General features: G+C 39.0%; 1 protein-coding gene and 1 non-coding gene across 3 annotated transcripts; both read left to right on the top strand.

The window, feature by feature from the left end:
- The first annotated feature begins 18,144 nt into the window (after window positions 1-18,144).
- Window positions 18,145-21,975, top strand: LOC122028515 (beta-arabinofuranosyltransferase RAY1-like). Of its 2 annotated transcripts, none has more exons than XM_042587353.1 (6): window positions 18,145-18,395; window positions 18,488-18,837; window positions 19,615-19,867; window positions 19,948-20,754; window positions 20,846-21,092; window positions 21,273-21,975. In XM_042587353.1, exons 1-6 carry the CDS (start codon window positions 18,252-18,254, stop codon window positions 21,704-21,706), a joined length of 2,235 nt encoding a protein of 744 aa, XP_042443287.1. In that variant the 5' UTR covers window positions 18,145-18,251; the 3' UTR covers window positions 21,707-21,975. The 2 variants fall into 2 exon arrangements, with proteins under 2 accessions (XP_042443287.1, XP_042443288.1); XM_042587354.1 differs by having other exon boundaries at window positions 19,954-20,754.
- Window positions 21,976-47,346: 25,371 nt separating this feature from the next.
- On the top strand, window positions 47,347-47,452 carry LOC122030652. The gene has a single exon (XR_006125521.1). It is a non-coding gene; the product is annotated as a small nucleolar RNA R71 (small nucleolar RNA).
- Window positions 47,453-72,089: the final 24,637 nt, after the last annotated feature.

The following is a 72,089-nucleotide window of genomic DNA, read 5'->3' on the forward strand; positions in this document are numbered from 1 at the left end:
TACTAGCCATGAACGAAGAAGAGGGATCTAGAGGAAGAAGAAGAGAAGCATACAAGGGAGAGTTTTTTTATCCGTTGTAGTGGTCACAACAACAAGAGGGAGCACCCTCTTGTTGGTGGCGGGAGAGAGAGGAGAGGGAGAAGAGGATTGAGTTTCCAAAAGTCCAATCAACTAAATAATGAAATTTGTATCTAATTCTCTCACAATTACATCTATATATAATCCTCTTTAATGAGTTGGATTAGAAAGCCAAATCCAATCCATTATCCCTTAACTAAAAATTAGCACATTAACCTCTTGGTTTGATTCACAACTAAACCAAGTTAGTTCATGATTAATTCATGATTAAATTAAATATGGTTCAACTCTATCATAAAAGATGTAACTCATTCGTGCTTCCATCATGACAAATATTTCTATATTGTCTTATATATGGTCCAACTAAACATTTATCTCTTGATTTAAGAATCATATTCTTTAACTTATTTTATGTCTTTTAGAGACTCGTTAGTACGTGTGACCTAATAGGTTCTAGATTTATTTTGACCGTTCATAATTAACTACTTAATTATAGAATTATCATGAGTGGCACCTAGTAGTACATCATGATCCCCAATTAGATAGAAAATCATAGTTGATCTTAGAACTAATTCTAAACCCTTTAGCAGTTATCGTGAGTCATGCCTTATTCCTTTCACTCGTCTTATACCCACTTGGTTTAGGACATGGTCTATGTGTCTATCTCCACTAGACTGGCTATGTCACACCTAGCCCAAGTAATATTTCATCATTCTACATATTCAAATTATTTGTACATGTGTACAAGAGTCTCGTACTCTTAACATATGATGCTTTGGCCAAAAACTTTGAGTAATAATCTTAACGAGTAGCCATAGGGTATACGTCTCCTCACAAGGAGCGGTGAATCCTCTGTGGGCTAACCAAACATCTTCGAGCATTTTGACTTATATCCAATCATCTCGGGTCCACACCTCAATGAGGTGCTTGCTTAAGATATCAAAGTATAAGTCTCCATGACCAAGATGACTTATATACCTTCAGTCGAAGGAAACTTGCACTCGAGCTATAGTAAGAGCTTCATAGACATATCCATATATATAGATAACTATATAAAGTCTTACAGCGAGTCATTCTAATAAAGTAGTTATCATAACTAGCATCCAAGTTTAACTCTTAATGTCCCAATGTCTCTAACCAGTGAGAAAATAGCCGCTTGGCGAACCAAGGAGTATAACTTGAGCAAGTCTTATAGAATTGATGATGTCCGAATGTATCAATTCGATGATTAGGAAAATTCTAATATGTTCATAATTGCATATGTAGAGATAATCACTAGTTGTGATCCAATCATAATTTTTCTCATGCTATGAATTGTATTGTGGACATTCAGTAAGTGAGTTTAACACAATCAAATATACAATATGTATTCAAATAGTGAATCTATATTTAGTAAACACTATAAGATGATTACCTTAGGATATCCCTCAAAATTTAACAGATACTACACTTTGAAGGCCTCTAGCCGACCAGACTCACCATCCTAGTAGTTGGCCATTCCACCGAAGAAGCTTTAAGCTCAGCTTTAATGTCGCCAGATCAACATCCTTTACCTCAAGGGCTTGTTGCTACTCCCCGAGTTGAACATCATTGATTGCCTGCTCAGCCGCTTGGCTGGCTTGTTCAGAGAGAAGATTGACCTTTATTTCTTCTAACTTGTTGGCCAAATCTCAGGCCTCCTTGTTTTTGATGTCTAGATTATCTATGACCCTAAGCTTTCTTATGTTTGTCGAGTGGAGGTGCGACTCATAGTTTTGTGCTTGTTTCAGCATTTGATCAAGATGGACAACCTGATCATGGGTTTTATCTTTCTCCGTAGTAAGAGCCCGCTCGGACTCCAACAGTTACTCCGACTGGGTGGTCAAATCTCTCTTTAGCTGAACCACCTCTGTGGAGAGCCGCTTGGTCGAGGCTTGGGATGTGCCCTTTGTTCCAACTGAGGTTTGCAACATCTTGTGCTCGTGGCTCAATTTGGCTAATTTTTAGCTAAGTACTAGGCTCTCCACCCAGAACTACCAAAAGGAAAAGAGTATTAAAGGAAGCAAATAAGAAGGACAAATGTATGAGGACAAAGTAAACTCACCCCAGTGATGCCTTGACTAAAGCGATCAACTAGCTCCTCGAAAGAACTTGCGGCCGCTCGGGCTCGTGTTGTTGGAATCTCAAGGTGTTTTGATATGATCAAACAAGTTAAATTAGGTCATGTTTTATCTAACCCTTGTGTCTAAGTGTGCAGGAGCTTAGGAACACAGGAAGTCAAGCGGAAGATGCGGTTAATGAGAAGGACGGCATGGGGAGAGAGCCGACGGGCTCGGTGCGTCTGAGGGACGGGGTGACCGCAGAAGAGTACATCGGTGGACGAGAAGAACGTATGCGACGTTCGAGGGACGAGAAATCGGGAAGGAAGGCTGCTTGAGGAGAAGTTTGAAACTTGGATTCGGGTGAACCCTATTCCGGATGGCCGAGATCACCCAAGCTAGCGGAGCCGGAGTTTAAGACCCGAACCAAGACGAGATGAACCGAAGTAGAGCTACCAGATGGAAAAAGTCAACTAGAGTTGACTTTTGGGGTCCGGGCCGCCCGGAGCTGACCGGGGCACCCGGACACCTCCGGGGTGCCCAGAGCGAAGAATTTGACCAGATTGAGTTTTGACTCGATCTGAACGTTGGATGATAAAATTTTATCCGGAGGGCGCCCAGACCCTTCAGGGCGCCCCGAACAGTGCTATAAATATAGCACTGATCTGCACAGTCTTTTCAACGAACTTGTAATCCAGTGCTTTCAATTCTGTTCTTTCTTTTTGTGTTGTTAACGCTGTAAGAGGCTACTCCGCCCAGAGGAGATCATTAGATAGTGTGACATCCTTTCCTTGGATTAGCAATCCTCTGATTACAAACCAAGTAAACTCTCTGTGTCTGATTTCTTTAATTAGTCTATTACTTTTATTATTACAAGTGTTTGTTAATTAGTCAAAAATTCGAGAAAGGTGTGATTTATTTTTGTAGGGTAATTCACCCCTCCCCTCTTGCCGGCCTCCAAAGGGACCAACAAGTGGTATCAGAGAGAAGGACGCTTTAGGAGGACTTGTTGGTGAGGGAAACATCCGACGATCAAACCAGTGTTTTGATAATGGCAAAGGATTCAAAGTTAAGGTTATGTTGTGATCTAACAGTTTGAATGAGCTTACAGGAAAGTCCTAAATACACTTAGGCAAAAGTCCTAATTGAGGTTAGGCAGGTAGAAAACCCTAGGAGGTGGTTACCCTAGGTCATAGGTGGTGGTAACCCTATGCGGAAAGTCTTGGTGGGTCGAGGGCTTCAGGCAAAAGTCCTAAAGGGTTGTAACCCTAGGTGGAAAGTCCTGGTGTCGCGAACCAGGTGGAAGACTAGAAGGGTCGGGGAGCGAGCGTCCAGCAGAAAGTCCGGAAGCATCGAGCACTGAGCAAAAGTTCAGTCGATCTGGAGGATCGCACTGACAACAGGTAACTCTCCTTAGAGGAGTAGGTGAGGACACATTCCCCGCAGAGGGAACAATAGGGGTCGAGTCGACCTAGGGTTTCCGGTTGGAAATTCGAAGTCAGACCCGGACAGTCCAGAGATTGTCAAACACCTTTCTTATCATATTTATGTGTGCTAAACTTGTCTTGTAGGGTATATGTGTATTTTGTAGACTAACACATTGTGTAAGGACAAAAGAGCACACTTCACCTCAGATGAACAGTGTCCAAGGCACCTCCATGGAGCTTGAAGGAGCCTCGGGTGCAAGCCGAAGCCAGCTATGCAGAGAAGCTGGAGGCGCCTTCATGGGGATTGAAGGCGCCTTGGACCGCGCCTGGAGGCGCCTTCAACGCCACTCCAAGGCGCCTCCAAGCCGCGGTCCAAGGTGCCTTCAGTCCCCATGAAGGTGCCTCTGCACAGCTGGCTTCGGCTTGCACCCGAAGTGCCTTCAAGCTCCATGGAGATGCCTCAGACACTGTTCATCCGAGGTGAAGTGTGCTCTTTTGTCCCTGCACAATGTGTTAGTCCACAAAATACACATATACCCTGCAAGACAAGTTTAGCACACATAAGTATGATAAGAAAGGTGTTTGACAGTCTCTGGACTGTCCGGGTCTGACTTCGGATTTCCAACCGAAAACCCTAGGTTGACCCGACGCCTACTGTTCCCTCTGCGGGAAACGCGTCCTCACCTACTCCTCTCAAGAGAGTTACATGTTGCCAGTGCGATCCTCTAGATCGATTGGACTTTTGCTCAGTGCTCGATACTTCCAGACTTTCTGCTGGACACCCGCTCCCCGACCCGTCCAGTCTTCCACCTGGTTTGCGACACCAGGACTTTCCACCTAGGGTTATCACCCCCTAGGACTTTTGCCTGAAGCCCTCAACCCACCAAGACTTTCCGCATAGGGTTACCACCCCCTATGACCTAGGGTTACCACCCCTAGGGTTTTCTACCTGCCTAACCTCAATTAGGACTTTTGCCTAAGTATACGTAGGACTTTCTTGCAAGCTCATTCAAATTGTTAGATCACAACATAACCTTAACTTTGAATCCTTTGCCATTATCAAAACACTAATTCGATCGTCGGATGCTTTCCGCACCAACAATCTCTCCCTTTTTTATTATAGCAACTTAAATTCAAAGTTAAGTAAAACAGACATAGCTTTTTAAGTAAAAAGTTTAAGTAAGAACGTAAGCAAGCTAAGTACGTTAAATGTCTAAGGCTCCCCCTTAATAAGAACTCTCTCCTTAATTTTAATTTGAATTTGTCCTACTCTCTCCCTTTGCCATATATCAAAAAACTTTTGTAGGGAAAAGACAAGATGAATTACGTTTTCAACAAAAAGGTTACACTTTTTAAAATAGCATTGGCTAAGTAAAAACTTGTTTTTGAAGTAAACAAATTAATGTAGAAGAAAACTAAGTTTAGTAATTTAGCTAAAAAGATTTTTCTTTGAACTGAAAGATAGCTAAATTGAAATTACATTAGTTTTGGACAACTCCTTTTACTTAGCCAAAATTTGTGCAAATTTAGGTTAAATTTTTAAAAAGTATAAAAACAAACGATTTTCGAAAGGCAAGTTTTGAAAATAGTAAGCTTAAGTTGTGCAGTGAAAAAAAATGACTTAGCTAGTTTCGAAAGGCTTTGTTGAAAAATATTTCGTTAAAATTCTTAATGCCTTTTAAAAGACATTGATTTCGAAAAGCTTTTCGAATAATTTCTAAAAGATTAAAAAAATCTTTTGATTTGACTTAGTTAATTTTGATGACGACTACAGAAATCATAAAATATTTAGACGAAAATAAGGAGTTTTAAATTAAAGGCAAGGGAGGAGCAATTATTTGAGAACCTAATGTCCAAGCATGAGTTAAGTTAAATGGATTTCAAATGAACCAATTTCCTTTAGTGAGCTATCAGAGCCCTAAAGTGCAAGCATGAGTCAACTTGAACTTTTAATATTCTTAACCAACTGTCTATCCTTTAGCTACTGGCTGAATACCTAGAGGGCAACAATTTTCACTTGGTTAGTTAAGTTAAGTTAGTAATCTAGTTAGCTTTGACTAGGGCTGGATTACTTAACTTGATTAATGTAAAGTTAGTTTTTAATGCCCAGACTCACTATGATGCACAGAAATAAGCATTCTGGAGTCCAGGCTGTACCTTATGCATCTCACGTCGTTCTAAGTTTCTTTCAAACACAAGCAAGTTATGCCTAGTGTGTTTGTGAGATCCTCTGGCTGAAACTAGGGGAATATGATTTCTAGGGGGAAGATCCTAGGCTGATTCCAAATTTTGAAAAACTAATAAGATTGAAATTTTGAAAGCATTATTTTTCCTAGAGTTTTAAAAGATAGTTTTAAGCAATTTTGAAGACCAAAAATAATTTAAAAAATTAGATGTAAGAAGTTGGTTTGAATATCAAGATCTATTCTACTCAACACATTCCTATGTGTGCAGAATTAAGCAAATAAAAATAAAGACTGGTAAGAAGAAATAAGCAGAGTAACTGAATTCTACTAAACACAAGTTCAACTAGACTAGGAAATGAAAGTGTCTATGTCCAAAATCCAAGGTACAATGCATGAAATGATAGCGTCAATGAGTAGGATCATCAGTTGGAGGGTCGTCAGCTGGAGGTGCGTCAGCTGGAGGTGGTGGAAGGGGCTGCTCGGGTGCAGGCTGTCCCTGCCGACGTATCTCATCCCAGAGAGAGGCAAATCCGACAGCTATCTCGGATCGGAGGGATCGGAGGAGCGATGGCTATCTAGAACAGGCCATCACGTCTGAATGGACTGAACCTCGAGACGAGCGAGTCTGCCCTCGATGGAGAGTGGTGCCGAAGTCGAAGGCCCGACTGACGTGGAAGGCCCGGCGGAGGTGGAAGGTAATGGATCTCTGAATAACTCTTTGGCTAAGAAGTCGGGCCACTCCTCTCCCTCGCCCGGGACAATGTCAGGAGGTGCATCATCGGCCTCTGGATCAATTGGAGCAGCGGCTGGCTGTGGTCGACCCCTCCAAGCTAGAATCCCCTCAGCGGTGATGTGAACACGGGCTAATTTAAGATTGTGCTGCCCAAACTCGTCATATAGGGTAAGAGGGATAGTTGTCCCTCTGGTCGTGACTATCCTAAGGGTCGAAAAGAAGTAGGTCAAAACATGACAGTAGGGCATATGGACTACATGGGATGTGACTGTACTAGATGCATAAATAATGTTCTGGAACATATGTAATGCTATGTCTATGTCTAAACGGTGACTCAAGGCATACAAAAGGAATGAATGCCAGGGTCACATCTTTGGGACGTCCCGAGATGAGATCAGCAAGACACAAGCTGTTAGGACTCTATACATAACATAGTCCTGAACCCTAAGAGAGATTGACTTGAACTCAGTCAAGCCAAGTGGTCTCTTCTCCCCGAAAAAGTACATATAGATGGTATCTAATGTAATATGAGAGTAGGGATTGCCAAATGGCAGCTCCCTACTAGGGTAACATAGAAAGGGACATATAGATGGCCTATGGTCTAAACTAGTGTGGATGAGTGAGGGGGTAAACTGGATGTCTGTCCCACCAACTCTGGTAGAATAGGTACTATCATCAACCTTCTCGAGGTTATGATAGAACTGTGCACATAAATCATGATTTACTGCATTACTGCAGTAAACCAGTCTACCCAGTTGGTAGTACTCTATCATCTGGACTGATGGGTGACAAAACTAATAAAAAAAATGACTTTCTTAGATACCAAGGTTTGATGGTTTCAAATGTGTATCTAGCAAAGTTAATCCTATGTTGTTCTGAGGGGAATCTGAGATCCGTGGATGGGGTTCTAGCCGGAGTAGGATCAACATTGCGACGATTCCTATTTTTGACAATATACAAATAAAAAAATAGCAAAACTAGCACTACAATCATGTAGGAGATGATTAAGAGTAGTTTAGAGTATACCTAGGAGGCATTGCTAGGTGTAGAAAGGGAAGAGTTGGGTTGAAGGCGCCTTGGTTGATGAATTAGAGGCGAAATCTGCATGGGAAACTTGTGGAGAAACTTGGCAAAAGACGAACATAAGTCTTTCTGTTCGTGGCAAAAACTTCGGGTTTAAGGCGCCTTATATGTGTGGGAAGGCGCCTTAAACAGGCTCTTCGAGGCGCATTGGAGATGATCTGAGGCGCCTTAAGCGGAGTCGGCGGGAGTTTTCCCGCCGCTGTCGAGGGTGCCTCCCTTGTGTGGGAGGCGCCTCATATAGGCCTTAAACCTTTTTTTTTTTTGAAAGAATTTTAGGTTACTTAATTTTGAAAAAGTAAATTAATTCTAAAAAATATAATGTTAATTAAATTTGAAAAATATTTAGTTAATTAAATTTTGAAGAATATTTAAGTTAATTAAATTTGAAAAAAATATTAAGTTAATTAATTTTTGAAAAATGTTTAAGTTAATTAAATTTGAAAAATATTAAGTTAATTAAATTTTGAAAAATATTTAAGTTAGTTAAATTTGAAAGATATTAAGTTAATTGAATTTTGAAAAATGTTTAAGTTAATTAAATTTGAAAAATAAAGTTAATTAAATTTGAAAAATATTAAGGTTAATTAAATTTGAAAAATATTAAGTTAATTAAATTTTAAAAAATATTAATTTAATTAAATTTTGAAAAATATTAAGTTAATTAAATTTAAAAAAATATTAAGTTAATTAAATTTTGAAAAATGTTTAAGTTAATTAAATTTTAAAAATATTAAGTTAATTAAATTTGAAAAATATTAAGTTAATTAAATTTAAAAAGTGTTTAAGTTAATTAAATTTGAAAAATATTAAGTTAATTAAATTTTGAAAAATATTTAAGTTAATTAAATTTAAAAAAATGTTTAAGTTAATTAAATTTTGAAAATATTAAATTAATTAAATTTGAAAAATATTAAGTTAATTAAATTTGAAAAAATATTAAGTTAATTAAATTTGAAAAATATTAAGTTAATTAAATTTTGAAAAATGTTTAAGTTAATTAAATTTGAAAAATATTAAGTTAATTAAATTTTTTAAAAAATATTTAGGTTAATTAAATTTAAAAAATATTAAGTTAATTAAATTTGAAAAATATTAAGTTAATTAAATTTAAAAAATATTAAGTTAATTAAATTTAAAAATATTAAGTTAATTAAATTTGAAAAATATTAAGTTAATTAAAATTTGAAAAATGTTTAAGTTAATTAAATTTTAAAAATATTAAGTTAATTAAATTTGATTTAATTTAAGTTGATTTGAAAAAGTTTTAAGTTAATTAAAAAAATATTAGATTAATTAAATTTAAAAAGTATTAATTTAAACGATTTTTAATTTAATTAAATTTAATTAATTTATTTATTTTCAATTTAATTTAATTTAATTTCAATTTAATTTTAATTTTAATCATCTCACCCGACCTAAGTTTTTCATTCAGGGGATCCTATAATTTTGTGAGATGAATTAGGTTCAATTATAGGGTTTGGTTTAAATTTATGTTAGATTCAGATTTAGCTTTGAGCTCAACAAATAGATATTCTTTGGATAAACTTCTGGACTATGGTGTGTCACTTGGACATTATTAAAGTAACCATGCCTTTGAGGTTTTCCAAATAGTGGTATCCACTGAACTTAGTATAAAACCTTAGTCTAACTAGTTATGATCCATAAAGGGTAGCTTCAGTTAGTTCCACTTATCCAAATGCACCAGGTCAAAGCCATATCTTCCTAGACATGCATAGACTAAGCTGTCCTAACGTACTATCATCCAATACTTCACCAGTACCGTGGGTCAAGTTAAACTTATCCCTTTTTAATCTAGCCCTAATTACCCTGCCGGGTAGGTTGATTCCATTTTGGAGGTGTCAGCTATTCTGGAGCCTCCATTATTGATTTTCCTTTTAACTTGATTTTAAGGTTTTAATTTTGAACTATATTCCTTTAAATTTGTTTGTTAAGATAATTTTATTTATTTATTAATTATTTATTTATTAAGATAATTTTTATTTATTTATTTATTTATTTGTTAAGATAATTTTTATTTATTTATTTAATTATTTTGTTAAGATAATTTTTCTTTTTGCTCCCCCTAGATCATAGCCTCGATAAGGTTTATCAAGGTAATGTATTTGATCCTTGAGGACCCAATACTTACCAAGTCCAACTTGATTGACCAAGTTGGACTTGGACTTGGGAACCCATGCTTGGACTAGTTTAGTATTTGGTCTGTTGACTAAGGATAGATAGGATCGATATTTCTTTTTGGTTTTGAAACCTAGTCCAGTTCTATTGTAAACGACTCTTTGTGTCCCAAGAATTAGGTCAAGGTTCTTGGACCCTAAAGAAAACCGTTCTAAGGTCTTCTCCAAATCCTTAACCTGAGTTTTCAGACTAGAATTTTCTTCCTCAAGCTTTTGGACTTGAGTTGAATTTCCAGTCTGAACTGGGTCAGGCAAGGTTTTGGAGTTAGTCACTTCTTTAAGGATCGTTATTTCCTTTAGAAGTGATTTGACCCGAATGTTTGATTTTGTTAATTTACGTAATAAATAATTAACTAAATTATTTAATCACGGAATACTTACAGTGGGGTCAGGCCCTTCGGAAACGGATACGGATCCGTGGCTTCTTTCCGATTCAACTTCTGATTCGCTCTCGCTCTCAGACACGTTGATTTGTTCCCGGGCCATCAGTGCGAGGAGGCTCGTCTGGTTGAGCTCGTCGTCGGTATCTTCTTTTAAAGATTCCTCAAAGGTTGCTTTCAGCACCTTCTTCTTTTTCTGCTTCTTTGCTTCCTTTTGATTTGGGCAGTTGGTCTTGATTGCACCAGTAGCAGGTTACCTCGATCTTGACTTTTGAGCTTGGTTGACTCTCCTTGGATTGTACTGCCTTCTTTAGGTCTCTCTTGTTGAAGCCCTTCTTTTTGTTGTACAGTTTCTTCACAAGGTTCACAAGTTCTGTTGTTAGTTCGTCATCTTCATCGTCTGAGTCGAGTTCTTCTTTCGACTCTAGTTCAGTTCTTCGCTGTGTTCTTAGTTCACATGTTCTGCTTGTACTTGCAATCAAAGCAATGCCCTTCTCGATTGGCTATGCATTAGTCTGCTCATGTAGTTCGAATTCAGAAAACAACTCATCTAGTCTAATGCAAGATAAGTCCTTGGAGACTTTGTAAGCATCCACCATTGATACTCACAATGCACTTCTCGGAAACGCGTTGAGAGTGTACCTTATTATGTCTCTGTTCTCGACCTTTTGCTTGATTACGTGGAGGAAGTTGAGAATGTCTTGAATCCATGCGTGGAGTTGACTTGCTGTCTCTCATTCCTGCATTTTTAGATTATATAATTTATTGAATAACAGATCTCTTTTGCTTACCTTGGTGTCGGAGATGCCCTTGTGGAGTTTGATCAGCTTCTCCCATAGCTCTTTTGCGCTGGAGAACGGTCCAACTCTATTGAGCTCCTCCTTGGTCAGGCCACACTGAAGGGTGCAAGTGGCTCTGGCATTAGCTTCCACCTTCTTGATTAGAGTTGGTTCCCGCTTTTCGCAGGGTGTAGGCTTGTCGTCTTCGTCATTTGGCAGATGTAATCCAGTCTTGACGATTATCCACGTCTTGAACTGGATTTTTAGGAAAGTTTCCATTCGTCCTTTCCAGTACCCGAAATCTTCTCCGGTGAAGAGCAGGGGACGAACGATACTGTATCCCTCTTGCTGGGACATCTAATTAATATGCAAATGCAAAAAAATAAGATATCCCAAGACTAAGTCTTGGATTAGTAGTGCAGGAAAAAGTTAAAATAACGAGCTCGAGTAGTGTTGCACCAATTTCGAGTAAAAACTTATTCGTAAAAAGAATTAGAATGTAGCTATTAAGCTAATTCTAATTGACTCCGTAAAACTGAAAATAACCACAAAAAGTGCTTGATTGGTGGTTGGACCAAATCGAAGCAACCCTGCTCTGATACCAATTGTAGGATCGAAAAGAATTTAGATATCTCCACAATAGCATGATATTGTCCACTTTGGGCCTAAGCCCTCATGGTTTTGCTCTTGGGCTCTACCCAAAAGGCCTCATGCTATTGTGGAGATATCTAAATTCTTTTCGATCCTACAGGACTAACCGCCAATCGAAGCAATGAGATGGCCAGACCAAGTATTGTTCCACCAAAATTCGAGGGGGACTTCGCACACTGGAAGCGTCGTATGGAGGTATTCCTGAAAACTGATTTTGAAATTTGGTTAATTATAAAGTGTGGGTTTGTAGCTCCGACGGATCAGAATGGAGAAGAAAAAGAAGAGAGCCAGTGGATAAAGAAGGAGCAGAATGATTCCGTAGCGAACAACCGTACGGAATATCACCTGTTGAGCGTGTTGCCGCCTCAAGAAGTCAACCGCATCGGAAGCTACTCGTCGGCCAAAGAACTCTGGGAGAAGTTCCTGGAGCTCCACAAAGGAACATCCGAAGCCAAGCTAGCAAAAAGAGACATCCTTCGGAACAGACTAACGAACATCCGTCTGGAAAAAAGTGAGAAGGTAGCCGATCTACACGCGAAGGTAAAAGAATTAATTACTGGTCTCGAGAACCTTGGTGAAACGATAACAAACCGAGATACCATACGCTACGCACTCAATACATTTTCCCAGAACACCAGAATGGACATCAATCGTCGATGCCTACTATATTTCAAAAGACCTGGAGGTAAGTACTTCAGAAGAATTGTTCTCTACTCTTGAATTACATGAAACCAGGTGTGCATGGACAACAAAGGAATCAAGCCAGATGATCGCACTAAACGCAACCAAGAAGGATGAACCCGAGTAAGATTCAAAAGAGGATCAGGAAGCGTATATGGTAAGAAATTTAAAAAGTTTTTTAGATCTAATAAATTTAAAGAAATGCAGAATGAAAAGAATCCAAGAAATAGAAGAAGGATGCGTTGCTACCAGTGTCAAAAGGAAGGACACTTAAGAGAAGATTGCCCAGAACTAAAGAAGGACAAAGTCAAGACACCCAAGAAGCACAAGAATCTAAAAGCAACTTGGGACGATAGTTCATCATCTGAATCCGAGATTCAAGAATATGCCGAGATAACACTGATGGCAAGCTATGAAGGAAAAAATACATCAGAACCTAGCATCGATGAAGGGGGAGCGACTTCAGATGAATGCAGCGAAGCAGGGGGAGAGTCAGGCTTCAAGTCTGATATGGTAAGTGAGGTATGTCTCTTACCTCCTGATCAACTTTACTTTGGTATTAAGGTTATGGCAAAATCCATGTATAAATTAGAAAATAAAAATGCCAAATTAAAAAATAAAATTTTAGAAACTAAAAGAAATTTGACAAAATCATGTCTAATAGAGGATTTTGATAAATTGAAACTTGAAAATAAAAAATTAAAAGAGGAAATAGAAAATTTGAAAAAGTCTACCTGTTCAAATATTTCTATTTTTAAAAATTATAGAGGACTAAACTAGTACTATAGGTTTCACCAAAATCAAATTAGAAAAATATCAAAAACTTATATACCTAGGAAATACTTGATTAACCTTGTAGGTAGGAACCTCTATTGGGTTCCGAAAACATGTTTAACTTGAATTTAAAATTAAACTTAGCATTTTCAGCGAGAAAGTTAAACAGATAGTTTCTTTATGAGACTTTGTCTAAGGAAGTGGTTGTTGCTTCAATAACCAAGAAGGTCCAGTGCCTCGCCACTACTTGGAAGCCAAAATATTGAAATCAAATGTTTAATTAACTTTCTGAAAAAAGTATTAAAATTAGAATTAAATAACGCTTAAAAGTTTTTAAACATTTATTTTGAAAATTTTGTTTAACTTAGAAAATGTCTCTGTTGTAATTTTTTTTTAAAAAAAAAATTTATGAAAATTTCTTCCAAAGAAAATTTTGAATTATATTTGAAACTTATATTTTTTTAACTTAAATTGAAAATTATGTTTAAAATCTAATAAGTATGTTTTCAAAAACTTAAACTTATATTTTTTATTATTGCAATTTACTTATGAATTTTTCTTACTTAGAATTTTTACAAAACTTAAACTTTTGAAAAATTCTCAAATTTTCTAAACTTCATTTTTTTAAGTTAGAATTTACCTTAGACTTGTTAAAAAAAATCCCAATTTTTTTTATGTGATCAAAGGGGGAGAAGTGTGTTAAGTCTAGGGGGAGTTATATAATTTTTGAATTAACAAATCTTTGAACTCATTTGCCAAATTATTTGTTTTTATTGCATTTGTTTACCCTAGCTTAACTTGAGTTGCTCACATCAAAAAAGGGGAGATTGCTGGAACCCCAAGGTATTTTGATGTGATCAAACAAGTTAAGTTAGGTCCTGTTTTGTCTAACCCTTGTGTCTAAGTGTGCAGGAGCTTAGGAACACAGGAAGTCGAGCGGAAGACGCGGCTTACGAGAAGGACGGCATGGGGAGAGAGCCGACGGGCTCGGTGCATCCGAGGGACGAGGTGACCGCAGAAGAATACACTGGTGGACGAGAAGAACGTACGCGACGTTCAAAGGATAAGAAACCGGGAAGGAAGGATGCTCGAGGAGAAGTTCGGAACTTGGGTTCGGGTGAGCCCTATTCCGGATGGCCGAGATCACCCAAGCTAGCGGAGCCGGAGTTTAAGACCCAGATCGAGACGAGCTGAACCGAAGCAGAGCTACCGGACGGAAAAAGTCAACTAGAGTTGACTTTTGGGGTCCGGGCCGCCTGAAGCTGACCGGGGCGCCCGGACTCCTCTAGGGCGCCCGGAGCGAAGATTTTGACCAAATCGAGTTTTGACTCGATCTGAATGTTGGGTGATAAAATTTTATCCCACCCCCAGGGCGCTCAGACTCTTCAGGGCGCCCGGAACAGTGCTATAAATATAGCACTGATCCGCACAGTCTTTTCAACGAACTTGTAATCCAGTGCTTTCAATTCTGTTCTTTCTTTTTGTGCTGTCAACGCTGTAAGAGGCTACTCCGCCCAGAGGAGATCATCAGATAGTGCGCCATCCTTTTCTTGGATTAGCAATCTTCTGATTGCAAACCAAGTAAACTCTTTGTGTCTGATTTCTTTAATTAGTCTCTTCCTTTTATTATTACAAGTGTTTGTTAATTAGTTGAAAATTTGAGAAAGGGCAATTCACTCCTCCCCTCTTGCCGACCTCCAAAGGGACCAACACATGTATCCACCCAGGTCTGGGCTAAGGGTCCTTAAATTCTGAGTGGGTAGCTCAAGGATCACCTAAACTCTCTTCTGCTTGCTTGGCTCACTCGGGTCGATGGAGCTGGATTTTGATTTACTTCTATATTTGGGAAGGGGGGATCGAGTGTATGGTAGCAAGGGGTTGCATTGGTTCGGTCAACGGTGGCATCAAAAAGGAAATTGGCTCGGCAGGAATTGCTCTAGCCTGTAGCTCAGACAAGGAAGGTGTTCAATTAGATGATGTTGGGGTTTGTTGACTTGCCACAACTTCAAGTATTGTAGATGTTGAGCTCTCCTCCTGCTCAGAGGGTGGTCGCAGGGTTGAGGCCATGATAGATGTTTGCGGAACTATAGAAGCTAAGTGCACCGACGTAGCTGATCAATGTCTTTCCAGCGTTGATGGTGGATTAGTGGCTCGACTAAGGTTGTGAACTCAGAGGGAATGATTACAGGAAGCAAGGAGGGTCGCTTGGGTGACATTTCTTCAGTATTGGTAGCCGCGTCGCTCCTTGCGATTTGGCTTCCTCCCTCTTCGCCGATCGGCTCCTCCGAAGGTCCAATTAGCAAGAGTCATGGCTCTCTAATTTTATGGAATCACTCAGCAATGCTTTCCACATGATTTTGGCTACAAAATCAAAAGAAAAAACAGTTAGATCCAACAGCGATAGGAGGATGAATGACTCATTGAAGTTGTCAGACAATCGGGCTCATCAAGGACTCAACCCGAACATATACAGTATGTCCTCAGTCAGCAATTTATGAATATGATATTTTAGGCAAGCGAGCTGAGCGGAGGTCACGAGGTAGACTAGCTCCCAGGGATACTTGGTCAGTGTGGGAGTATTGTGTAGTTTCATTTGCCATTCGGTTGGAAATGCTACTGGATAAGATGGTCGGAGGAAGAAGTAGTGTGATTTTCAGCCTTTATTGAAGGTAGGCATTTTATCAAAAAATACAGCGCCCACTCGGGCTTGGAAGAGTAAGACGCCCGACTTGGACTTCTTCGAATAATAAAAGTAATGAAAGACATGAGGGTATAAAGGGACGCGGTATAGGAAGAATAATACAATAACCCCATATAATAACCTAATGGAATTAGGTGATAACTATTATAGGAGAATGTGAAAGTAAGACCACATTTCTAAAAAGAAAGGATGAAGAGGGAATTGAAGGCCGACTATTAATTGATCCTTAAAGAAAGGAATGAAGCCAGCCGAATGAAGGTGAGGATGGTCATAACCAGAAGGAATCACAATACTGTAGTTGGGGGAATGTGATAGGAGCAACGTATCTCATCTACCTTGTCGCCATTGAGATTAGAGGTGACAGAGGTGTACTAGAGGCCATGAACAACTGATGGACCAGAGGCCATGAGGATAGGACCGGAAGGAGAGAAGAAATGAAACTTTCTAGAAGCTAGAGGAGCAAAAGATGCAAGTGATTACCAACAACGATGAGCAGAAAATGAAGAAGTAGAAGGTGAAGAGAAAGAAGAAAGTGATATAGTGACATTAAAACATGCAAGTTAAAATCCCTAAGGATGCTGCTCACAACCGTTCAATCAGAACGACAGAGGAGAGAGGTTCAATTTAGATCGTTAAATTTAAACTGCCAGTAGTCACATCGAATCTCAACAATAGCCTATCACATCAGATATTCTTCTATGCAGGCGTGTGACATGTGTTAATAAGATATAGGCCGCATTTATGAGGAATGAGAGACAATATGTATGTTTATGCTAAAAATTCATTCTCATCATGCTGCGCATTAATGATAAATGATTTACTCAGCTTCCAAGATGCGAGGGTGACGTCATCTGGGGCCGAGTGAGTTCAAAAAATGAGCGTTGGGTCGAGAGACAAAGGGCGTATGAAGCAATAACAGTTAAGTATTTCAGTAGCATAATCTGAATGGAAGAAATGAGCATCGGTCGAGAGGCAAAGGGCACATGAAGCAACAATAGTTAAGTATTTCAGCAGCTTAATCCGAATAGAAGTATGAAAAATGAGCATCCGGTCAGGAGACAAAGGGCACATGAAGAAATAGTAGTTAAGTATTTCATTAGCTTAATCTAAACGACAGTGAGAAATATGACATTCCGGTCGAGAAATAGGGGGTCTCAGAAATACTAATGGCTAAGTATAATATCCGTTCGAAGAAAATGAACGCCCGATTAGAGAACAATAAGCACAAGCGACACTAGAGTTCAGTCAGTCGGACTTGCAGCTTCCTTCGACTAGACTTAGAGACTAGATTTGTGATATGGTAATTAAGATGGAAACCCCCTAACTCGAGTCAAAGTTCAAGAGGTCGGTTGGCGTAGCAGAAGCGATCAATGAGCCCTAATCGGATGCTTTTACTAATAGACCCTCGAGCCCCGATCTCCTAAATATTGAGGAAGCATGAAGTCAAGTAGTAATGAGATCAACTGAGTGCTCCAACCGATTAGACATACGACCCGATCGGACATACTAGACGACACTTGATCCATCCGAGCGAAGGCCGAGTCGTCGACTGCATTTACCAAGGTTGACCGAGTGGCCTTGCCTGTAATGGCCAGTCGTCGAATTATATTAAAGACTCAGTCGGTTTGTCGGGTGGACCTCACGATTTAACGACTTCATATTCCTTTTGACGTTTTGTGTCACAGAGGATAGAGAATGTTCGATATGTAAGTTGCACATTCAAAACTTTCAGTCTGTAAATCACAGAGATTGAGGATCTATTTTGAGAAAGGTGCCAGAGCCTTTTTATGATCTGTCCTTTTTTAGAGATATTTTAATATTCGTGCACAAACATAATATAACACTATAAAAGAGGTGTCCCGCTATAGACGTAAATATGTGACGTTACATAATTCTATTCATTCTTATAAATTAATCATTAACTTAAGTATCGAATGATTAACACGGCCATTTCTTCCCTGACACAGTCGCTAATACTCTTCTTACATGTAAAAGCATTTGGCGGTAACTCAGAGGAAGTCTTTATGGAGTCCATACTAGAGGTACACGCCCAGTATTCCATCAGTATTGATTTTAGACACGATCGACACGTACAATCGGAGGGATACTTTTAGGTAAGAGATACGTGATTTGGTAAATGTTAAGTGTAATGCGTGGTTTAAAAATTTCAACGTGTCTGGTAAATTGCATTAAAAATATTGCTCTTGTCTTGGAAAGCGGCGTTATATATAGTATTATAGAAATAGAATCTAGATACCACGACGCGTTGACTCGAGATTACCCGCCAATTGGTCCGTCCCATTTATTGGTTCCTGGTCCACTCCATTAAATTTTTAATTTTTAATTTTTTTTCCCGTTAAAGTTCCTCTACCTCCAATTCCTTCCTGTTTTTGCCTTTTTCTATTTCGTCTCGCAATTTCATCATCTTCCTCCTTCCCCATCTCGATTGAATCCTAAAACCCTTAAATCCCTTCTTCTCCATCTCCTCAGAATTCTACTGTACTGATGCCGCTCATTGTTGCAGCAGCAGCAGCAGCCGCCTCCGCCAAGGCGAGTTCTGCTTCTTCATCAATCATCGCAAATGGCGACCTTGCTAACCTCTCCACCCCCACTCGCCCCCGCCGCCACCGGCGACACCTTCCTTTCAAGGTCTCATCATCCACCGTTCCATTATTTTTTTTACCCCTTTGCGAAGTCGCAAGCAGTAAAGTATCTAGTTTTTTCCTCCCCTTTTTTGGCAGGGAATGCCATGCTTGCTTTCGAGTTTTGGATGCGTCTGCCTCCTCTTCTTCGCGTTCAACGCTTCGATCTACTTCGTCCTAAACGAACGCCTAAACGAGAAGCAACTACGTCTTGAGGTAAGTGATGCTGCTCACCTCGATCGGCCCAAAATAGTCATATTTGCTGCGCCGCGGCCGTTCGCCAGCGGCAAGCCGAGTTTGGTGGACGCCAGACAGGACGCGGCGGTTCGATCGTGGCTGGCCCTCTCTCCGGACGTCTCTGTCGTCCTTTTCGGCCAGCACCCTTCCATCTTTGTCTTTGCCCGCTCCCTGGGACCGCGGGCGGTGGTTGATTCTTCCATCGATTTCACGTGAGAAAACAGGCACTTTTGTTGTCTCTTCCTTCCGTGCTTACTGAAATTTGTCTGATTTGGTTTCCTGATTATGTGTTCTAGTACTTGGACTGTTCTCGAATGTGCTTCATGTGTCTCTTAGACGTTTCTTTAACTTTATTCCTTGTTATTGTTATTCCATAGTAGTTTCATGATCAAATCAAAGCATGAACTAAACATATTTCGTACTGTTACAATGGAGTATTGACATATCTTTATCAAATCATTTGTCCGTTTTAGATGGTCGGTGGGTGAGTTATGTCCCAACCTTCTAATGTTCGGGGTCATATAGCGATGTTTTCATCTTAGTCGAAGATTGAGCTCTGACTTAGGTACCACATGGATACAAATTTGAAAGCAGAACACTGCTTTGACTCCTGATTTACTTCTTGCTAATTTTTTGTTTTTTTTTAAATGATAAGCTCTTACAGAATATATTTTTTAAGAAATTACTGGATTTTATGTGAAGTTTCGAGCATGGCACCTATGTTTCTTGTGACACGTATAGATTTGATAATTTAAGACTTTACCTCTTCCTGTCATTGTTGTTTCTTCAAGTTTCATTTGTCAAATGAGCATTAGCCATAAAAATTGATTTTAGTTTATTCGAATTGAACGGTTGTCGGTATACAAGTTCAAATTCATACTACTTGTACAAGAACAATATCATGGGTGATTTCGTTCTATATATATTTCATAAAAGCTTGAAAATATCTTTTGGAGCTGTTTTCATTGACATTCTTGATTCAATCTTAGGTTCATGGGGATTCCTTTTTTTCATTCCATGGTTGCTAGATCACATACTTTTCATTCTGGAGTTTCTGTTCTTATGGATGCTGAGACGATTCTCCTACCTGACTTCCTTAGTGTTTTATATTACGCTCAGACTGTAAAGCAGGATTGGTTCATCATTGCCAAACCTCATTACGTTTCCTATTTACCTCTTCAATTAGTAGGTACCAGGAAGCATTGGTTTCAAAAGGATGGTGAAATGGTGGATGTCGATAAGGTATGGATGAACCTATCTCCGTCAACCATTTTAGATTGAATAGCCGGTAAGATAAAAACAAGTTACAAATCTTAAATCAGTTGCAGGAATATCTGATCAAGAAACAGAATTATTCTCATGGAGAGAGATTAATTATGGCATGGAACAAAGGGGTTGCACCTCTTCATGCTGGGATTATCCCCCCTTTCCTATATGGCGAAGGACTTCATAACAAATGGCTTGCAAATGAGGTGTTGTCTTCAGATTTTAGAATAGTCATCGATTCAAGCATGGTGCTTTCTAGTATTTATCCTGAAAGTTTTGGTCAATTGGCTAGCAATCTCACCACGATCACTGATAATGAAGAAGAAATAAATTGGAGGCGTAGTGGAAATCTTCAACTTTCAGCATTGTATGGATCCCTCTCTTTCCCACAAACTAACCTTCTTAACAAGCCTCTTAAAGTTGTGAAGTGTTTTAGCAAATATTATTTGGTCGATCAATTAAAGGGCACTATTTATTTTTCACAAGTGTCGGTTGGTCTCAAAACATATAGCAATTATGCTCCCAAAAATTTTCTGTTAGTTTCAAGGATTATGTACTTGTGGAGATATAAGCAGCTAGATGTTTGTTTGAAGAATAAGGATGCGTCGGACATGTATCAATTTTCTCCAATGATGCTTAATGAATCTACTCCACAAAAGTCGTCCGAGCTTCAGTTGCCATGGTCACTCGAATCACTCCTTCGACTTATTGCTGACAAGGACAACTCAGTTGTCCTTGCAGTTGCTGGAGACAATTACAAAGACATGCTTATGAGCTGGGTATGTCGTTTACGGCATCTGGCTGTGAAAAATTTCCTAGTGTGTGCTCTTGATTCTGAAATTTATCATTTCTCAATACTGCAGGTATCTCTCTGCCATTCGTTTTCTGTTTCGATGCTTTGTATTCTTATATCTTCCACTGGAATGACTGAATCAGATTGCTCCTGTTATGCAGGGACTACCGGTGTTCAAGGATCCACTTGCTCCAAGCAATATCACTTTCAATGACTGCCACTTCGGTACTGAATGCTTCCAAAGAGTGACCAAGGTGAAATCCAGAATTGTACTGCAGATATTGAGACTTGGATACAATGTGCTAATGAGTGATGTCGATGTCTATTGGTTTAGTAATCCGCTGCCGCATCTTCTGTCATTTGGTCCTGCGACACTGGTTGCACAATCTGATGAATACAATGAAACAGGTACGCCTACAATGATCTCATTGTATATCCAAGTAAAATCAGCTAGTTAAGTTTTATTCAGTTGAAATTTGAGATGGCCTTGCGATACACTGTGCTATTAATTCAACTTATGATGCCTTTTAGTCTTTGTTTACCGCTAAAATATCTTTGTTGTTGTTGTTATTGTTGTTGTATCTGCAGTGCCTATAAACCTGCCTAGGAGGTTGAACTCCGGCTTTTACTTTGCTCGTTCTGATTCAGCTACAATTGCTGCAATGGACATGGTGGTCAGACACGCACTAAGTTCAAATCTGTCGGAACAGCCAAGTTTCTATGATGTATTGTGCGGTGAAGGTGGTGCCAACCGCGTGAACAGCGACAAATGCAGAGAGCCCAGCACCAACGTCACTGTGGTTTTCCTCGACAGGAATTTGTACCCGAATGGAGCTTACAAACACTTGTGGGAAGAGCAGGATGTTAAAGCTTCCTGCTTGAAGTTGGGGTGTGTTGTACTTCATAACAACTGGATCAACGGAAGAAAGAACAAGTTGGAGCGGCAAATGTCGTCCGGCCTTTGGGAATACGATCCAAGCTCACGGATGTGCTTGCAGCAGTGGCACAATGTCACAAAGTAGGCCAACCACATCAGTCTTTTATTCTGATCGACTAGCATCATCAGCATAATAGGCCGAGGAAGTGAAGCATTTAGGGAAAAGTTTTACAATGGCATTTGAATTGGCTCACATTGTATAGATAAGTTGATGGTTAAGGGAATAAAAGAGTAGAAGTTTTAGAGAATCCTCTTCGGTTGTTAAGATTTACTACATGTTACCCCTTGGAAGGAAACCTCTTTTGTTGAGACACATTACTTGAGATTTGTTTTTAACAATACAACAATTAATAAGGATGTTATGTATGAGGCATTAATTTTAATTTTACTAATTTATGAAAAAATGGCCTAGAAAAATAACCACTTCAAAAAAATTTAGTATTATAAATAAAAAATAATAACTATATAAAATATCAATTATGATTATATGTATTTGATGAGACAATAGTCTAAAGTATTCCAAATGTATAAAAATTTGAAATTTGAAATAGATAGAATCATTAACGCACTTTGATCATAACAAGGTGGTGTATATAAAGGAGAATGAGATTTTCTTTAAGTGGACTCCTTGTAGAACACTATGTTTGAATGATAGGAATCCAATTATAGACATAGTTTAATCTATAACGAGTTACATTTATTGGTGATAATATTCAATAGATAATTAAATCATAAGAAGCGAATCATTGTAGCAAAAAAAAAAAAAAAACACAGATGAAATGAGCCACTCAACGACATCACATGGTTAGTCTCATGATCATTTGTAAGGAGGTAAATCGAGAAGTTATAGTTGGACATTGTGAGGGAGGGTTGTTCATTCGACTTTGATGAGAATCAACACTTGCTCATTGTAGCAAGTTCTGTCTTGCAGTAGTCAACTTAACCTTACCTCGGGCGCATAAAAAGAGAATCATTGCATGATGGATCCAAAATTCACTTGCTTATTGGGCATTAGTGATTAAGATTTTTATGTTGACATGGGCAAATCTATAAGGAATAACATGTGTAAAGCTTCTCTATGCTTAGTAGAGATGTAACTTAAGAGAAGATTTGATTTGTTTCTATATCCCTTTCTGATGGATATATAATGCAGAGTGAAGGAAATAAATATAATAATAAATAACATTTGAAAAACTAAAGATAATTCTAAATTGACACTAATAAAAGCAAACAAATTGAAGAATATTAAAGAATAAAATTGCTTTAATAATTAGAAATTTGATTTCTTTATTATTTGGTCATTAGTATTTTCTATTCAGGTAATAAGTAGAGAATTAATTATTCCTTATTAAATTATTTCGGCAATTTACCAAATAGTGTAGCTTCTTTTACCAAATAGTCTAGCTTCTTTTACGTTTTCCCCATATTGTATAGGTGTTTTGGTAATGTCCAAATCGCGCAAACCCTGAGTTTAATTTCCATTTTACCCTTCCAAAGGAAAAAAGGATTTTTCGAACCACGAAGGCATCTTCTTGGAGAAAGCAACATACGTCGGAACCAAAGGTGACGGGCAGGGAACGATGCAGCTAATTTTCCGGTGAAGAGTGATCCTCTACCGTGCAAAAAAGTTGAACGGAGAGGAGGTGACAAATGTCGGGTTGATGGGGAATATTTTCCAATGGATGGTGCAGCTTTTTGTCATAGAAAACGGGGAATGGGGCATTGGTAATAATTGTCACTCCAGTGGAGTATCATTTTCGGTGAACCTTGCAGCTTATTGTACACGGAATAGGTGATCAAAGAAAATCTAAAAAATATAGCTTCAGTACACGTTCTTCTCTTGTGAACAGTGCATTTTATAGCTCCGATGATCTTCATGAGGTAGCTGCTCCCGACCACATGCCTCCCTAATAACCACAAAGTTGAAATCGACGAAACCTAGCTCCAGGCAGTGACTTTGATAGTTCTCTATTTTTGTATTAGAGAAGCGTTCAAGCGATGTGTTGGGCGGTAGGTATAAGCAAGTGTAGCGCGAGATTTAAATAATTAAAGTAGTATTAAATACTTTCAATTAACCTTCTAGATATGTTTAAACCTGGTTAGGTGACGATAACATCTCAAACTACCCTTATCATTATTGTAGGATAGAAAATCTTTGTTATATTAGCCTAATAATTATTTTTATTATTATAGAAAAATCAATTACAATAGCAGTGATAGTTGAAATCGTAGCGTGAATGAAGTTTTATGCTCTAATCAATCTAGTAAACAACATGTAAGTTTTATTCTACTAATGTGTAAATGAATTAATATGATGTATAAATTAATATTATATGGAACCTTGGCAAGGTGATTTAGTAAATTGACTATTATCTTGTGTTCTTAATACTATGCCTGCTTTAATGTATTTTGTTTTAGTCTTGAGAGCTTAATTCATAATACCTTGAATCAATCCATAAAAAGTGTGATTACAAGAATAAAGTTGTTTGTTTGTGAAATGTAAAATTTTGAAATGGATAACTACAAATTCAAGAACATGTGATGATCAATTGATTTTCTTTACTTGGCTAGTGTTTTATAGAAATATTAACATATTTAATAGAAGTGATTGTTATTTACGGGGTTGCATCAATGCAGGGATTCATTGTTTTTTGATGAAGTGATGTCATGTAAGATGGAATCGATTGATTCAAAAAAAGAAGACCAACTTAGTGCTGGTACACTAAACATAAATATTAGTGGTAGTAAGATGTCATCTTCCACTTTTGTTAGTGTTGTGGTGAGTACTAGAGAGAGTACGAGTTGTATATACAATTTGATAGAAGAACCTATTAGTATTGACGATGTCGTAGGTCAGAGTTGTTTGGAACAAATGTTTGAAGATACGTGGACTCAAGAAGAAAAATATGACATTAGAATGCTAGAAATTGAAAGAGATGTCTTTAGGGATGACTTTATAACGAATGATATGGACTATTGAATAGATCCAACAATGATAATGGTTAGTATAGTGATCTTGAAGATGCGTTTCCATTTGCTAAAGATGGGTATGTAAAGAACTTGACATTTTATGCATTGCAAAGGCAATAACCAGACGGAAGGGATGAATTTTATATTGGTAAGGTAATGTAAAATTTAATATGTAATAAGAAACTTATTATTTAAAATTGAAATACTAGAGTAAGGGATTATTATTTTTTTTACGTTTCATAATATAATGCACACTCAATTGAAGTAAATTTATTTTTCTTTAACTTACATATTTGTCACTACACTCAATGACAATGTAGTAACTAAAAAAACTATTGATTCTTGCGTAGGTATTCCCAACCCAAAAACATTTGAAAGATGCACTTGCTGAGTATGCTATGAAGAAGCGGTTCATTTACAAAATAAAGGACTCGAGGAAAATGAGAGTTAAATCAATTTGTGTTAGAGAAAATTGGGGTGAATCTCGTTTTAAAATTTTTCTTTTCGGTTTTAAAAACTTGTTGAAAAACTAAGTAGGCAGTGGAAAATAAGTAAAAAAACATAATGGAAAATAAGTACATATTTATTTTTTTACTTAGTTCGAAGTCTTTAATGATTCATACTCCAAGGTCTATGCCCCTTTGAGATGTATCTGATGAGCAATCCACTAAAACAATCGAACATCGGTTACAAACAAAGAAACAAAGAAAGTGTAACAAGCTACACTTTCTCATGCAAGAATAGTAAAAAATAACTTTTACAAAAATGTTACCAACACTTATCATAGTTGAAGCCTGGAGCTCTACAAGCCTGGTAGGCCCAATCAAAGAAAGTTGTCGCATCTTAAAGGACTCTCCCTGTCCACTTGCTCTTGCACAACCCATGTACTCATCTTTGTTGCTCCTGATAGTAGTTTGGTGCCCTTCGAGACTTTCTGTTACGCAACCGCAAGTGTACGGTTTTATCGTCAGTAATAAAAATATCAAATCCACATGGATTGTTGATTAAGTACTAGAGATGTCGCAAGGTAAGTTATCTAGACGGTCGAAAGCTGGCTTTGGCGTTTGCAAACTAACGAGGGTGCTTGAAAAGGGAAAAAGAAGGATGAGAGAAAGAGAAAGAACTGACCTTGGATGGAATGAGCTTCGGGAGATGGATTCTAAGATTTCGGTTTCATTGTAATACTAGGAGATACTACATAGATTGCTTAATTTCTACCCTCTATGTTCATGCTCTTGTAGGAAGTTAGATTGTTCAATATCCCTAAGTATCAAATAGAGATGATCTCTGTGAAATCCTGTAACGGTTAACCCCCTGTCACGAGGGTGCCTCAGTAGATCACTGGGATACATATCTAGTAAATAACAATAAGGATAAGGGTTACCTACCTCCTTATGGAGGAATTGCCTCTCCCTTTAAGAGAATGTCCTAGACGTCTGTGAACGGGTTACCCTTGTCACTAGGGCCCCTCGGGTATACGATTTAGAGCACACTCTTTATGAGAGTAACAGTTCCTAAGGGATTGTTTCTCCTTTTAAGGGAACGTCTTAGACGTCCGGAAAGGGTTACCCCTGTCACTAGGGTACCTTGGTCAATACACTCTAAGGTATCCCCTTTGCGAGATCAACAATCCTCCACATCAAGCAATCAAAGCATAGAAACGTAAACATGACACACACGCAACTCATCAAGCACGAACAAGGCATCAATAGGTCATTGAATAGAAACAAGGTGAATCTACATAGTTCTACATTTCCATTATATTAGAAATACTTCCTAATCCTAGAACAAGATATCTACTCCATTGTGGGGGAAGAACAACCCTAGAACATAAAGAAAAACATACTTACAATCCAAGAAGAAAAGGAAGAAGAGATGCTTGATGATTTCGATGTCTTGGGGATGTTTCCTTGCTCCGGAGATGGACGGATTGTCAAGGGACGGCAGTGGATGAAGCTCTAGGGTTTTCCCCGAAAGAGAAAACCCTTTCCCAAGGAGAGGGACGAAGTCCCCGAACCAAAGATCCCCTTTGAATAGGGTTTCTTAACCCTTTTATACGCTAGGGTGCGGGCGCCGCGCCCCGTGGCACGGCCGTGTGAGGTTGGCACGACCATGCCCATCCTCTCTTCTAGTTAGGTGGCACGACCGTGCGATTCCACACGGTCGTGTCTTCTTTCTGCATTGGAGTGGTCACACAGCCGTGGCCTTCTACTTCTCTGCCCAGGGTCACACGGCCGTGCGGAATCGTACGACCATGACCCTCTCCCTCTCTGGAATGTTGGCACGACCGTGTGTTTCTTGGCCACGGTGTGATTGGTACGACCGTGACGCTCTTCAACTCTACTTGCATGACCCAAGCTCCTGTGTGCACTTTTGCTCCATTTTAGCTCCAAATAACGTCCTGTCAACCAGAAAACAAGCAAAGAGCAGATCTCCGAACAAATATAATGGAAGTATAACATTATAAAGAAATAGGGTGCAATAAACATAGAATATGCTATGAAATACAAGTAGATGTGCGTCCAAACATGCATAAATGATCATAAGATTTACGCACATCACACCCCCAGACTTAAACCTTTGCTTGTCCTCAAGCAAAACCCGCAATCTAGATTCATGTGGTTAGATAGTGCATCATAATCTCTAGCAAATCAATCTAATCCTATCAGATGATTTCATTGGTGAGCAAGATATAAAAGTAGTTTGAGTATGACCTAAGTACTAGTCCTCCGTGCTCAATGCAAAAGTGGCCTAAATTTATCAAGTTTCAATCCCTAAGTCTAGTCAAGTCGTCATAAAATTGTGTTCCTTATGCTTCCGACGATAGGCACTTACCTGCCACACGTAAGGTTCGTTCCCCTCAAGAATGCTATACATCGTCTACACAAGGTCTCAAAGGAATACTCAGTATCAAGAGAAACATAGCATTCATTTCCCCAGTAACCTAACTCGGTCTCAAAGGGGTGAATTGCTAGTTTCCACTCACGACAACTATTTTTTATCCCTTATTTTTTTCATTGAATGTTTGCAAAGTATCAAACTTGAACAAACCTTCAATTTTTTTTTTTATTATTATTATTATTATTATTTTTGGGATTGATTTTTCCAAATGAGTTTACATGATCTGAGTTTATCCAATAACCAAAATGTAATTGAGAGGTCACCATAGAAACACAAGTACTAGTCCAATTCTATGAATCATGACTATTTTAGAGTTATCAACCATCAAAAATAGGCATAGTGTATAGAAATCCTAAAACAAGGCCAATACTTAAACTCTTATAGTAAAAGCATTAATCACTTCATGCTATCAAAGATAGAAAAAGATATTTCACTAAACATACTAGTACCATAAGTAACACATAAAATCTAGAATAAACGTGCTAGTATTTTGCAATAAGGAACAAGCAATCATGATGTGATGTAAGATGCAACTAGCAAAAATTTTATTATGCAAAAAGAAGAAAACAAAAACAAAAACCAAATGCATCTAATGCATCCCCCCAGACTTAAACTTTTCATTGTCCCAATGAAAACTAATAACAATGTGGAGGAGATTAAAAGTAAGAGAAATTACTAAATAATGTGTGTCAAATGCCTATGTCATCAACTTCTCCATCATGTAATTGCACTCCACCTAATCTTTAAGTCCTATAAAAGAAGGTAGACAATGAAAATTAAGTAGAGGATACATGTTTATTATAAAGAAATGAAAATGGAAATAATTAAAGATATGAATGAAAACAAAGGTAAAGAACTTGGGTTGCCTCCCAAGTGTTGGTGCGGGAAGCATCCGACGATCGAACCTTAGTTTTGATAATGGCAAAGGGATTCAAAGTTAAGTTTAATTGTTATCTAATGTGTATGACTGAGTGTTTCAGGAAAGTCCTAGCTGCGGTTAGGCAAAAGGAAAACCTTAGGGGGCGGTAACCCTAGGTCATAGGGGGTGGTAACCCTATGCGGGAAGTCTTGGCGGGTCGGCGTTTCGGGCAAAAATCCTAGGGGGTGGTAACCCTAGGTTAAAATCCTGGTGTCGCGAACTGGGTAGAAGTCTGGATGGGTCGAGGACCGGACATCCAGCATGAAGATCGGAAGCATCGGACGCTGAGCAAAAGTCCAGTCGATCTGGAGGATCGAACTAGCATCAGGTAAAATCTCCTGAGTGGAGTAGGTGAGGACGCGTTCCCCGTAGAGGGAACAGTAGGCGTTGGGTCGACCTAGGGTTTCCGGTCGGAAACCCGAAGTCAGACCCGGACAGTCCGAACGCTGTCAATATATTTGTTTATATATTATCGTTTGTGTTCTAATTCTGTTTTGTAGGAAACTAATACTTTTGTGCAGGGTTAGTACTGACCGGGATCGGTCGACCGAACCTTGGGATCGGTTGACCGAACCTCTATGCTATCAGATCAGATCTCCAGAAGCTGGACCAGGTTCGACCAGGGATCGGTCGACCGAACCTCGGGATCGGTCGACCGAACCTTGGGATCGGCCGACCGATCTCAGGGATAAAGTTTGACCAGATCGAAGCGGAGCGACGGATGGATGGATCAGATGCGATGGAGATCATCTGATCGATCGACCGAACGTGGGGATCGATCGATCGATCCGCTTCGGGTCAAATCTGATCCCGAGACTTGGGGATCTGCATCAGACCTTGCAGAGCTATAAAAAGAGGTCTCAAGGTGCACCTCAGAATATCGAATCCTGAACAGAAGTCTTGTGCTCTCGTGTGCTCCGTACGCTTCAACAACGCTCTACTGCAACAACGAACTGAACCTCCAACGCTCTTCTACTTTCTTGTTCGTTGGTAAAACTTTCTTATTTGCACTTAACTGTAATTGCTTCTAGCTTGTAATAGTTCGAATTTATAGTTGTTGCCCATCGAAAGCGGTCAAGGATCGCGGGCCTTCGAGTAGGAGTCGAGATAGGCTCCGAACGAAGTAAAACACTCATGTCTTGTGTGTTTTTCATTTACTTTCCGCTGCACTTATAATCTGTGTTTTAAATCGCTAAAAATAGCCACGAGCGCTATTCACCCCCCCTCTAGCGCTTTCGATCCATCAATTAGTATCAGAGCGGGGTCGTTTTGAATCGGTGCAACCGCCATTCAAAACAAATTTTTTCGTGGTATTTTAAAGATTTTTTGGAGTCAATTAGAATTTAGCTTCGTTGCTATATTCTAATTCTTTTCGCTCGTATCGATTTCGCTCGAGGTTGGTGCAACACCACTCGAGTTAGTTTTTTTTTTTTTTTAACTTCATACCGCACTGCTAATCCAGGATCAAGTCCTGGTACATTTGTTTTTTTTTTCTCTTCTTCTTTGTGTGCAAGTTTTTAATGGCCCTTCAAGAAGGCTCTAGCACTACCCGCCCCCCCTGCTCTTCTCCGGCGAAGACTTTGCCTATTGGAAGAACCGGATGATCTACCATCTCAAGACGCAAGTTGAGATGTGGATCATCATCCAGACCGGTCTCGAGCTACCACGTGATGGCACCGGAGAATTGGTTTCCTGCACCAACTGGGACGCTAGCATCAAGAAGAAGGTGGAAGCAGATGCCAAAGCCACTTGCATGCTACAATGCAGGTTGACAAAAGAAGAACTGAATAGAGTCGGACCATTTTCAAGTGTGAAGGAGTTATGGAACAAACTAATCGAGCTGCACGAGGGCACGACAGACGCTAAAGTAAGTAAGCGTGATTTAATCTTAAATAAATTATATAATATTAAAATGCAGGAAGATGAGACGGCAAACCAGCTTCACGCATGCATCCGGGACCTACTCAACGGGCTTCATGCAATCGGCCAAAGGATTGAAAACCGCGACGTAATAAGGTACGCGCTAAGCGCTTTTCTGAGGAACACCTTGTGGGCATCCATGGTGGATGCTTACAAAGTTTCCAAGGATTTATCTTCAATAAAACTAGATGAATTATTTTCTGAATTAGAATTGCATGAGCAGACTAATGCACGCCCGGTCGAGAAAGGTGTTGCTTTGGTTGCAGGTACCAGCAAAATGCACGAACCGACGACTAGGCATAAATCCAAGTCCAAAGACGAACAGGATGCAAACGACAAAGATGAAGTTATTTCCAAACTGATAAAACTAGTGCGGAAAATATGCAAGTCAAAAAGGGAAACTCAAACAACCAAGAAGGACAAAACTGGAGTCACCTGCTACGGATGCAACCAGAAGGGGCACTACAAACCAGACTGTCCAAACAAGAAGAAAAGAAAGAAGACATTGAAGGCAACCTGGTCCGAGTCGTCAGACGAATCCGAGTCCGACAAAGAAGAACCGACAAGCTTCCTCGCATTGCCAGTACAAGTAGACATTGACGAAACCGAGTCCGAATTTGAGTCTGAAACCGAGAGCGAGTCAGAAACCGAGTCCGAGCAAAGCCACGAATCCGCATTCATTTCCGAAGGACCAAATTCCACTGTAAGTTCACTACTCGCAGAATTTCAATTAGATAACTTGCATGAATTATTACCTTACTTAGTAAAAAAGTTGGCTAAATCTAACGTCCGGGTTAAGTCGCTCCAAAAGGAGGTAACAACCCTTAAGGGAGCGACTGACTCGAGTTCTTTAACTGAGTCAGTTCAAATTGGAAGTTCAACTCAAGTCCAATAACTTGAGGAAGAAAATTCCAATTTGAAAACTCAAATTAAGGAGCTCAAGGACATATTGGAACAGTTCACCATGGGTTCCAAGAATTTGGATCTGATTCTTGGAAAACAGTGAGCCGTTTACAACAAACCGGACTTGGATTTAAGACCAAAACAAAGTTTAAGTCATAGTTGTCATTAGTAAATAGAAATAATAGAAACATAATTCAAGCATGGGTCCCCAAGTCAAAGTTGGTTAATCAAGTTGGACCTGGTCACTATTGGGTCCCCAAGGATCAGATCCATTTCCTTGATAGACCATATCGAGGCTATAATCCAGGGGGAGCAAATAGAAAAACTATCTCAATAAATAGATAAAATGCTTGTTTATTTATTTTCTTTGCAATATACATGCTTAGACTAGGATAGCTTAAAGATCTAGACATAATTTACACTTGCCAGTTAAATCTAGGAGTTTCGAAAAGGAAATTAAATATATATTTCTTTGAGCGATTCTGTCTTGGAAAAGGTGGATGATCCCATACCCAAGAAGGCCTAGAGCCTCGCCCTGACCTGGGAATCAATCTTTGAAATACTTATTTAATTGACTAATTGGAAAACCTATTTTTAACTCAAATATAAATTAATCCTTAGAAACTATTTAAACCAAAGATAACCATCTCACAAAAATACGTAAGATTACCTGTTTGATAACTTAGAATCGGGTAAGATGGATCTAGGTTAAACTTAGTCTTAAATACATTCAGTTTAATCAAATAAAACGACTTAATTAAATCTAATGAATAAATATATTTCAAAATTATTTTAAAAATTATTTGAAAATCATTTTAAATCCTTTGAAAAATTATTTCAAAATTACTTTAAAAATTATTTGAAAATCATTTTAAATCCTTTGAAAAATTATTTCAAAATTACTTTAAAAATCCTTTGAAAATCATTTCAAAATCTTTTAAAAATTATTCAAAATTTAAAATCCTTTGAAAATCATTTCAAAATCTTTGAAAAATTATTCAAAATTATTTTAAAATCCTTTGAAAATCATTTCAAAATCTTTTAAAAATTATTAAAAATTTAAAATCCTTTGAAAATCATTTCAAAATATTTGTAAAATTATTCAAAAATATTTTAAAATCCTTTGGAAATCATTTCAAAATCTTTGAAAAATTATTCAAAATTATTTTAAAATCCTTTGAAAATCATTTCAAAATCTTTTAAAAATTATTCAAAATTTAAAATCCTTTGAAAATCATTTCAAAATCTTTGAAAAATTATTCAAAATTATTTTAAAATCCTTTGAAAATCATTTCAAAATCTTTTAAAAATTATTCAAAATTTAAAATCCTTTGAAAATCATTTCAAAATCTTTTAAAAATTATTCAAAATTTAAAATCCTTTGGAAATCATTTCAAAATCTTTGAAAAATTATTCAAAATTATTTTAAAATCCTTTGAAAAATCTTTGAAAAATTATTCAAAATTATTTTAAAATCCTTTGAAAATCATTTCAAAATATTTGAAAAATTATTCAAAATTATTTTAAAATCCTTTGAAAATCATTTCAAAATCTTTAAAAAATTATTCAAAAATATTTTAAAATCCTTTCAAAATCAATTTCAAAATCTTTGAAAAATTATTCAAAATTATTTTAAAATCTTTTGAAAATCATTTCAAAATCTTTGAAAAATTATTCAAAATTATTTTAAAATCCTTTGAAAATCAATTTCAAAATCTTTGAAAAATTATTCATTTCTTATACTTAGAATCTAGGAGAAATTTTGTTTAAAATTTTAAAAGAAACAAAATTTCAAAATCTTTTAAAAATTATTAAAAATTTAAAATCCTTTGAAAATCATTTCAAAATATTTGTAAAATTATTCAAAAATATTTTAAAATCCTTTGGAAATCATTTCAAAATCTTTGAAAAATTATTCAAAATTATTTTAAAATCCTTTGAAAATCATTTCAAAATCTTTTAAAAATTATTCAAAATTTAAAATCCTTTGAAAATCATTTCAAAATCTTTGAAAAATTATTCAAAATTATTTTAAAATCCTTTGAAAATCATTTCAAAATCTTTTAAAAATTATTCAAAATTTAAAATCCTTTGAAAATCATTTCAAAATCTTTTAAAAATTATTCAAAATTTAAAATCCTTTGAAAATCATTTCAAAATCTTTGAAAAATTATTCAAAATTATTTTAAAATCCTTTGAAAAATCTTTGAAAAATTATTCAAAATTATTTTAAAATCCTTTGAAAATCATTTCAAAATATTTGAAAAATTATTCAAAATTATTTTAAAATCCTTTGAAAATCATTTCAAAATCTTTAAAAAATTATTCAAAAATATTTTAAAATCCTTTCAAAATCAATTTCAAAATCTTTGAAAAATTATTCAAAATTATTTTAAAATCCTTTGAAAATCATTTCAAAATCTTTGAAAAATTATTCAAATTTATTTTAAAATCCTTTGAAAATCAATTTCAAAATCTTTGAAAAATTATTCATTTCTTATACTTAGAATCTAGGAGAAATTTTGTTTAAAATTTTAAAAGAAACACTTAAACTTTAATGGAAAGCTAAGTGTTCACTTCAGTACTCATATTTTTTCCTTCTCTATTTTGATATATGGCAAAGGGGGAGAGTATAAGGAAATTCAAAGGAAACCAAAAGGTATCAAAAAATTCAAAAACTAAAAATCAGCTTAAGGGGGAGCTTCCATTAAGGGGGAGCTTTAATGTGCTTAGATTTTATTTACCTTTATTGCATTTTTTTTTTGTGTTTTTCACTTAACTTTGAATTTCGGTTGTCATAATCAAAAAGGGGGAGATTGTTGGTGCGAGAAGCATCCGACGATCGAACCTTAGTTTTGATAATGGCAAAGAGATTCAAAGTTAAGTTTAATTGTTATCTAATGTGTATGACTGAGTGTTTCAGGAAAGTCCTAGCTGCGGTTAGGCAAAAGGAAAATCCTAGGGGGCGGTAACCCTAGGTCATAGGGGGCGGTAACCCTATGCGGGAAGTCTTGGCGGGTCGACGTTTCGGGCAAAAATCCTAGGGGGTGGTAACACTAGGTTAAAATTTTGGTGTCGCGAACCGGGTAGAAGTCTGGATGGGTCGAGGACCGGACATCCAGCATAAAGACCGGAAGCATCGGACTCTGAGCAAAAGTCCAGTCGATCTGGAGGATCGAACTGGCATCAGGCAAAATCTCCTGAGTGGAGTAGGTGAGGACGCGTTCCCCGTAGAGGGAACAGTAGGCGTCAGGTCGACCTAGGGTTTCCGGTCGGAAACCTGAAGTCAGACCCGGATAGTCCGAAGGCTGTCAATATATTTGTTTATATATTGTCGTTTATGTTCTAACTTTGTTTTGCAGGAAACTAATACTTTTGTGCATGGTTAGTACAGACCGGGATCGGTCGACCGAACCTTGGGATCGGTCGACCGAACCTCCATGCTACCAAATCAGATCTCCAGAAGCTGGACCAGGTTCGACCAGGGATCGGTCGACCGAACCTCGAGATCGGTTGACCGAACTGGGATAGATATCGACTGGATCAAGCCGAGGTGTACGGGTCAGAGGAGACTGATCGGTCGACCGAACCTTGGAATCGGTCGACCGATCCCAGGGATAAAGTTTGACCTGTAAAATACCGGAAAATAGGCGAATATTAATAAGGGAATTTTTGGAGATTTTTCGGGAATTTTTCGGAGCTCGTACGGACGAGTTGACGGGGATTAAAACGGGGTCTGGAAAAGCCTGTTTAGGTTACCCTGTTTTAATGAGGAAAAGATTTATTTTCTTTTCCTTTTCCCTTTTCTTTTTCTTATTATTTTTCTTTATTTTTCGCCGTTTTCCTCCATTTCTTCTCCACGAAACCGCCGCGCCTCTCCTTGCCCTAATCTCCTCTGCGCCGACCCTAGCCGCCTCCTTTCTTCTTCTCGAGACCTCGCCGGCCACTAGGTTTAACCTAGCATCACCGCACCTCTCCGATTCTCTGTGCCGGCGACCGAGCCTCCCTTCCTCCCCACGGCAGAGCACCACTTCTCCCCTGCCGCGACACCGAAGCCACCACCGCTGGCTCCTCCTTTCCTGCGCGCCGACGCAGATTTCTTGCTACTGCGAGCCCTAGCCGACTCCTTCTCGACGCCTTCTCTGCCCGAAGCCGATCACCTCTTCCTCAGCCCTACCGTCGACCTTCTCATTTGTTGAGCGTCGGCAACCGACCAAACTCTTCTGCCCTAGATCGTCATTGCACGGAGCAGCACAGACACACCACAGATCCCTCTGCCCTAGTTGGATTCCTCCCTCTGAGGCCTAACTCTGAATTAGGTAAGGCAGATTTTGGGTAGGGTTGTTCACTGTAAGATTTTGATTTGGGCTCCTGTGATGAACCGATTTACGATTCATTTTGGTAAGTCACTGGTTTTGTTGTCTTACTGTTGGAGCAGGGAAGAAACACTGCTGCTAGGGTTTTTGAGCGGTGATCACGCTGTTGTATTGCCACCGAAGAGTTATAGGGTTTGTTTTACTGTGGAGTGTTCTTGGTCCGGCAGCAGCTTTCCCTAGCAGTGGGTAAGTACAGATTTAGATGTGTTTTTGTGTTGAATCTGTGATGGATTATATTATAGTAAGTCTTAATTAGAAGGTGGAACGATTAGGGTTAATTTCATTAACCCTAATTGATCAATGGATTAGGATTTAGTTTAGTTAATGAATGCATGATAGAATTAACTAAACTAAATATTATGACACAGGACTTTGACGCGAGACGGTATCTCGACGAGTATCTTGATTACCGGATTGGACCACTTTATTGGAGGCGGGTACTTTGACTTATGTCTTTTGATATGCATGATAAAGTGTCTAACATATAGCAAGAATTGTGTTTTCTATTTGATTCGGTTGGTCACTACATGATCTATTACATGTTGTTTGTTTATTTATTATGCACTGCATGTTATTATTTATCTGACCAAACATGTTTTCGGTAGTGACCCAACCATATGATACATCATGTTCAGGACCTAGGGTTATATGATACCCTATCTGTTTGTGTACCTTCCATCCGATACATTGACTTGTGGTACACCTTTTATTTATGTATGGATCTTGCTATGCTATTCATGAGATTGCCATGCTTAGTATCATGCATCATGTTAGCATGCTGTGCGATTGTCGGCTCCACTATGGTTGAGCCCATCGCCAGTTACATGTACTGCACACACCACCACCACCCATGGATTAGTGGTATATCAGGCAGGTGTGTGGCGATTCTGTTTAGCTGGTCGAGGACTCGCGTGGTAGCCGTGATCGATTCGCTCTTTGCTCGTTGGCATTTAGTGTAGCGGTAGCCGGAGATGGTGGACTCTGTTTGGCTCGTTGGTCGGGAGACTCGGTAGTAGCCGGAGATATCCTCCCGTCATTGTGTCGGAGATGAGAGCATTGAGCTCCCCATTTATGATTTGGGGACAGAGGGCAGGAGTACTCCGACAGCATCCCGTCCACTCGGTCATGTCGAGTGCACGGTCACCATATGCATTTATTGCATTTATTGTTTGTGATTGCTGCATTTATGTGGATGCATATGATTGACATGCATACAGGATTATGACTTCCTCGGTCTGACGACCCTGTTACCTTGTACTTTGATCCCGGTTAGTACAGTTATCTCCTGATTTTGTTTCAGTTGCATTTATCCTTCTCGTATTCAGGAGACTGTACGCATGATTAGTGTTGTCTGTTATTTGTTTTATTATGCATATCAGTTGATATTTTCAGGTTGAAGCTGTCTGGAGCAGTTCCAGTCGCATGGCCCCCCATCTGCACGTAGAGCCAGTTCTCTACTAGTTCGTTATTTGTTTTTATTTGGCCTTTTTCTATATCAGACTTTATTTTAGTATTGTCTTTGGATTTTTCCTATGGATATTGTATGGAGTGATACCTTTTGATGGATTTTTGATATGATATTGGATTTCATTCTACTACGTGCCTGTCTGGACGACAGAAGAGGTGAGTTCGTTGGATTTGAGCTTTACGAGTGTAGTGGAATAGGGTGGATTTCGAGTCAGAGTCCTATTGTTATTGATTACTATTATTAACTGTGTGGTTGTGATAGCCAGAGGCTGAATATCTTTATAAACTGCGTGGTGTTTGTTTTAATTTGTGTTATTATTCCAGCCGCATGTGGCTGAGGTGTATAGTGCTTGTAGAAAAGTTTCAGATTGTCCGCCATACAGGGGAGATGCTGCCGAAATTTATTCGGACAGAGACTCCTCCGGGGCGTGACAATTTAGTGGTATCAGAGCCAGGTTTACGATACTTGCTGTGTGTTCTGGATTTATATGATTTTTGTTTTTGTATTATGGATACTTTGAATAATCTGATATCAGTTTATTGGGTATCAGCGCGCCAAAGTTTGGCGATATTTATTTGATTTCCGTGTGTTGGATTTTCGGGATTTATCTGATACCAATTCATTGGTATCAGAGCAGGGTGTGATACCTGCGTTTGGTACTTTGGACATTTTTATACTAGCCCTAGTTGCGAGACAGATTAGTCTGGGCAGTTATTTTGGGTTGCACGGATTTTCCGTTTCGATTTTGTTATGGACTTCCGTTATTGATTTATATGGATTTCCAGTGTTGTTTTTCTCGTACGAAATTCTGAGGTCAATTTGGGGGCTGGACAGCGATGGAACATCTCAAGACGGCATATAGGTATGATGTTTAATTTTATAGTTTATGACAGGTATTTGCGTTTCTTTTATTTAGTACCTGTTTGGTTGTTGTAGCACATATTACATGTGATAGGTTAGCCATTGAGCATGGTTGACCTTAATAGAGATCAAGGATTATAGTCTCTGGTGATTTTTCTTATCATACCATCAGTAGTTTTAGCTTCTAGTACTACTCGTAGGAGATGGAGGCACATACCAGCCTCTGCTATTGTTAGCTGGGTAGTGGATGATATCTAAAGACTCCTGTTGACTTAGCCAGTAGAGTTTTTATACTCATACCTTTTGGATATTAGGGTACCCGATACGATGAAAATTGGTCATTGGAGAGTTATCATGTTGATCATTGTTGAGAATGATTTGAGGAATATTGGGAGATCAGATATTGTGATATGTTGATTTCTAATGATTTATGAGGATAATGTTATGTGGTTGTCTGATGATCAATTACTAGATATTTGTTTTGATGATCTATTAGTGGATAACTATTTTGATGATTTATATTTGGGATGTCGTTGATGGTGACATAATGAGTGTCATGTATGATATTTACAGGTTTGATGATTATAGTTGGTGCTCAGATTATAAATTGGGTGCTAGAGAGTTTACGGTTGAGTGTGCCCATGAAATTTTAATGAATCTGGTTAGTTGTGGTTAGTTAACAGGATGATAAAAATTGATATATGCTTCCTCTGATATTGGACTATGTGGATAAATAATGATCGATGTTTTGAATGTTAATATGCTCTTATGTGGAGTAGAGACTTATTCACCTGATATTGTTTGGGCTGATATTTTTGAGGATAAAAAATGAGGGTGTTTTGATGTTCTTGAATTCTGACTTTTGTCTTTTAGGTTGTACACATTTATACCTATGATATTATGTGGGTTGACATTTTCTAGTTTGAGTTGATGTAATTAGTGTTGAATTGACCCATGAACTGATTTAGTTATTTGACAATGTTGTATACCATTTTATCTTAGTTAATTTTCGTCAGTAAATATTGATTTACTCTTGTTAAATCGGTCAGTAGAAGACTGAATTATGTTTGTCGAGTTGGGTAGTTGTGGTTTGATATACCTTAGTTGCTTGTGGAGGATTAAGGTATTCTTGATTAGTTAGTAGATGAATGATTTAGTTTTGTTGGTTGATCAGTAGAGGATTGCCATACTCTATTTTTAGAGGTTCGAACCTTTAGGATATTTGTGCTTAGTTATGTATCTAAAGCACATTTGAGTACATGTTTTGTACTGACGTGGAAAGGACTGATTTATCCATATATCACTGACGGCTTGGATAGGTTATAGAGGATCGATGTATCATATTCCATGAAGAGTTTGACTGTGGACTGTATATACCTGGTGGAATAACTTAGAGGGTGCATTGGGATATGTGACCCTGCTGATGTAAGGAAGTGTAGAGCTAATTGTTTAACACTTATGGGATATAATCGTTACTAGTGTATACTGGGAGAGTACATTTGGATTTATGATGATAAAATTTTCCCCATTAGATATGGTCTTGGTAGTGTATGACATTGACTTGCAATGTTATACCATGGTGTGTATATCTTTCTTGTCCGATATTAGTTCCTTTGAACCTAGAGCAGGGTTGTTACTGGATGATTAGACTGCTTTATTTTGGGTTGCTTTTGATTGATGTATTCATGCTTGATACATATGCATGAATTTTGTTTAGATATACCCGTAACCCATGAGGGTTGGTAGCATAAGGTTGGTCTCTTTGGTTGAGCTGGTATGCCGATTTTGCATGTCTATGTTGCATGTATATTATGATTGTTATGTGTTGTAGGAGTCCTATGGTGGACTGTCCATTTGCAAGTAGTATATGTATCCATGTTCTGATATGGTTTGAATGTTCCTTGTAGATCATAGATATGTAGTTCGGTGTATGTATCTGGATGTATTATTGAAGATATCTTGTCGATTGAATCCGAGTTGTAGTATAAGTACATCGGTGGTGTTTTGATGGAGGCATTTTGTCGATTTAATCTGAGTTGTGATATGTACATATGTGTTTGGTGTGGTATCTGAGGTATCTTTTTGATTATGTTTGATTGTGAGTGCACCTGGGTTTAATATGTTTTATTGGAAGTATATGTTGGTTATACTATATGTTATGTGAGTGTTGTTTGAGGTGTATTGTTGATTTTACCTATGTTGATTTTGCACATGGGTTCAGTATGCATTGTTGGAGATATCACGATGATTTATACCTATGTTGTGGGTATGTTTGGTGTGTACTAATTGGAGGATTATGTCGTTCATACATATGTTGTGTGAGCACGTGTGCCAAGTATATATTGGTAGCAGCATGATGATTCTACTTATGCTGAATGCAGGATGTAGAGTGTCTGCATTATGTCATTTGTTGGATTACCCTGTCAACCCATTTTCTTATCAGTGGGTGACTCACTACGATGTTGATATATTTGACGATGGGTTTGATTTGATTGCTGGATTGTTATACCTTTGGCTGCCGATATGTGGTTGAGTGATCTAGTGCAGCCTCTAGTTGGATAGTTAAGTGCCTTGGACATTTATGGATCATTTGTGGGGGAGCGGAGCTCCCACATATTATTGTTGGCTTGTGATGGAGCATTGCTCCTATATTTATTGCAGATACATATTTCAGATTATTTGTGGTGGAGTGTTGCTCCCACATATGTGGTATTTCCTGTGATGGAGCGTTGCTCTCATACTGGAGGATTTATTCTTGGTGATTTATGTTGTTGATGATCAGATTTTTATTTATTATCTGAGACCTTATGGATAGGAATGTCTGTGATACGAACATTATGTGTCTTTGTTTTTGCCATATGGGCTTACAGTGCCTTAGATGTTCTCAAGGACTTGATGATTCTGGTATGTCGAGGATGTTTGGATCGGTTTTCATTGTTTTTGTTGACGATGTTGTGATCTATATCGGATCCGCGGTGAGTCACGCACATTATCTTTGCATAGTTTTAGAGATGTTTAGATGGAAACGTCTAGATGTGAAGATCAGTAGTACGTATTTTGGTTGTCTTCTGTGAGATGTTTGAGACACACGGTCACCAGTAGGAGTATACCGTGGTTCCACAGGAGATCGAGGTTGTTACCATTAGGAGTAGACGGAGTCTATAGAAGAAGCTCGCAACTTCCTATGTTTGACTCGATATCTCCGGAGATACGTTGAGGGTTTATCACGGATTGCTATGTTACTTACACGCTTGACCATGAAAGGCGTGAAGTTTACTTGGACTGAGGATTGCAAGACCAGCTTCTAGGAGCTGAAGCGGAGACTAGTGTCGGCTTTGATTTTTTTGTTTTTTTTACCTTCTAGAGAGGACAGATTTGTCCTCTACACCGACGCGTCTCTACAAGGTATGAGTGCTGTTCTGATGCAGCACGGTAGAGTATTCTCATATGTTTCTCGATAGTTGAATGAGCATGAGAAGAAATACACAGTTCATGATATGGAGTTGGCCGCTATTATTTTTGTCCTGAAGATTTGGCGGCATTACCTGTATGATATTACATTGAGATTCTCACTGATCATCGAATCTCAAATATCTGTTTTACTTGGAAGGAACTTAATCTTCGACAGAGGCGATGGATGAAGTTCCTGAAGGATTATGAGTGTACCATTAGCTATCACCCGGGAAAAGCTAATGTGGTTGCCGATGCACTTAGCCAGAAGTCCAGAGGGACTTTAACTTGCTACCGAGTTGTGGTTATAGACTTGATTCAGGGTTTCTCTGTGTTAGACTGTGAGGAGCAGGGACAGACCGAGCAGGGTAGTCTTGTTACCATAATTGCTCAGTCGTCGATCAGGATGAGAATCCGAGAGACCCAGTTGTTGGGACCTTATAGAGCTCAGCGAGGCAGAGTGGTCCTTACTATCGGACGGAGGATGTCAGAGGCATAAGACTGCTGGAAGTGTTATACTGACCGAAGTCGGAGACTCTTTGAGTTCTCCATTTACGACCATGTATTTTTGCGAGTTTCACTCACGAAATGGGTGAAGAGATTGGCCTCAAAGGTAAGATAGCTCCACGATATATTGGACTTTTCCAGATCTCGGAAAGGATTAGAGCGGTAGCTTACCGGTTGGCATTATCGCCGTCTTTGGCAGGCGTCCACGAGGTATTCCACGTATCTATGCTGAGGAGATACGTACCTGACCCGACACATGTGCTGACAGATATCTCAGTTCCCGTTCAGCCTGACGTCACTTATGAGGTGATTCCGGTATGGATTATAGACCGGAAAGAGCGTCAATTGCGGAACAAGACTATCCGGCTGGTTAAAGTCGGATGGCAGCATCATTCGGACGAGGAGGCTACTTGGGAGCTCGAGGATACTATCCGAGCTCGATATCCCCATCTTTTCACTTGAGGTATGTGATTTAATTTACCGTTCAACATTTATACTTTATATCTGTTGTTAGTACTCACTGATGGTAGATAACGAAATTTGGGGACCAAATTTTTTATTAGTGGGGGAGAATGTAAAATATCGGAAAATAGGCGAATATTAATAAGGGAATTTTCCGGAATTTTTGGAGATTTTTCAGGAATTTTTCGGAGCTCGTACGGACAAGTTGACGGGGATTAAAACGGGGTCTGGAAAAACCTGTTTAGGTTACCCTGTTTTAATGAGGAAAAGAATTATTTTCTTTTCCTTTTCCCTTTTCTTTTTCTTATTATTTTTCTTTATTTTTCGCCGTTTTCCTCCATTTCTTCTCCACGAAACCGCCGCGCCTCTCCTTGCCCTAATCTCCTCTGCGCCGACCCTAGCCGCCTCCTTTCTTCTTCTCGAGACCTCGCCGGCCACTAGGTTTAACCTAGCATCACCGCACCTCTCCGATTCTCTGTGCCGGCGACCGAGCCTCCCTTCCTCCCCACGGCAGAGCACCACTTCTCCCCTGCCGCGACACCGAAGCCACCACCGCTGGCTCCTCCTTTCCTGCGCGCCGACGCAGATTTCTTGCTACTGCGAGCCCTAGCCGACTCCTTCTCGACGCCTTCTCTGCCCGAAGCCGATCACCTCTTCCTCAGCCCTACCGTCGACCTTCTCATTTGTTGAGCGTCGGCAACCGACCAAACTCTTCTGCCCTAGATCGTCGTTGCACGGAGCAGCACAGACACACCACAGATCCCTCTGCCCTAGTTGGATTCCTCCCTCTGAGGCCTAACTCCGAATTAGGTAAGGCAGATTTTGGGTAGGGTTGTTCACTGTAAGATTTTGATTTGGGCTCCTGTGATGAACCGATTTACGATTCATTTTGGTAAGTCACTGGTTTTGTTGTCTTACTGTTGGAGCAGGGAAGAAACACTGCTGCTAGGGTTTTTGAGCGGTGATCACGCTGTTGTATTGCCACCGAAGAGTTATAGGGTTTGTTTTACTGTGGAGTGTTCTTGGTCCGGCAGCAGCTTTCCCTAGCAGTGGGTAAGTACAGATTTAGATGTGTTTTTGTGTTGAATCTGTGATGGATTATATTATAGTAAGTCTTAATTAGAAGGTGGAACGATTAGGGTTAATTTCATTAACCCTAATTGATCAATGGATTAGGATTTAGTTTAGTTAATGAATGCATGATAGAATTAACTAAACTAAATATTATGACACAGGACTTTGACGCGAGACGGTATCTCGACGAGTATCTTGATTACCGGATTGGACCACTTTATTGGAGGCGGGTACTTTGACTTATGTCTTTTGATATGCATGATAAAGTGTCTAACATATAGCAAGAATTGTGTTTTCCATTTGATTCGGTTGGTCACTACATGATCTATTACATGTTGTTTGTTTATTTATTATGCACTGCATGTTATTATTTATCTGACCAAACATGTTTTCGGTAGTGACCCAACCATATGATACATCATGTTCAGGACCTAGGGTTATATGATACCCTATCTGTTTGTGTACCTTCCATCCGATACATTGACTTGTGGTACACCTTTTATTTATGTATGGATCTTGCTATGCTATTCATGAGATTGCCATGCTTAGTATCATGCATCATGTTTGCATGCTGTGCGATTGTCGGCTCCACTATGGTTGAGCCCATCGCCAGTTACATGTACTGCACACACCACCACCCATGGATTAGTGGTATATCAGGCAGGTGTGTGGCGGTTCTGCTGTTTGGCTCCGTTGGTCTGAGGACTCAGCGTGGTAGCCGGCAGTCAGTTCCGCTCTGTTTGGCTCCGTTGGCATTTAGTGTAGCAGCGTGGTAGCCGGCAGATGGTGGACTCTGTTTGGCTCCGTTGGTCAGGAGACTCAGCGTGGTAGCCGGCAGAGATATCCTCCCCGTCATTGTGTACCGGGAGATGAGAGCATTGAGCTCCCCCATTTGAGGACAGGAGTACTCCGACGGCATCCCGTCCACTCGGTGGCTCTGCAGGAGCAGTGATGTCAGAGTGCACGGTCACCATATGCATTTATTGCATTTATTGTTTATGATTGCTGCATTTACTTGCTGTATTTATGTGGATGCATATGATTGACATGCATACAGGATACAACTTCGATCTGACGACCCTGTTACCTTGTACTTTGATCCCGGTTAGTACGGTTATCCTGATTTTGTTTCGATTGCATTTATCCTTCTCGTATTCAGGAGATGATTAGTGTTGTCTATTATTTGTTTTATTATGCATATCAGTTGTACTTGAGTGTTGGACTCACCCGCCTCCATTGTTGATATTTTCAGGTTGAAGCTGGCTGGCCCCCCATCTGCACGTAGAGCCAGTTCTCTACTAGTTCGTTATTTGTTTTTATTTGGCCTTTTTCTATAGCAGACTTTGTTTTAGTATTGTCTTCGGATTTTTCCTATGGATATTGTATGGAGTGATACCTTTTGATGGATTTTTGATATGATATTGGATTTCATTCTACTACGTGCCTGTCTGGACGGCAGAAGAGGTGAGTTCGTTGGATTTGAGCTTTACGAGTGTAGTGGAATAGGGTGGATTTCGAGTCAGAGTCCTATTGTTATTGATTACTAATATTAACTGCGTGGTTGTGACAGCCAGAGGCTGAATATCTTTATAAACTGCGTGGTGTTTGTTTTAATTTGTGTTATTATTCCAGCCGCATGTGGCTGAGGTGTATAGTGCTTGTAGAAAAGTTTCAGATTGTCCGCCGTACAGGGGAGATGCTGCCGAAATTTCTTCGGACAGAGACTCCTCCGGGGCGTGACATGACCAGATCAAAGCGGAGCGACGGATGGACGGATCAGATGCGATGGAGATCATCTGATCGGTCGACCGAACGCGGGGATCGGTCGACCGATCCGCTTCGGGTCAAATCTGATCCCGAGACTTGGGGATCTGGATCAGACTTTGCAGAGCTATAAAAAGAGGTCTCAAGGTGCAGCTCAGAATATCGAATCCCGAACAGAAGTCTTGTGCTCTCGTGTGCTCCGTACGCTTCAACAACGCTCTGCTGCAACAACGAACTGAACCTCCAACGCTCTTCTACTTTCTTGTTCGTTGGTAAAACTTTCTTATTTGCACTTAACTGTAATTGCTTCTAGCTTGTAATAGTTCGAATTTATAGTTGTTGCCCACCGAAAGCGGTCAAGGACCGCGGGCCTTCGAGTAGGAGTCGAGATAGGCTCCGAACGAAGTAAAACACTCGTGTCTTGTATGTTTTCATTTACTTCCCGCTGCACTTATAATCTGTGTTTTAAATCGCTAAAAATAGCCACGGGCGCTATTCACCCCCCCTCTAGCGCTTTCGATCCATCACCAAGAAGCGCTTGTTTAAGGTCATTAACTCAACCACCTCATTAGATTCATCGAAATCTCGCTCTTGGAGGGGTAAGATATTTTAGAACCCTCTTACCAAGGGCTCTTATTATAGAGAGAGCTTTCAATGTTGGAGTTAAGAAGTGAAGTATTGCTCTCTCCATCTTCGTCTTCTTGGAAATTCTTTCAGGAGGCCGAGGACGGTTCAGATCGAGCTTCCAATTATAGGCCCCATGAAAATCTACACATGCAAAGAAAATACAAATCTCCCACAAACGCATTAGATGAGATAGAGCCATAACCATATCAAGATAAGCAGAATAAGAAATAAAAAGTGAATCACATCCAACAAAGTCAATGGCAGGTACCTCTATAAAATTTTCTAAAAGATTACAAGAAATACTAACCTTACTTTGCTGAGAGGTACCTGAAATTTATAAACATGTGGATGTGACTTCCTCCTAATAAAATGATGGTTCTGGATCTGGCTCTGGTGTTGGTACTTCCAAAGGTGGTGATTCTTGAGACTCTGCTAACTCTGCACAAGTCCCTACACATGGATCCACAACATGTTCAATTCTTGCAACTCTCATAATCTCTAAAGGTTGTGTGGATGAAGGAGGTAATTCTTGAGATGCTGTTTCCACACCACAGCTCCCTACACTTCCTTCCAAATCATCATTATCAACGCAAGCATTGAAAAATAAACCAACGTCTATATCTTCAACAAGAGAATCAACTATAGGAGGATCATTGACTTCGTTTGCATTTTTACGTTGATCTACCTCAATGCATTCATTATCTGGAAATTCAATGTCACTATAACATCCTGTAAAATCTGGAGGAAGATTTGAAAACTTGTTATCCACTGCATTATTATCACAATCCACATCTGAAGAGTCCTCATCTTCATATGTATCCAGAAATCTACACTCAACCATATTAGTGTCACAGAATTTGCCAAAGTCTTCATTTTCATTGATCCTCACTAGCCTTTGTGGAAAAGGAACCTTTAGTACTTCCTTTTTTCCACATTCCTTTTGAGCTTGCGGAGGAGGTCCAATTTGCATATTTAGTGTAGGTGTGATCAATCGTTGAGGGAAAGGTACTTGTGGCCTTTGGGAGCTTCCTGGAGTAATAGAGGTGAGTTTTTGTGGTCTTCTATTGTTCTTCTCCTCAATTCTATATAAGTCATTTTTTAGAAGTTCTTCATGATTCTTGCCGCTCCTCAACTTAATATCATTACAATTTTCACTAGATCTTAATTGTATAGGAGGGGGATCTTCTTTGAACCATTTTGAAACTATGCTCTCAATCTTTGCCCCCAAATGTTTGAACTCCTCATTCTGTGACTTTTGAATTTCGACATTCTTGGGTGGTTGAATTGTATTTCGTTTGATAGGCTCTCTAGTACATATGGCTTATACTTCTTGAATTTCTGAGGGAGATTCTATCCAACTTTTGCTTGACCATCTATGGAGGTTCAATGTCACTTGATCAACTAATGTATAAGCTTCTTCTATACTCTTGTCCATAAATGAACCTCTAGCTGATGAATCTAACAAACACTTGTTTGAAAAAGAAATTCCCCTATAGAATATATGTAGAATCAACCATTTCTCCAAGCCATGGTGAGGGCACTACCTTTGTAGACTCTTGAATCTGTCCCATGCTTCGAATAAAGATTCTCCATTTGCTTGAACAAAATTTGTGATGCAACTCCTCATGTAGATTGTTCTGCTTGGAGAGAAAAAATGATTCAGATATTGCTGCTCCAATTGTTCCCAACTTGTGATGCTTTGAGGACGAAGAGAATATAACCAAGTCCTTGATTTGTCCTTGATACTGAAAGGAAATGCCATCAATCGAACTGCATCCGCTGACACTCCTTCATAGTCCACCATATCACAAAGCTCTAAAAATCTCTCAAGGTGCAGATGAGGATTTTTTGATACTTCTCCTCCAAATTTATGACCTTGTATCATGAAAATTAACTCTGGGTCTAGTTAGAAACTTTTTGCTTCAATATGACGCTGCACAATGGGAGATAAAAATCTTACAGAAATGGGTACAAAGAAATCTCTTAAGGACCTGCTTGACATGTTAGTGCTCATGGTATCTAAGAAAAAATATTTATGAGAAGAATTAAAAAAAAAGAAAAAGAATGAAAGACAAGAAGTAAAATGCTATGTGGGAAAAAAATAAATGCAGAATTTAAAGAAGAGAAAGGAAATGTAGATTTTTTTTTGAGTTATGAAAATGGAAAAACAAAAACTATTCACAAGTCTAGATTAACTAAATTGCTAAGCTACTAATGTTAATGCGAACAATCCCCGACAATGGCGCCAAAAACTTGTTACGCAACCATAAGTATACGGTTTCGTCGTTAGTAATAAAAATATCGAATCCATAGAGACTGTTGATTAAGCACTAGAGATGTCTCAAGGTAAGTTATCTAGACGGTCGAAAGCTGACTTTGGCGTTTTCAAACTAACGAGGGTGCTTGAAAAGGGAAAGAGAAGGATGAGAGAAAGAGAAAGAACTGATCTTGGATGGAATGAGCTTCGGGAGATGGATTTTAGGATTTCAGTTTCATTGTAATACTAGGAGATACTACATAGATTGCTTAGTTTTTACCCTCTATGTCCATGCTCTTGTAGAAAGTTAGATTGTTCAATATCCCTAAGTATCAAATAGAGATGATCTCTGTGAAATCCTATAACGATTAACCCCCCTGTCACAAGGGCGCCTCGGTAGATCACTGGGATACACATCTAGTAAATAACAATAAGGATAAGGGTTACCTACCTCCTTATGGAGGAATTGTCTCTCCCTTCAAGAGAATGACCTAGACGTCCATGAACGAGTTACCCTTGTCACTAGGGTCCCTTGGGTATACGATCTAGAGCACTCTCTTTACGAGAGCAGCAGTTCCCAAGGGATTGTTTCTCCTTTTAAGGGAACGTCTTAGACGTCCGGAAAGGGTTACCCCTATCACAAGGGTACCTTAGTCAATACGCTCTAAGGTATCCCCTTTGTGGGATCAACAATCCTCCACATCAAGCCATCAAAGCATAGAAACGTAAACATGGCACACACGTAACTCATCAAGCACGAACAAGGCATCAACATGTCATTGAATATAAACAAGGTGAATCTACATAGTTCTACATCTCCATCATATTAGAAATACTTCCTAATCCTAGAACAAGATGTCTACTCCATTGTGTGGGAAGAACAACCCCAGAACATAAAGAAAAGTATACTTACAACCCTATAAAAAAAGGAAGAAGAGATGCTTGATGATTCTGATGTCTTGGGGATGCTTCCTTGCTCCGGAGATGGACGGATCGTCAAGGGACGACAGTGGATGAAGCTCTAGGGTTTCCCCCAAAGGAGAAAACCCTTTCCCAAGGAGAGGGACGAAGTCCCCGAACCAAAGATCCTCTTTGAATAGGGTTTCTTAACCCTTTTATATGCTAGGGTACGAGCGTCGCGACCCGTGGCATGACCGTGCGAGGTTGGCACGACCATGCCCATCCTCTCTTCTGGTTAGGTGGCACGGTCGTGCGATTACGCACGGCCGTGTCTTCTTTCTGCACTGGAGTGGCCACACGGCCGTGCAAGGTTGCACGACCGTGGCCTTCTACTTCTTTGCCCAGGGTCACACGGCCGTGTGGAATCGCACGACCATGTCCCTCTCCCTCTCTGGAATGTTGGCACGACCGTGCCATTTGGCACGACCGTGTGTTGCTTGGGCACGGTGTGATTGGCACGACCATGCCATTCGGTACGGCCGTGACCCTCTTCAACTCTGCTTGCACTGCCCAAGCTCCTGTGTACACTTTTGCTCTATTTTTGCTCCAAATAACGTCCTGTCAATGAGAAAATAAGCAAAGAGCAGATCTCCGAAAAAATATAATGGAAGTATGACATTATAAAGAAATAGGGTGCAGTAAACATAGAATATGCTATGAAATACAAGTAGATGTGCGTCCAAACATGAATAAATGATCATAAGATCTACGCACATCACTTTCCTTATGAGACAACATAGCACCTAGCTCCTAGGTCGGTGTCATTCTGACTGTAGTAGTAGGGCGTAGTACAGTCATAACAAGGTAGTAGTAGAGAGGTGGCATAACATGAAATGACTTGGAATGATTAGAAGTAGTTATGTTTAAAGCACTAGTCGAACCCTCCTTATATAGGTCATTGGAGGCGCCTCTAATGTCTATCAAGGGACCTGCATGAACTCTAATCCGATCCCTAAAGTTCGATGTTTATCCATTTGGAGGCACCTTTAATCGTCTAAGGGTGCCTTTGCCAAAACTTCAACAAGCTTCAACCCAGGTCTCCATATTGTGTAGAGCGTATATAGTGAATTATAAGAAGAGAAGACTATAATAGTCAATAATGAGATGGAAGAAGAATATGATGTGGATAAAATATAGGGAAAGGACAAGAAAGTTGTTGGTGCAATCGACCTAAGTTTGATTGATACGATCATAGTTTTGATGTGTGTGTCAAAGAGTTTAAGTTTGACTTTCATATTGTTTTGATATGCGTTTGAGTCATGCAGGACTTGGTGTAACACATGAAGAACTTGGTGTGGCCAAGTTTAGGAAGCTCATCCAAGGGATCAGATCCTTGAGTCGGTGAAGGATGGTGTGGAAGACTTCCGAGGGACCGGCGGACGAGGAGCAATGGAGTTGAGATGAGGGAAGCAAACTTCAAGGCAAGGTAAAGGATGGCACAGAGAGGAGCCTCGAGCTCAGGTGCATCTGAGGGATGAAGGTTGAGGAAGAGGGCTTCAAGGGTGACTACCGGAGAGGATGAGTGTGAGTGTGTAACCAGGACCAGTTGACTGATGGAAGTTATAGTCGACTGGTCCAGTCAACTGCTCAGTCGACTCGGAGCGAATAGAAACATTCTGTTTGCTCATCCAATAGTGACCAGTCGACTGGTACTTTCACCAGTCGACTGGTCAGTGGTCGTTTGTGTTGGTGTAATCGACCTCTAGGGTTTCGATGTTTGACAATATGACCAAGGGTTGACCCAAACAGGACCTGATGTTTGCGAGAGAGAAGTCTAGTCAGGAACAGATGACTAGCAAAGGTAAGTCCTAACCAAAGGTTAGGCAAAGTAGAAGTCTCGGTGAGTGAAGTCGGGCCATAGTGAGTGAAGCTAGGTGGTGGAAGTCCCGGTGAGTGAAACCGGGTCCTAGTGAGTGAAGCTGGGTAGTGGAAGTCACGGTGAGTGAAGTCGGACCCTAGTGAGTGAAGCTAGGTGGAGGAAGTCCTAGTGAGCGAAGCCAGACCCTAGTGAGTGAACCTAGGTGGAGGAAGTCCGGGTGAGTGAAGCCAGGCAATGGAAGTCCTAGTGAGTGAAGCTAGGCAACCCTAGGAGGTAACCCTAGGTTATACTTGATATCTGTTAATACTGTGCTAACTCAGTGTTGTAGGGAAGCTCAGCTAGGTCAACAGGCTGACCAAGTATCTGACATGAAGTCCAGACGGGTCGAAGGGCTGACCGGGCGTTTGGCAGGTAAGTGAAGGTAAGTCACTGGAGGGGAGTGACTGTGAGGACGCGTTACCGGGAAGGGAACTTAGGCGTCGATCCGACCTAGAACCATTTCGGAACTCTAAGTCGAGATCTTGACTAGATTCCGGTCTCAGAGAGACGAAATCTAATTAATACTCTACTTGTTAAACTTGAACTGTGCTAACACTTTGTTTTACAGGATATATGTATTATATATTTGCCTCCAGACTAACGTTTTCTTGCAGGAAGGAAGCTGTTGGAAAACTGGGGGTTGGTTGCCCGGAGGCAAAAACTTATCCTCAGCACCATTTCGCCGCGTGGAGCTCACTGATTGGTCCGGCTACATCACAACCAGGACGCCCTGAAGGTTCCAGGCACCCCGAACCTCCTTTATAAGGAGGGTCAAGGCTGGAGCTAGAATAATAACTCAGAATATGCTCTCCTATGATCTTGCGACGCTACGAAGCTACTCCGACCATGCGCTGTTCTATTGTTTTCTTTCTTTTGTCAGTATTGCTTTCCTATTAGCATTCCTGTAATTTAGTTTGTAATCAAATATTTGAATTGCTAGTGGATTGCCCATCGAAAGTACCCTTGCGTGTGAGCCTTGGAGTAGGAGTCGACAAAGGCTCCGAACCAAGTAAAAAATTACTCTTGTTAGCATTGCTTTATTCTTTTGCATTTACTTTTCCACTGCGTACTTTCGACAAGTTTTAAATCGATATTCACCCCCCCCCAATGGAGTAGGAGCAAGGAATCTCCGAACCACGTAAAAGGAATTGTGTTAGCATTTGATATTCTTTCTCTACATTGCTTTTATTGTTATAGTTATATTTCTGCTTGCACACTAACCTTCTTGTAGAGAACAAAATGATTTAGGACACCGTCTATCCAACCCCCGTTCTAGCTAGCCATCCGATCCCCAACAAGTGGTATCAGAGTGAGGACGCCCTTCAATGGACTAATCGCCAAGAAAAGAAATATCATCAAATGGTCGACTCACACATTCAACCACCCAAATTTAAAGGAGACTTCTCTTGTTGGAAGAAAAGAATGGAGGTATTTTTCGATACCGATTTTGATATAATGCTAATCATGAGAAGTGGTTTTGAAGTGCCAAAGGATGAACGCAATGAGACAATCAACATAATAAGATGAACCAAGAAGCAAAAGGAAGAGAATTTAGCAAATTCAAAGGCAATACATCACCTACTAAATGTTCTTCCCAAACAAGTGGTGGCTAGGATTGGAAATTATACAAGTGCCAAGGACTTGTGGGAGAAACTAGTGGAGCTTCATGAAGGGACTTCAGAAGCAAAATTGGCAAAGAGAGACCTTCTATGATCTCAACTCAATCAAGCTTGAGAAAGGAGAAAAGGTATCAATGTTACATTCTAGAATTAAGAAAATTATTAATGGACTAATAAGTGTAGGTGAGACACTCTCAAATTGAGACATGATGATGAAAGCCCTAAATGCCTTCCCAAGAACCACAACTTGGAGCTCAATTGTAAACTCATTCTACATTTCAAGGGATCTAGAGAAGTGCTCTCTAAATAAATTATTCTCAACAATGGAGCTCCATGAAACTAGAGTTGAAGGACAAGATAGAGAAGCCCATAGATCAAGAGGAGTGGCCCTTGTGGCAAATAAGGGAAAGGGTAAAAAGAAGAAGTCTTCATCCCCACCAACCTCCGACTCCAAAGATTCAAGTGCCTCAATGGATAGCGATCAAGAGACATATATGGTAAGGAAGATAAGAAAAGCATTTAAAACTTTTTCTACTAACAAATCCCATGCTAGGAAAAATTCAAGGAGCAAGAGTAGGACTAGGAAGGTCATTTGTTACAATTGCCAAGGAGAAGGACACATGAGAGATGAATGCCCCCTCTTGAAGAAGAAAGAAGAAAAGAAGAAGGAAGAGAAGAAGAAGTCAAAAGAAAGGGAAGAAGGTCAAAAACCTAAAAGCAACGTGGGATGATCCATCGTCATTAGAGGAAGAAGAACACTATGTGTCCCATTTTTCTCTAATAGGAATTGAAGATGTAGCCTCCACCGCATCCGAAAATGAAGATAAAAAGAGCTCAAGTGAAGATAAAGAAGGGAGCTCAAGTGAAGGGGGGGGGGGGGGTCAAACTTCGAATTCGGACTTCTCGGTAAGTGAGATATACAATCTTCCTCCCTATGTTTTAATTAAAATTATTTCAAGTACAAATAAGGACTTGTTTAAGGCAAAAAAGGAAAAATAAGTCTTTGAAAAATGATATTATTTGCCTTAAATAAAAAATTAGAATCCATGACTATTAAGGATAATGATAAGCATGCTTCTTCTACAAATTCAAATGTATCGTTCTTAGAAGAAGAAAATAGGGTTTTAAGGGAAAAGGTAGAACACCTCACCAAAACCCTTAGAAAATTTAAAATTGGCTTAAATATCCTAAGCATGATTATTGGGATCCAAAGGGCAAGCTTTAACAAAAAGGAGTTAGGATACAATGAATCTAAATATGAGAAAGTCTACCATTGTTTACTTGCTAGGGGGCAATCCAAGACAAAGACCATAGATAGAAAATGGATCCCTAAGGAATATTTGGTTAACCCAATTAGGAAGAACTTCTATTGGGTACCAAAATCAATCCTCAAGGGTTAGAGGATTTTAGGATAAATCAACCATGGAAGTCATAATTCTAATTTTTTTTATGTGGTTGACTTGAGACATTAAGGGGGAGCACTTAGCCTTGAATATAACCTCATGAAGGCTAAGTAGAGGTTACCTTTATTTCTGAAGTTGACATCAAAATGCTAAAATTCGAAATCAGCTTGTACCAGTCGACTGTGTCAGCTACCAGTCGACTGGTACATGTTTTCCAGCACTTTCAAAAGTAGGTTTTTGTTAACTTAGTCAAAAATTTGATGCCATGGTACAATCTTTTTGATGGTGTCAAAGGGGGAGAAATGAAAAGTTCAAGTTAGAAACTTAATTCTCCATATGTGTGCAAAACTTGAAAATTAAGGTTGAGAGCATATGTTAAGTGGGAGTTTGGATTTACACTTCATGTTTTCCATATTGCTTGTAATTTTCAAGTTGTTATTATTTGTGCCTAACTTAAACATATTGCTACACATCAAAAAGGGGGAGATTGTTGGTACAATCGACCTAAATTTGATCGGTACGATCATGATTTTGATGTGTGTGTCAAAGAGTTTAAGTTAGACTTTTATATTATTTTGATATATGTTTGAGTCATGCAGGACTTGGTGTAACATATGAGGAACTTGGTGTGGCCAAGTTTGGGAAGCTCATTCAAGGGCTCGGATCCTTGAGTCGGTGAAGGATGGTGTAGAAGACATCCGAGGGGCCATCAGATGAGGAGCAATGGAGTTGAGCTGAGGGAAGTAGACTTCAAGGTAAGGTTAAGGATGGCACGGAGAGGAGCCGCGGGCTCAGGTTCATCTGAGGGACGAAGGTCGAGGAAGAGGGCTTCAAGGGCGACTACCAGAGAGGATGAGTGTGAGTGTGTAACCAGGACCAGTCGACTGATAGAAGTTGCAGTTGAATGGTCCAATCGACTGCTCAGTCAATTGGAAATGGACAAAAGCATTCTGTTCGCTCATCCAGCAATGACCAGTCAATTGGTACTTTCACCAGTCGATTGGTAAGTGGTCGTTTGTGACTGTTGGCATTCTGCGAAGTAGTCGTTGACTACATCCGATGGTAGTACCAGTCGACTGATGGAAATGACAATTGACTGGTGCGCAGGAAATGAGTTGTCTTTTGATCAACTCTTTCCTCTCTATATATTAAAAGCTTGGGGCATTAAAGCAAGTTACTGATCTTGTTGATACACTCCTAGTCTTAGCCTTCAAGCTTCTAAAGCCTAATACTCTTCTTCCAATTCCTATTCTTAATCTTGTAAAGAAGAAGAGTGCCTTGTGAGAGGTTGTACTCCACTGAGAAGGAGTAAGCTTTATCCAAAGATTGCCAGGACTAATCCATCAAAGGATTAAGGGTTCGTCCACCTCAAGGACAAGCTGTGGAGTAGGAGCAAGCAATCTTCGAACAACGTAAAAAGAATTGTGTTAGCGTTTGGTATTCTTTCTCTACATTGCTTTTATTGTTATAGTTATATTTCCGCTTGAACACTAACCTTCTTGTAGAGAACAAAATGATTTGGAAGCGTCGTCTATCCAACCCCCTTCTAGCTGGCCATTCGATCCCCAACAGAAGTAGTCTAGTCTTTCTTATTGAATACATTTAAAGTAAGTTGAGATATCTATAGTAATTCATAAATAATAATTTGGCATTCATCGATTGTAACTATGAAATTCTTAAATATATTGAGTTGCATTTATTTATAGAAATTGGAAGGAAAATTTAGCAATACAAAAATTTTAAAACAAGAATACAATACTATATTAGTGTCCGACAAGATTGATGAAGTAGGGGAGGTAGAAAAAAATGCAAGGGAGAAGGAAATTAATATAATGAGGTTGAAGGCTATTAAAGTAAGTTGAAATATCTGTAGGAATGATTCAATACTACTTGAAAATTTATAGATTCCACTAAATGTATGAAATTGTTAAATAAATGTAGTTGTGTATATTTACAGTATATTGAAGAGAAATTTATAAAAATAAAAGAGAAAAAAAGAGACAAAAATGTGACTTACTTCATATTAGTACTTGAGAATTTGAACTGGCCTATTCTTGACTGTGTATGGGAGGAAGACTACTATTCATTGACAAGAAATGCCTTTCTTACATATGTCTTAGGTAGTATATTTATGGATGGGGAAGTAATCAACACATACATTTTAATACTCTTTAGGGAGGCATCCTCATCCAGCATGATATATAACTAATCCATTTATTGCTCAACTAGATTTAGTGTAATAAATTTCCTTTATATGATAACTTATATTATGTTTATGATATTAGTGCACTAAATTACTAATATATATTGAATTTTACAATCATCATATGAACACTTATGAGAAACAACTGTATACCATATAATCAAAACTGATCCAACAAATTGACAAGTTAGGTGTCTTTTTATTATTATATTTGAGAGATGTCCTAAGGCAATCGCCTTATGAAATGTACTATTTGTTGGATAAATAAAGATTTAGTATTTAAATGTAGATTCTTTATGTATATGATTATAGCATGAGAGAACTTGTTATTGGATTAAAACTAGTGAACATCTCTATATGTGTAATTATGAATATAATAAAATATTTCCTAGTTGATGAATTGATGAGTTTGGACATCATCAATTCTAAAATCTTAGCACGTGTTATACTTCTTGGTTTATCTAAGCAACTTCTCCTCACTGGCTGGAGACATTGGGATGTCGAGAGTTAAACGTGGATGCTAGTTAAGGGTAACTAGTTCATTGGAGTGACCTTTCATGGGACTTCATACGATTCTGTACATATATGGATATGTCAATGAAGATTTTATTATAGCTTAAGTGCGAGTTTCCTTTGGCTTGAGGTATTCAAGTCACCTTGGTCATGGAGACTTATACTTTGACATCTAAGTCGATACATCTATATGGAGGTGTAGGTACGACCTTGGTCATGGAGACTTATACTTTGACATCTAAGTCGATACATCTATATGGAGGTGTAGGTACGAGATGATTGGGTATAGGTTGAAGTATTTGAAGGTGTTTGAATAGCACACAAAGGATTCGTTGCTCCTTACATAAGGAGACATGTACCCTATGACTATTTGTCAAAATTATTACTCAAAGTCTTTGGCCAAAACATTACATGTCAAGAGTATGGTACTCTTGGACACATGTCTGAGTAATTTGAATCTACAAGATGAGGAAGTATAACTTGGCCTAGGTGTGGTGTAGTCAACCTAGTGGGGATTGACATATAGACAATGCCCTAAATTAAGTAGGTATAAGATGAGTGAAAAAAATGACACATGACTCACTGTAGCTGTTGAAGGATTCAGAAATGATTTTGAGATCAACAGTTGATTTTTCAATCAATTGAAAAACATGATGTACTACTAGGTGTCACTCATGATTTATTTATAATTAATGGTTAATTATGAATGATCAACATAATCAAGAGCATATTGGGTTACATGCACTACAAGTTTATTCGAAAGATTTAAAATGAATTTGAGAATTAGATTCTCAAATTGAGAGGGACTAAGTCTGGTTAGACCAGATGAAGGACAAATATGAAAAGATATTTATCACAAAGGTGTGAGGATGAGCCACATCTTTTGAATATGAATTGTACCCTCTATGGTTTAATTAAAAACCAAATTGATTTAGTTTTAATTAAAAGGGGCTTTGGTTATTGAACTAAGTGATTTGGTTTTGAGCTAACATGGTTTGGTCATGAACCAAACTTAAAACTATTGTTTTGAACTTTAGGTTTTAGGTAATGGGTTTAGATTCGCTAATTAAACCCATTAGGAGATCTATAAATAGATCTAGGATGGAGAGAAATGAAAAGAATTCTCTTGGATAAAATCTAAGTGTTAGGTTCGCCGCCCAATGAGGAAAGTCCTCCTTGGTATGTTGCTCACCACCTCTAGCCACCACCTCCTATTGGCTAGTAACACCCCTCGCCAGGCCAGCAAGACCCAAAGCAGCTCCTCCAGCCAACCACCACTGTCCATAGCCAAGGAGCTTGTGGACAAATTCTATTCACCGCCCCTAGCAGGTTTTTTAGCCTCTCCAAGCTTTGTTATGGTGAGAAATCATTGCTACCAAAACCTTGATGTCTCAAGGTATGTTGTCCCTCATCGACAGTGACCTCCTAGAAGCTGGACAACATCAAAAAAATCTATTCACAGTAGGTTTTTCATACGGACATCAACCCCCTTCTCAGTTGTTCTCTCCCTCTCTTTGTGCCATCAGATTGCCCTCGCCGCTGGACACAAAGTTGAGCTGAAACTCTCTCTCTCTTGGAACCATCATCTCCCTCGTTTGGCTAGTACCAAATTAGAGACAAAAACTCATGACTTTATGAAGTCATCTCGATGATTTCTCAACGTGGATACAAATAGAGGCAAGGCTTCATAACATTGCTGGTTGATGTCATTTCCACTCCACGTGATTCATCAGGTATAATTTATTATCATAAATTTTAATTATGCGGTTATATCTGGCATGTTGTATTTTGGGCCGTGAAAACCGCTTTTTCGCGTCTCGAAAACCCCGAAATCCCCGCCACGGATCCGTGCGAAGGAAAAATAAAACAAAAATACGAGTACGAGTTTACAAACTCTAGATCTACATTAGAGTACGAGTTTTACCCTTGATGCGTGCCTTTCATGAATCCCGCTCGTCCAAAGGTGCCGGATCTCAAGATTGTCAAAGTAGACAACCCTTTAGAAGTATCCACACGAACACAAGAAGGAGATCACCAAACTAAAGTGTGCTAGCACCTTAATAGGGTTCGGCAAGATGAGGAGAGGAAGAGCAAGAAGAGAGAGCTCTAGGAGGAAGAAGATGAGGGAATGAATGAGAATTACTCATAAAATGAAACTTCTTTTATCCAATAAAGTGACCGACCACACTTATGTGGTTTGTAACCTCCATGGGATACCAAAAGTCACAACTCTTGGTAACTCCCATGAGGTGGCATCCCACTTAAGCAACCATGATGATGTGGAGCATCATCATTGGCTTGCTCAATGCCAACTCACCAATGAGGTGACATAAAGTCAAGTCAAACTTGAATCTTCATCTTCCTCTCAAGTCAAGTCAAACTTGACTTAATCTCTCTCATGGTTGATCTAATCCAACCATTTAATTTAAGTCAATTTAATATAATGAATCTAATTCATTTAATTAAATTGATTCAATGAGTCATAATCTAAATTAGACCCATTGAACACATGAATCAACTTGAGTCCAACTCAATTAGCCCAATTAGGATTACTCTTAATCCAATTTGATTTATCACATGAATCTAATCCTCTTGGTTCATCATATGAACCTAATCTCCATCTAATTATCCTTAGTGTGTGACCCTATATGTTCTTGTAACGTTGGCAATGCCCCTAAACCCATTTAGGAGCATAAGTAATGAGTGGTATCTAGCAATACATCATTACTACCCAAGTTACAAGAATGTTGAGATCCAATATCACCTTGTGACTACTAATTGTGACTCCTCACAATATATGACAAGTGTCCTTCTATCCTAGATATCTAGATTGATCAATGTGAGGCATAGACCGTGTCATCCTCTGACCAATCTAAATCTTGAACTCCAAGTAGACTCACTAGATCAAATGAGCTCAATATCTAATATTGACTCATTTGGGCATGGCCATGCACTTCGTGGTCTCACTCTATCAAGAATATCGATGTCGCTCCCGTTATATAGGAGGGATAGATCCCATCTACATCACTCACATCCCTCTGCATAATTCATTATATACCCAGTAATCGCCTTTATAGTCTACCTAGTTACAGGTGGCGTTTGACAAAACTAAAGTACATAACTCCTTATGTAGGGATCCATGGTGACTTCAGGTCCTAGGACTAGTAGTCATACTAATAGCCACATGAGAAAGTATATGACACTCATATAACGATCCGTGATACTTTCTCATGACGGATCATTCAGTATACATTCTCCAATGCATACCCATGTGTCAACTTGATATCTCTATATCCATGACTTGTGAGATCAAATCATCGAGTTGACCTACATGCTAGTCTTATTGCATTAACATTGTCCCTGAATGTTAATACTCGACTAGGAATGATTAAGAGTAGTGTTCCCTATATCATCTCACTATCGGTTCAACTAACCGATTGATATAGGTAAGAACCTTTTACTCAAGGACGCTATTATACTTAGTTTATTTGGCACAAATACAAGTAAGTATAATAACTAAAAACAAATGCCTTTATTTATATAAGAATATGATACAACAAGTTCATAATACAATCATCAAATGATTGGCTCTAGGGCTCTAACTAACAATCTCCCACTAGCATTAGTGTCAATCAGTGTAGGCTCTAAGCCCCAATGACCAAGTGTGACCATCATACTTCCTCTGTGCCAAAGCCTTCGTCAAGGGATCTGCGATGTTAGCCTCTGTAGGTACTCTGCATATCTTCACATCTCCTCTTTCGATATTCTCTCGAATGAGATGGAAGCGCCGTAGTATGTGTTTGGTCTGCTAGTGTGAGCGAGGTTCCTTCGCCTGTGCTATAGCTCCATTGTTGTCACAATAGAGCTCAATAGGGTCAGCGATACTGGGAACCACCCCAAGTTCAGTGATGAACTTGCGGATCCAAACTGCCTCCTTTACTACATCTGATGCAGCAATGTACTCGGCCTCTGTCGTAGAATCAGCTACTGTGTCCTGCTTCAAACTCTTCCAGCTCACAACACCACCATTTATGCAAAATACGAACCCTGACTGCGATCGATAATCATCCTGATCGGTCTGGAAGCTAGCATCACTATAACCCTTTACAGCTAGCTCATCATTGCCTCCATATATCAAGAAATATTCTTTAGTCCTTCTTAATCACTTAAGAATATTCTTGACCGCTATCCAGTGACTTTCACCTGGATCTGACTGGTATTTGCTCGTCATGCTTAAAGAATACGAGACATCAGGTCGAGTACATAACATAGCATGCATGATAGATCTTATGGCTGAGGCATAAGGGATCTGATCCATGTGGTCTCTCTCCTCTCTAGAAGAGGGACCTTGAGTCTTCGAAAGACTCACACCATGTGACATCGGCAGAAATCCCTTCTTGGAGTTCTGCATGGCAAACCGAAGGAGTACCTTGTCAATATATGTACTCTGACTTAGGCCAAGCAATCTCTTAGATCTATCTCTATAGATCTGTATCCCTAGAATGCGGGATGCCTCACCTAAGTCCTTTATTGAGAAGCAACTCCCTAGCCAGGTCTTGACAGACTGAAGCAAAGGGATGTCCTTCCCAATGAGTAGTATGTCATCCACATACAATATGAGGAAGACAACTATATCCCCTACAACCTTCTTGTAGACACAAGGCTCATCTTCGTTCTTGATGAAACCAAACTGTTTGATTGCATCATCGAATCGAAGATTCCAGATCCGAGAAGCTTGCGTTAGTCCATAAATGGACCTATGCAGCTTGCATACTCTGCTAGTATGCTGTGAATCTATAAAACCCTCAGGTTGTGTCATGTACACATCCTCGAGCAGGTTTCCATTCAGAAACACGGTTTTGACATCCATCTGTCATATCTCATAGTCATGGTATGCTGCAATAGCAAGTATGATCCGAATGGACTTAAACATCGCTATTGGAGAAAAGGTTTCATCATAGTCAATACCATGAATTTGCTTGAAACCTTTAGCTACCAAGCAACCCTTATAGATAAGTCCATCCATGTCAGTCTTTCTCTTAAAGACCCACTTACACCCAATGGGTTTTACCCCTTCAGGTGGATCAACCAAAGCCCATACTTGGTTGGTGTACATGGATTCCATCTCGGATCTCATGGCCTCTAGCCATTTCTCGGAATCTGGTCTCATCACAGCTTCCTGATAGGTGGTAGGCTCATCCTCTATGAGCATAACGTCATCATGGTCAGACAAGAGAAATAAATATCTCTCAGGCTGATGATATACCCTATCAGACCTGCGAAGAGGTATGTCTACTTGAACTGGTTGTTGTTCCTCAACTCCTTGTGGAACAACATCATCCACAACACTTTGTGGTTCCAGTTCAACTTCCATCGAGGCTTCAGTACTATGGTCCGCATCTTAAACTTCTTCAAGATCGAACGTACTCCCACTAGTCTTTCTAGAAACAAAGTCCCTTTCTAGAAAGACCCCAGTCTTTGCTACAACTACCTTGTGCTGACTGGGAATGTAGAAGTAATATCCCTTAGTTTCCTTGGGATATCCAATAAAGTAGCACTTGTCGGATTTGGGTCCTAATTTGTCTGAGACTTAACATCTAACGTAAGTCTCACAACCCCAAATCCTCATAAAAGACACTTGGGCATCTCTCCCAGTCCATATCCTATATGGTGTCTTTATCACGGCCTTGGATGGAACTCGGTTGAGTATAAAAGCTGTCGTATCTAGAGCATAGCCCCAAAGGAATGTCGGAAGATCTGTGTGACTCATCATAGATCGTACCATATCTAATAGGGTACGATTCCTCCTTTCGGATACACCATTCCACTGTGGTGTTCCAGGAGGAGTGAGTTGGGATAGAATCCCACACTCAGCTAGGTAGTCATGAAACTCATGGCTAAGGTATTCTCCACCTCGATCTGATCAAAGTATCTTAATACTCTTGCCAAGCTGGTTCTGTACTTCATTTTTGAATTCTTTGAACTTTTCAAAGGATTCTGACTTATATGTCATCAAGTACACATAACAATATCTACTGAAGTCATCAGTAAATGTGATGAAGTACCTATAACCGCCTCTAGCAGCGACATTGAAAGGGCCACATACATCACTATGTATAAGACCTAACAAGTCAGTCGCTCTCACACTGTGCCCACTAAAGGGAGTCTTGGTCATCTTGCCTAGTAGGCATGACTCGCACATCTCATAAGATTAAAAATCAAATGAGTCCAGCAAACCATCCTTATGGAGCTAGGATAAGCGCTTGTCATTTATATGACCTAAGCGATAGTGCCAGAGATAGGTTTGGTTCATGTCATTTGAGTTGAACCTCTTGGTATTTATATTATAGATAGGGCTTTCAAGGTCTAGAATGTAGAGTCCGTTCATCAGAGGTGCGCTACAATAGAACATATCTTTTAAATAAACAGAACAACATTTGTCCTTTATAATAAAAGAGAAACCTTTCTTGTCCAAACAAGAAACTGAAATTATGTTCTTAGTTAATGCAGGCACATAACAACAATTATCTAATTCTAATACAAGCCCAGAGGGCAGAGATAGATGATAAGTTCCTACAGCAACAGCAACAACCCGTGCTCCATTGCCTACTAGTAGGTCCACCTCGCCCTTCGCCAATGCCCTGCACATTAGTACAAATGTGAGATGCACATCCAGTATCTAATACCCATGATGAAGAAATAGATAGATTGACTTCTATAACATATATACCTGAAGTGGAAGTCTCACTTCGCTTCTTCTTAAGATCTTCCAGGTACACCTTGTAATTCCTCTTCCAGTGCCCGGTCTGACCGCAGTGGAAGCAGGTAGCATCCTTGGCGACCCCTCCTTTAGGCTTCAGTGCCTTGCCTTTGCCCTTGGCTTGGGACTTTCCCTTTCCTTTGGGCTTGCCCTTGCCCTTATGTTTCTGAACCATCAGAACAGAGTGGGGCTTAGCCTTCTTAAGGTTCAGCTCAGTAGTTCTTAACATGCTAAGCAGCTCGGGCAGTGACTTGTCAATTTCATTCATATTATAGTTTAGAACGAACTGACTATAGCTATCCGGCAAGGATTGCAAGATCAGGTCAGTGGCCAGATCTTGGCCAAGCGAGAATCCCAACCTCTGTAGGTTTTCTATGTACCCAATCATTTTGAGTATATATGGGCCTACGGGAGCCTCATCTGACATCTTGCACTGAAATAGTGCCCTTGAGATCTCAAATATCTCATGCCGCGCTTGTCCTTGATACAGTTGACGAAGATGTTCAACCATATCGTAAGCGCCCATTAACTCGTGTTGCTTCTGAAGCTCAGAGTTCATGGTCACGTGCATTAGACAGGACACATCTAATGCGTCATCTTGATGCTTCTTGTAAGAATCTTTGTCAGCTCGTAGGGCATTGGCAGGAGGAGCCTCCAGAATGGGCTGCTCCAGAACGTACAGTTTACGTTCCTGTGTGAGAACTATTCTCAAGTTCCTGTACTAGTCCAGGAAATTTGCTCCGTTGAGCTTGTCCTTCTCAAGGACAGAACGCAGAGAGAAGGTGTTCGTATTCGACGTCATGGTTATCTACAACAGAAAAATGCAGAAAATAAATATCATATTCTTTTGAATCATTTAATTAGGTCTTTAACTAAATAATGCTCCCACTGAATTCTATAATTCATGTGGGACAAGATCCACATCATACTAACCCTTGAGTTAGCTTTAGCTAATACGCCAAAGATTTAGTATGATCGGTAGGTAACGATTTACCAATTACATCTCTATGCAACTCTTGTTTATAGGATCATTATCCGCAGTTATATTAAAACTTGAGTTAGCTTTGGCTAATATGCCCAAGAATTAATATAAATGTGATTTATGTCCTATCTTTGTAACCATTGGAAGAATGCCTATAGTTGTACTCAATCCAACCGAGTTAACTAGGAATACTCAATCTAATTGAGTTTGTATTCACCCATGCATTGATAAGCGGGACCAAGATTGTCCCTCCGTACCCTACCAAGATAATATGTGTTGCTCTGCTTTGGCAGATTCAACAACACATGTGATCGAGGTAGTGATAGGTATCACGGCACGGTAGGCATTAGAGTTGACGCGATTTAGATCTAATCTAATCGTCGATGTGTGTCAAATACGCGATAGATCTAATCTAATCGAAAGGGTGCATCTTGTACACGATTTAGATCTAATCTAATCGTTAGGCACTAATTAATTACTAATCATGCATCACATACACACAAGCAATTAATTAAATTAATTTGTGATTAGTCATGGCCCTACTACGATCTTCTCAAGCCAATGAGAAGATCGGATGGTCAACTTAGGATCAACAGCTTCTCAAGCTCCTCCCTTTGACCACCTTGTGTTGCTCGCGCCCTCCTCGTAACTCGGTCTCGAGTGGACCTTCCACGGTTCCAATTTTGTACATTACAATTTTGAAACTCGAGTTACATTCGAGTCTAAACTAATTTACAACAAGAATAAATAGAGAAAGGCACGACGCGCAGGTCGCGTATAAAAAATACAGCACACACAATCACAAATGACGGGCGCAGGCCGTAATATGAATTACAACACATTTCCAATCAGATTGGGTCGTTTTGGGCCATGACCATCACAAATTATACATAATTCTAAATTATGTAATTTCTAGAATTTTTTGTAATTTTAATACTTATTTACACAATCACATCTTCTAGGAGGAAGAAGATGAGGGAATGAATGAGAATTACTCATAAAATGAAACTTCTTTTATCCAATAAAGTGGTCGGCCACACTTATGTGGTTTGTAACCTCCATGGGATACCAAGAGTCACAACTCTTGGTAACTCCCATGAGGTGGCATCCCACTTAAGCAACCGTGATGATGTGGAGCATCATCATTGGCCTGCTCAATGCCAACTCACCAATGAGGTGACATAAAGTCAAGTCAAACTTGACTTAATCTCTCTCATGGTTGATCTAATCCAACCATTTAATTTAAGTCAATTTAATATAATGAATCTAATTCATTTAATTAAATTGATTCAATGAGTCATAATCTAAATTAGACCCATTGAACACATGAATCAACTTAAGTCCAACTCAATTAGCCCAATTAGGATTACTCTTAATCCAATTTGATTCATCACATTAATCTAATCCTCTTGGTTCATCATATGAACCTAATCTCCATCTAATTATCCTTAGTGTGTGACCCTATATGTTCTTGTAACGTTGACAATGCCCCTAAACCCATTTAGGAGCATAAGTAATGAGCGGTATCTAGCAATACATCATTACTACCCAAGTTACAAGAATGTTGAGATCCAACATCACCTTGTGACTACTAATTGTGACTCCTCACAATATATGACAAGTGTCCTTCTATCCTAAACATCTAGATTGATCAATGTGAGGCATAGACCGTGTCATCCTCTGACCAATCTAAATCTTGAACTCCAAGTAGACTCACTAAATCAAATGAGCTCAATATCTCATATTGACTCATTTAGGCATGGCCATGCACTTCGTGGTCTCACTCTATCAAGAATATCGATGTCGCTCCCGTCATATAGGAGGGATAGATCCCATCTACATCACTCACATCCCTCTGCATAATTCATTATATACCCAGTAATCGCCTTTATAGTCCACCCAGTTACAGGTGACATTTGACGAAACCAAAGTACATAACTCCTTATGTAGGGATCCATGGTGACTTCAGGTCCTAGGACTAGTAGTCATACTAATAGCCACATGAGAAAGTATATGACACTCATATAACGATCCATGATACTTTCTCATGGCGGGTCATTCAGTGTACATTCTCCAATGCATATCCATGTGTCAACTTGATATTTCTATATCCATGACTTGTGAGATCAAGTCATCGAGTTGACCTACATGCTAGTCTTATTGCATTAACATTGTCCCTGAATGTTAATACTCGACTAGGAATGATTAAGAGTAGGGTTCCCTATATCATCTCACTATCGGTTCAACTAACCGATTGATATAGGTAAGAACCTTCTACTCAAGGACGCTATTATACTTAGTTTATTTGACACCAATACAAGTAAGTATAATATCCAAAAACAAATGTGTTTATTTATATAAGAATATGATACAACAAGTCCATAATACAATCATCAAATGATTGGCTCTAGGGCTCTAACTAACAGTATGTGTATGATGTAATAAAGTAGTTTATTATTATTTTACTTCCTCTACACAATTTATGAAATGTGTCCCATGAACTAATCTATTAAGCTCCACCCTAATAGCGGTATCAGAGTTTGATCATGCTTCAACATAATCCTAAAATGGTTTTACGAGTCGTAGTTGGTTGCAAATTCAATTTTGAAAAGTTTCCTAATTTGTTAGGAAAAATTTAATTTTGGAAAGTTTCCTAATTTGTTAGGAAATTTTAATTTTAAAAATATTCTGAAATAATTCAGAAAATTTCAATTTTGGAAATATTCTGAAATAATTTAGGAAATTTTAATTTTGGAAAGATTTCAAAATAGTTAAGAAATTCTAATTATGAAAATATTTCCTAATCAGTTAATAAATTTAAAATTAGGAAATTATTTCCTAATTAATTAGATTTTATTAATTAAAAATTATTTCCTAAAAAAAATATGTAATTAGATTTGAAAATGAATTCCTAATTTAATTAAGGAATCTTGATTTTTGGAAATTAATTATATTTTATTTTGAAATAAAATCTATGACAACTATGATATTAATTAGTTGCATTAATTATGTCATGTCATGTCATGTCATATGCCATAATTGTTGGTTGCTACTCAGAAAACCCAATGGCTCCACTGTACAAAAATTTTGTACGTGATCTGAACCTTTCCTAGCTACCATGTGTTCTTTTAAGTTAAACTTGTATCTCCTGCGGAACTTAACACGTTTGATTCCAAATTTAACTTATATGTTCTTTTAGGTTTAGATTTGAATCTCCTGCGGAACTTAATACGTTTGATCTAAATCACCTAGGTTATAAATTCAATTAAATATTAGTTTCCAAAATTGACTTCCAGTACTGTATGGTGAGGCACTTGGCCTTCTTGGAAATGGGAGCAACCACCGCCGACTAGACAAAGCCTTTTAAGGAAAGTTAATATTTAATTTCCTTATATAACTCTAGGTTAACCAAAAGGAACAATCAAATTACAAGGAAAAAAGAAAAAGAACACAACATCGAAATTAAATTCAAAAAACAAGAATCGAAAGCCTCTTGTATTTGGTATTTATACAAAGAAAAATTAACTAGTATGATGCAGAAATTAAATACTAGTTATATCTCTTCCTTGTATGCTAAAAACCTCGAGATCTTCTGCCGTATCCCTCGCCTCCTCTTAGACGTCGTGTGGACGACGATCCTCCAAGACGAACACCACCTGGAAAGCTTCTCCTCCTTCTCTAGAATTCGGCCACCACCACCACAAAGGAGCAAAAGAGAGCAAAGGGAAGAGAGGGAGAGGGGCCGGCCACTTGATGATCTCCGACAACACAATATCAATTGTTATTTTTTTCAAGGCCTCCCCTTCCCCCCTCTCTATATTAATTTCCCAACGGAAAATTATGGAAAGAGTTTTATAAAAAATTAGACTCATTCCTATTTCCTTTTAATTTTTTCTTTTTCTTTCCTTTTAATTAATCAATCCTAAATTGATTTATTAATTAAACAACTATTTGTTGATGTTTAATTATTTGACCGGCCCCTTGCTTGGGCACCAAGAAAGGTGGCCGGCCACTTATTAAAAGGGAAAAAAGAATTTTTTTAAAAAAAATTAAAAAGAAGAAAACTTCTAATAAAATTTTACAAACTCTTTTTTTTTTCAATGTGGATATTAAAAGGAAAGTTTTAAAATTTAAAACCAAGTTTTAAAATTTAAAACATCTCTAATAATATTTTTTTTTAAAAGAAAGTTTTATAAATTTTACAACTCTCTTTTAAAACCTTGTGGCCTAATTTAAATCAGGAAAATTTTATAAATTTTTAAAATCTCTCTTTTTACAAATTGTAAATATCTGAGGAAATTTAAAAATTCAAAAACAACGTTCCTAATTTAAATATTGCGGCCGGCCCCCTTGCCCAAGGCAAGGGCCGACCACTTCTAGAGAATATGTGGCCGGCCATTGCTTGGTCACCAAGCAATGAACCGGCCCCTTCTTGGACACCAAGATAGGCTTTTCTTTGGATGGACTTGAGGCTTTATTGAGGATACAACAAGGACCTAGAGGAGAAATTGGTTTTGGCCTTCCGATGAGCTTGAGTATCCCGTGCTCGCCCCGAACACACAACTCAAGTTCATCAATAATAACTCATTCCACTAGAGAGTTATTACCGCACTACCGCACCAATCCCAAATTACATTATGGGCTCCTTCTTATCATGAGTGTGTTAGTCTCCGTGTGTTTAAGATTACGAATGTCCACTAATTAAGTGAGTTACTGACAACTTATTTAATTAATATCTAGCTCCAAGAGTAGTACCATCCAACTTTATTGTCATGTTGGACTAGGTCCACCTGCAGTGTTTAACATGGCAATCCTTATGAGCTCCTCTTGGGGGCATTCTCAACCTAGATAACTAGGACACATATTCCTTCTATAATCAACAACACATATTATAAGTAATATCATTTCCCAACTTATCGGGCATATTGATTTATCGAGCTAAACCTCACCCTTTGATAAGTCAAAGAAGTAAATATTAAATATACATGCTTGTTATTATATTAGGATTAAGAGCACACACTTCCATAATAACTAAGGTCTAGTTCTTTTACTAAGTCAGTACAAAAAGAACTTACCTAAACGATCCTACTCAATACACTTAAAGTGTATCAGTGTAATTTATTAGTCAAGATAAACTAATATTTAATTACACTACGTCTATTCTGATGGTTTGTTCCTTTCCATCTTAGTCGTGAGCAACTGTTTATAATTTATAGAGAACCGACAACATGATCTTCTAAGTGTGACTCCGCACTCCATGTTATCTACTATATAAATTAATTGAACAATTACATTTAACAAATAAATGTAAACATTTGACCAATGTGATTCTTTATTGCAAAATAAATGTGTACAAAAGCTAAACTTTTAAGTATATACTCCAACAATCTCCCACTTATACTAAAAGTCTAAGCTGTCATATCTGTTGCCATACATCTGATTCTCATCCCCTCCACATGCCGATCAAAAGTTTTCGTCGGAAGGACCTTAGTGAAAGGATCTGCCAGGTTATCTGCTGATGCTATCTTGGCGACGACAACTTCTCCTCGCTTGACGATGTCTCGTATCAGGTGGTACTTGCGCTCTATATGTTTACTTGTCTTATGAGCTCGTGGTTCCTTCGAGTTTGCAACTGCTCCACTATTATCACAATAAATTGTGATGATCTTGGGCAAACCAGGAATCACATCTAAGTCCATTAGAAAGTTCCTGAGCCATACAGCTTCTTTGGCTGCCTCAGAGGCTGCCACATACTCAGCTTCCATGGTTGAGTCTGAGACGCATTTCTGCTTAACACTCCTCCATGCAACGTCTCCACCTCCTAAAGTAAACACATAGTCTGATGTAGACTTACTGTTGTCCCTATCTGATTGGAAGTCTGAATCCGTGTAACTCATAGGGAGTAAATCGTCTGCTTGGTAAATTAGCATATAATCTCTAGTCCTTCTCAGGTACTTTAATATATGCTTTACTGAAGTCCAATGTCCTTGTCCAGGGTTACTTTGATATCTGTTAACCATGCCCACGGTAAAACAGATATCAGGTCTTGTACACAACATTGCATACATAAGGCTTCCTACAGCCGAAGCATAAGGAACTGCCTTCATGTCCTCAATCTCCTTTGATGTTTTTGGAGACATCTCTTTAGATAAGGCTACTCCATGCCTAAAAGGTAAGAAACCTTTCTTGGAGTTTTGCATGCTAAAACGAGTAAGGATTGTATCTATATATAAAGCTTGGGATAGGCACAACATTCTTTTCTTGCGATCCCTTATAACTTTGATCCCAAGGATGTGTGCACATTCTCCTAAGTCCTTCATATCAAATTGTTTGGACAATCATACCCTTACGTCTGATAATACCTTGACATTGTTGCCAATTAACAAAATATCATCTACGTATAGTACAAGAAATACCACCATATTTCTGTTACACTTCTTGTATACACAAGACTCATCCGGACACTGAATAAATCCATATGACTGGATTACTTCATTAAACCGGATGTTCCAAGATCTTGAAGCTTGCTTCAGTCCATAAATGGACCGATTAAGCTTGCACACTAGATGCTCTTTGCCCTTTTCAATGAACCCTTCTGGTTGCTTCATATGGATGTTTTCTTCAAGACTTCCATTAAGGAAAGTTGTCTTGACATCCATTTGCCAAATCTCATAATCCATATGAGCGGCAATAGATAAGAGTATCCGGATAGACTTAAGCATAGCTACCGGCGAAAAGGTCTCCTCATAATCGATTCCCTCTTTCTGAGTGTACCCCTTCGGAACAAGCCTTGCTTTGAAGGTTTCTACCTTCCCATCTGTCCCTCTTTTCCTTTTATAGATCCACTTGCATCCAATGGCTTTTACACCATCAGGTGGTTCTATAAGCTCCCAGACCTTATTAGAATACATAGATTCTATTTCAGAATTCATTGCCTTTTGCCAAGATACTGCATCTATATCTTGGAGTGCTTCATCATATGTCTGGGGATCTGGTTTATGTTTGCCTGGGATCAAGTCCGAAGACTCACCCAAAAACATGAATCTCTCAGGCTGTCTTACAACCCTCCCACTATGACGAGACACCGTCTGTGGTTGTGTATCATGTGTGACACGTGTTGCAGTCTCTTGTGGTACTTCATCTTGTACTGTTGGTACTGAAGTAGACGTGTTCTCTCTAAGTTCTTCTAGAACAATTTTACTACTGGGCTTGTGATCCATTATATAGTCTTCTTCTAAAAACTGGACATTGGTACTAACAATGACCTTCTGGTCTTTAGGACTATAAAATAAACCGTCTTTCATTCCTCTGGGATACCCCACAAACATACGAACTTCTGTACGAGATTCTAACTTATCAGCATCTTGTTTCAGCACATGTGCTGGACTACCCCAAATCTGAATATGTCTTAGACTGGGCTTCTGCCCATTCCATAATTCTGTGGGAGTAGAAGATACTGATTTAGAAGGTACTAAGTTCAGAATGTGCGCTGCTGTTTCCAGAGCGTATCCCCAAAACGAATTTGGTAATTCTGAATAACTCATCATCGATCTAACCATCTCCATAAGAGTCCTATTCCTTCGTTCTGCCACACCATTCTATTGGGGTGTACCAGGTGCGGATAATTGGGATTGAATCCCGGCCTCTGATAAGTAATTCCTAAACTCTCTTAAGAGGTATTCGCCACCACGATCAGACCGTAGTGTCTTGA

The sequence above is a fragment of the Zingiber officinale genome, chromosome 10B (genome assembly GCF_018446385.1).
Source record: "Zingiber officinale cultivar Zhangliang chromosome 10B, Zo_v1.1, whole genome shotgun sequence".
NCBI lineage: Eukaryota > Viridiplantae > Streptophyta > Magnoliopsida > Zingiberales > Zingiberaceae > Zingiber > Zingiber officinale.

What these genes read in the sequence shown, in the direction of transcription:
- LOC122028515 (XM_042587353.1), top strand. Translation starts at nt 18,252, where the DNA reads ATGCCGCTCATTGTTGCAGCAGCAGCAGCAGCCGCCTCCGCCAAGGCG. An exon ending in AAATGGTGGATGTCGATAAG is followed by an intron (nt 19,868 to 19,947) that starts GTATGGATGAAC and finishes ATCTTAAATCAG; the next exon opens with TTGCAGGAATATCTGATCAA. An exon ending in TGATGAATACAATGAAACAG is followed by an intron (nt 21,093 to 21,272) that starts GTACGCCTACAA and finishes TTGTATCTGCAG; the next exon opens with TGCCTATAAACCTGCCTAGG.